This window comes from Atractosteus spatula, assembly GCF_055471065.1.
Source record: "Atractosteus spatula isolate fAtrSpa1 chromosome 16 unlocalized genomic scaffold, fAtrSpa1.hap1 SUPER_16_unloc_2, whole genome shotgun sequence".
In the NCBI taxonomy this organism is placed as follows: Eukaryota; Metazoa; Chordata; class Actinopteri; order Semionotiformes; family Lepisosteidae; genus Atractosteus; species Atractosteus spatula.
The window spans coordinates 61394-133482 of NW_028296632.1; the positions used below are offsets into that span (position 1 = coordinate 61394).

Consider the following 72089-nt stretch of genomic DNA (forward strand, 5'->3'; position numbering starts at 1 on the left):
TCCCAGGCAAAAGAGTGACTTGTGAGGACTCGCGGTCACACTCTGTGCATAGAGACTTTCTACTAGCCAGCCGGACTGCTGGTAGATCCCTTCGGAGCAACGACTGCCCTGCGCGCCGCAGTCAGATTCCTCCGCCCGTCCTACTCCGAGCTGCACCTCGACTGGTTGGCCGGTAGCCAGAGGACGCCGACACAACGCCCATTGGACAACCGCTGCAACAGAGCCTGTCAGCTGGTTTGGTGTTCGTGCCGGGAAATTCCAAATCCAAACACAGTGGATAAGTAAACCCCATGTTCTACATTGCGTCTCGAGAATTTAATTGTACCTCAACACAAGTTGTTATCAATTTAATTCATGAGTAATGTATTTACTTCCGAGTTTAGAGTAACAGTGGGTAATAACACTGATTAGCGATTTGGTAACCGAACGATATATATTGACATATATTCTCTGTTGTGTATCTCTTTGTGTTTGCATCTCTTCGAGATTATATACCTTGTATATTGATAACCCTCACAGTAAGGTCTGCCGCTCGTATCCAGGCAGACTAGTATATGTTTGGTGCACAGTTTATATTAATAAATGTATCTCGTGTATTGAACCCGTGTGTGTGCGTTGTTAGTTGTTCTGACGATTGATTTTCTAAAAGCCCCAACGAACAACCTCGTGATTACTGCTACAATTGATAATTGTCTCAGTAAACCCATCAAACCACTACATTTAATGGCGTCCCTGGGTGGGCGAGTTTAGAATGAAATGAGAATCAATCGCACAGAATAACTGATATTGCTGTGAGTTCAAGTTCAGCACAGCACCGCGGCTTCTATACGCGAATACCGGGTGTGCTGATAACTGCGTAAAGAAATCCCCCTGTTTTCTAGCGTTTAGTGTAACGTGTACTGATTGGAAATCCATCTGCTCGGGTGTTTAGATTCCATACTGTATTTTGGTAAAAGAAAAAAAAGTAATACTCTTAAAGTTTCTCTGACGTAATGACAATGGCTGCTAAAATGTCTGAAGTGGAGTCGCTTATAAGTACTATTTCTAGCGACGACAATCCTGGTTACTGGAGCGGTATCGAAAAGTTGAACTTTGATGATATTGAGAAGCTGCAAGTAGATTTAGTAGCTAAGGTAGCGAACCAGCTTAACACAGGAGGGTCCGTGAACGCAGTTCAGGTCCTATCGAGTTTCGCCTTAAATCTAGCTAAACAGCTGGAACTGTCTTTGTCCGAGCTGACAAAGTTTCAAAAGCTTCAGGGAAAGCTAGAAAGATATAAGGCGGAGCGAGTTGAGTTGTTGGATATAATCAGAGAAAAGAGAGTGAAAAATGAGGAAAGTGAAGACAGACTCAGGGAAGTTTTAGGTAAATTAGATGACCTGTCTGCTAGAGAAACTGCGGCTGAGGTAGCTAGGAGAGACCTGGAAGCGAGCTTGAAAGAAAAAGAAAAAGAAATTGAGCGTTTAAATGAGCTCAGCCAGGAAAGGCAAAAGGAGTTAGATGCTGCCGTACTGGAAGCAAAACAGGCTAGATCCCACTTGCATGCCAGCCCACCTAGCAGCCCGGAGCGCTCACCCAGCGCGCCGGGAGGAGGTTTCTCCCGGCCAGGGTCTGTGGTCGGATCGGCATGGGGGAGATCGCCGAGTCCTGCGCGAGACGCAAGGGCGATGCAATTCAGGCATAGACCCCCTGCTCCTGATCACGGCCGTCCCCCTGCCCGCGGAGAAACCGTAAAAATTAACCTCCACTCCCTGAGGCAGTTAGCCAAAGATGTAGAAAGGTTTGACCCGTCAGTGTCAGGGAATAATGTGGAAACCTACATCGATGAGCCGAGACATACTTTGCAGTTTATGCCCGGAGCGTCCGAACAGGAAAAGGCTATGTTAGTAAGGAAAACTACTAGCCGAGCGGTCCACGAGTGGATGTCTAGACAAGGACCGGAGGTCTGTAATAGCTTTGAGGAGCTGTGTCAGGCAATGATCGGAGAATTTTCGGCTTTTATCGATCCCATAGCTGCCGTGGCCGCTGCGCACCATATTAAACACGAAAAAGCTGAAGCCCCTCGCGACTATTATGAGAGGCTTAGGCGCACTTATTTTGCAGGGCGGAATGAAGAGGGTTGTGAAGAGAACGTGAATTTCAAAGGTTTATTCATTGCTAATCTGCATCCCTCAATCAGGAAAATGATTGTGATGCACACTGATGCAAAAGCGATGAAAATGGCTGACATTAGAAGGTTGGCTCAAAAAGCCTGGGGAGCTGAAGTCTCTGCTTCCTCAGAGCGAAAACCTGCTAAAACGGCCGTGTTCGCCACTAAAGCCAGCAGGGTTGACGACTCGCCTCAGCTCGAGGGAGCTGAGGTTCCTGAGCCCGCTAAGCCCCGGCGCAAAATAGGCAGGCAGGACCGCACTAAGCGTCAGAGCCGCCGTGAGCGCTACGGGGAAGGCAAGGGCACAGGCAGAGCCTATCAGAAGGCTGGACGAAGGGAGTCGACTGCAACCCGCCTGGACAGGCTTGAACAAGCCCTGCTTGAGAGATCAGGACAGGGTAAACCTTCCGCACTGAATGCCGGAAGCGTGAATGAGCTTAGTGGGACCACGCCCCTTCTCACTGGAGGAGGCGGGGATCCATCCCAAACCCCTCCCTCAGTCTATCTGATTGGGTGGGAGGGTTCCTGCCTGGAAGAAGGCTGTGACTCTGAGTTGGGCGCTGACCCCGCCCCTGAAGTCAAAGAAAAGGCAGGCTTCCAACAATTCTTAGGGAATCTCAGCCAGAAAGGCAAAGCAAGGCGTATTTATATCAAGGTTTCTCTTGAAAACGTCTTAGATAGAGAAGCACTGGTTGACACTGGGGCTGAAATTAGTTTGATGTCAGCCGATCTACTCAGCGAGCTCAAACGAGTAGCGAAAGGAAAAGGCATCAGACTTAAGGTAGAACCGTGTAAGATAGATATTTCCAGCTATACCCAGGATCATGCCAGGATCACACACCGAGTGTGGGTGGCACTTAGGTTCGGGCCAATGAACGTGGTGCATCCTGTTGACATCTCTAGGTTTAAAACAGAGCCACTACTCATTGGCCAAGACCTGCTTGACAGGCTGGAGCCTCTGGTGGACTGCCAGCGTGGAAAATTGTGGGCTCAGGTCAAGCACCCTAAGCCTGTCGTACAGCAAAAAGGGGGGTTCAGTGGTTATGCTGTGATCACACAGTGCCCACTGAACACCATAGCTGAGTTGGAGGATTCTCCTGGTTCCTCTGGACGAGAAATAAATGTCTCTTCTTGCTTTCCAAAACTACAGGGAAGTCCTGCCCAGGCCAGCACTCCCACGGTCTCCCAACTACAGGAGCAGTGCTCCGAGCAGCTGCTTGACCCGCCAGGTAAAGCACACCCCTTTTTCATCCCTGAAGAAGAGTGGATCTCCCTGTCCGGTAATGAATGGGAGTCCTTTCTGTGCGCCCTGGTACCTCAGGGGGACAAGGACTACCACCCCATGGTGGTGGGAGGGGTCCAGGTGGCAGAAGTGCAGGTTGATGATGTAATTCTCAGCCTCAGCTCTGAGAAGTCCATAATCAGTGAAGGTCTGTTCGAGGACCTGTCGCGAAGCCGTCAGGTGACCCTGGTGACGCAATCACAGGGTCTGTGGTGGGCACCCCCACCTCATAGGTCCATTTGGAGCAAAGGAAGCTGTGCAGCTTCCATCTCCATCGGAAAAAGGAAGTTTGCTCACTACTTCCAGGTAGCACCTCAGCTGACCCATTCGGTCTGTATTGGTGCAGACCTGTTGGTTCGACTGGGCGCCCAGCTGGACACAGTAAACAGTGTGCTGTGGACACGGGTGAACCCAGATGCCCACTCTCTAAGCGGCGACCCCGAGAACATTCGGTCAGGTCAGACGATTCCTCAGGCCTGCCAGGTAGTAAACGAATCGGACCTGATCGTTCCTGCGTCAACAGCAGGGTTTCCGGTACGCCTTGTCCTAAAGAAGGGACAGAGGATGGATGCTGGCCGAGATCAGGCATGTGTTGACCCAGCTCTCCCGTGCAGGGGCCAAACTGTCTCTGGCTAAGGGACAGTGGTGTAGGACCCAAGTGGAGTACGTGGGACTATTGGTTGGAGCCCAAGGCATACAGCCACAGTCCAGCAGAGTCCAAGCTATCCAGAATATGAAGTCGCCCACTAACCTGTCTGAACTGCGCAGCTTTCTGGGAGTATGTAATTATTCCCGGCAGTTCATTGAGGATTACGCTGAAATAGCAAGGCCCCTCCACAAGCTGCTGCAGAAAGACGTGCCCTTTGAGTGGGGACCTTCCTCAGAACAGGCTGTGATGGAGCTGAAGCGCAGACTCGGTAGTGCGCCGTGCTTGGCCTACCCTGACAAAAATAAGGTCTTCTACCTTGAAGCAGGGTTCTCAGAGCACTGCCTTGGGGCTGCTCTGAGTCAGGAATATGACCAAGAGCGAAGGGTGGTGGCGTATGCCAGTCGAGCCCTGAACCCAGTGGAGCAAAAGTTCTTGGACTGCGAGAAGGCCCTGTTGTCTACGGTCTGGTCGGTAGAACACTTCCGTAGTTATGTAGGGGGACAAAAGATCATCATCGAAACCTGCCACCAACCTGTGACATTCCTGCATAGCCAGAGACTGAAAGCGGGCAGGGTGTCAAATAGCAGGATTGTGGCATGGATGATGGCCCTACAAGGCTATGAGATAGAGGTACGTTATGCACAGAGCAAGAAAATGTACCTGGGACAGGGCCTGGCTTTGGGCCAAGTGTGTCACGGCTGTGACACTGACATGGAAGCTCCAGAAACAATTCCCGCTGCTGAGCTACCGAACAATCACCGGTACTACGATGAAAACGTGGGCCAGGGCTTACCCATGGCCTATGTTGACGGTTGCTCTTTTCGCCACGAACAGCAGGTGCTAGCAGGGGTAGGAGTAGTCTGGCAAGACAATACTCCCTGTGGGCCGACCCGCTATAAGCTAGGACCAAAGACTAGTCAGTATGCGGAAGTAGCTGGGGTGCTGATCACCCTCCAGCAGGCCCTGACAAATGGCCTTAAACAATTTGTCATCTGTAGTGACTCGAACTACGCCCGACATAGCTTCGTGTCCCATCTTCCGTATTGGAAGGGTACCGGCATGAAAAATGCCCGGGGCAAGGAAGTAAAGAACAAAGAGTTGTTCCTGGCCAGTGACAAGCTCACGACCGAGGCTGGAATGATGGTTTACTGGAGGAAGGTGAAGGGACACTCCCAGGTGAAGGGACCCGACAAAGACGGGAATGATGAGGCCGACCGGCTGGCTAAATCTGGCGCCTTAGAGGGTGAACCCTGGCAGTTCCAGCAGGAATGGCTACCCCCAGAAACCGTGGCTGAGGTCAAGGCGGTCACCCGAAGCAGGGCTAGACAGGATGTCGGAGCTGACCCTCAATCTGTAGTGCTTGGGTCACAGGGTTTTAACACCGATCTTGCGGAAATGCAGAAACAGGACCCAGCAATTGGGCTAATGTATCAGCATATCGCTGACCCAGTGCGTCAACCTCTTTCGGAGCAGGTGCTGAGCCAGTCTCCAGAGCTGAAGGAGCTGGCAGAGGTGAAAGACAACCTAAAAATTATAAAGGGGTTGTTGGTTTGTGTACCAGTTGCACAAGGTGTCCCAAAGTGGGTAGTTCCCCGCTGCCATCGGGGGGTCATGATCCAACACGCTCATGACGAGCCCTGTGGGGGTCACCGGGGAATCAAGGCCACGTACGACACTATCCAGCAGGTGGCATTCTGGCCTCACATGGGCCAAGACATCGCCGCGTATGTAAAGGGGTGTCTGACGTGTAGCCAGTTCCAACCATCACGGCCCTTGCACCGTGCACCACTCCAGAAAAAGGGCATGACATTCCCCTGGTCCAATCTACAAATGGATTGGGTGGGGCCGCTGGTGAGGTCATCCAGAGGGAACAAATATTTCCTCACGGTTACGTGTGCATTCACAAAATGGATTGAGTGCCTCCCAGCACCCAACGACACGGCAGAGACAACTGCAGTGCTGTTGGTGAACCATGTGTTCAGTCGATGGGGACTCCCCCTGACCGTGGACTCGGATCGGGGAACCCATTTCACAGCTACAGTAATGGCAACCCTGTGGAATATGCTTGGGGTCAAGGCCCAGTTGCATATCTCCTACCACCCTCAATCCTCGGGCCAGGCAGAAAGGGCAAACCGAACGGTGGTTAGTATGCTCAAAAAGTTTGTCTCCACCAGCAGTAGGGACTGGGACATTAAGCTGCCCCTGGTTCTGATGGCCATCCGAGCCACGCCCCATTGCTCTACGGGGGTCCCACCTTTTGAGATGATGACAGGTCGGAAGATGACTCTTCCCCTACACTGTCTTTATGGGGTGGAGGACCTGAGCACGACGGGGGCTGCTACGGCCCATCAGTATGTGTCAGCAAGCACATCTGCAGGCAACCTTTGCTTTTGCCCAGAACAATCTGGGAAGGAGTGCAGAGGGTAGGAAAGCATACTATGACCGAAAGGCAGTTAACCAGGAACTCCAAGTAAGAGACAAGGTCCTGTACTTCCAATTTGCCAAACCCACAGGGGTGGCCCGGAAATTCTTACCCAGTTGGACAGGACCCCACGAGATTGTCGATAAGGTATCACCGGTAGCTTATCGAATTCGGATTGAAAAAGGAAGGCAATCTCTGGTCTATAAGTGGGTGCATCGCAACCACCTCCGGTTGTATCGCCCACCTCAAATGGCGCCGGAGGACACAGAATAGGGTTAAAAGTCTAAACCCGATCAAGAGGGGGGTGCCCCTTTGTAGCTGCAGGTAGTTAGGTACTGTAGTGTAGGTCCTCCTAGGAAAATATATTCAAAATTATAGTGGAACTGTACCATGTGCCTCATCTGTGTTCCAGAATGGGAATCCTAAAACTGCCACGGCTGGTCCTGACAGTGCTGTGGATCGCTTCGACACAGCCCCTTGAAGTTGTGGAACCCGGTCCTCCTACCGGCATAGTCCTGCAGGACGCTCCCGGATTGTTGTTAACAAATTGCAGAACATATACTCAGCGAGTGTATGTGCGGCTGGACCCAAGTGATGTGTTTCGGAAGCACATCAACATGAACAGTAGGGTGTCCCATCATGGCAGGCAGTGGGCTAAGGATGCTGTATGGCATGCCCAGCTAGACACTATACACATGCTCCGCCAGCTGAGGAAGGCAACAGTCAGCCAGGAGGAGATGACAGGCCTCAGCCGCCCCAAAAGGTTCTTGGGGGGTCTGATTGCTGCGGCCTCCGCCGTGGGCTCGCTATTTTCAGCTGGTCTGTTTGCTGCTTACACTGTCACCCTGACCACCCTGAGAAGGCAGGTGTCTGGGTTACTTAAGGAAATGCCAGAAATTCAGGACAGGCTGTATCAACAGCAGCAGCGGCTGGAAAGCCTAGGGAAAACCTTACAGGGCACAATATTAGCAGTAAACCTTCATGCAGCAGTGTTAAATAACACCCTCCACACCGTGGGCAGGATTGTCGACGTGTTACAGTGGGATTATGCTTACGTGCAACAGGTCAGGATGCTGATGCAGGATTTGCTTAGGGAGCTTAGTGCCAAGATAACTAGCTTAGCCATGGGACAGATTCCAACTTACTTGGTTCCACTGTCCTTAGTAGAAGAAGTACTTAGGACAACCACTTCTGAGATGGTGCAGCCATTACAGGTACATTTTGCATACAGTCTAGGCAGTGCCATTCCTATACATGTCAACCCTGAAGCCAAGGAAATAGGTTTCCTGTTGAACCTTCCCATCGTGAGTGGCAAGGATATCTATAGACTCAAGTCTATATCGAACGTTGGCTTCTGGAGGGGGGACATGCATGTGAAGTTGACCACCCCACCGCTCGTAGCTTACCAGGAGGATGATCCAAATTTGTATCTTGTTCCAAACCTGGAACTGTGTATATCAACCAAGGATATCCACTGGGTATGCCCAAGTAAGCCATTCCTTAGGGACACAACTCAGAGGTTGTGTGGTATCAGAAAGGGGGCTGCCACTGAAAAGTGTAAAGCCACAGTGACGAGCAAAAGTGAGGTTAACGAACCCCAGGTTGAGCAGGTGGGAAAGAAATGGCTGGTCAGCACACCACAGTTAACGGTTACAATAACATATGACAGGCATGATACAGCTACCGAAGTGCAGCTACCCAACCAAACAGTTTTTCTACAAGTTCCTGAAGGAGCGATAGTGCATCTCAACGATTTAGCACTGTATCACCTGGAGTCAGAACTATACGAAACGGAACTCGAGATTGTGGACGCTTTCAGAGGACACGGCATTGACTTGGATGAGAGAATCCAAGAGACAGTAAGTCTTGAGGGTGTACAGGTAGTCGAATTTGTTCTTAACGACACAAACTTAAAAACTACACTGGTAGGTCCCAAGCACAGTCGTTGTGGATCCTCTGGGGCGCTAGGAACAATAAACGTGGTCATCTTGACACTGCTGCTGGGTAGCTGGATCATGGCTGGGGTAATGTGTTGGATGCTGTTCTCTTGTATCAAAGCCTTGCGGGGTAGTTTGAATGAGACAAAGAGAGCAATGGTTTATCACCGAAATCAGGTAACCACTCCCAAACGTCTGCCTGCTGCAGAGCTATCCGATACTGATAGTGAACTGCCGGAAGTTTAAGGTCTAGAGCTAATGATGATGCCCAATGCCTCATTCCTAGGTACCTTATAACTGAGAGCAGGTATACGCAACGTTCTTTCCAACACTATTTCCTGTACAAATTCTCGAGAGGTAATGTGAATATTGGGTGGTAGAATCCACCGTGGTACAACAAACATCACTTAACTCTGTTTTTGTTTTGAAGGCAACAACGCCTCAGGACCTCGTGACCTTCAAAAAGGGGGGATATGTAGCGGCAATGCTTGTTAATAAGACAGAATTAAGCGTTGGTATGCTCCTAAAGGAGGCCCCATCTCACCCTCCATCTCTGTGGTGCAGCCACAGAGAAAGAATTCATGCAAGCTGATTTAAGATGTTTTTCTTTTGATAAGAAGCAAGCTCCCAGACGGGGATGCAATTAGCTAAGCCTGGCTATAATGATCAATGGTCATCCACTGGCGCCTATCTGTCTAGGGAGTGCCGAATGGACATCTGGACTGCATTTCTAAGTGTCAAGAGTAAGTGACTTATATCTCACCTTGACCAACCAATCAGGGACTGGCAGGGCGTGGTAATACCACGTGGGTCTCCAATGCCCGCCAAACTCTCAACCAATCAGCACACATCTGGGTCTTGATCAAAAAGGGAGCGCAAGCTCAGTTCTGGGCTCTCCTTGGCCATTTTCGCGCATCCTCAGAGACAATCACGTGACAACTGCTGTTGTCTGCAAAAGGACTTGGACTTTGTTCTAAGCGCGAGGCCGAGGATCCCGTACGTATTCAGAATTCTACCAACGTGAATGCTCCGCTTGATCAACGGCAGCCTACAGTTGGACCCTCGTCGACAACCTGAATAGCTTATTCAGAAGCAGCGCTGGACCGGGAACGAACCAGCTTCTTCCCAGGCAAAAGAGTGACTTGTGAGGACTCGCGGTCACACTCTGTGCATAGAGACTTTCTACTAGCCAGCCGGACTGCTGGTAGATCCCCTCGGAGCAACGACTGCCCTGCGCGCCGCAGTCAGATTCCTCCGGCCTTCCTACTCCGAGCTGCACCTCGACTGGTTGGCCGGTAGCCAGAGGACGCCGACACAACGCCCATTGGACAACCGCTGCAACAGAGCCTGTCAGCTGGTTTGGTGTTCGTGCCGGGAAATTCCAAATCCAAACACAGTGGATAAGTAAACCCCATGTTCTACATTGCGTCTCGAGAATTTAATTGTACCTCAACACAAGTTGTTATCAATTTAATTCATGAGTAATGTATTTACTTCCGAGTTTAGAGTAACAGTGGGTAATAACACTGATTAGCGATTTGGTAACCGAACGATATATATTGACATATATTCTCTGTTGTGTATCTCTTTGTGTTTGCATCTCTTCGAGATTATATACCTTGTATATTGATAACCCTCACAGTAAGGTCTGCCGCTCGTATCCAGGCAGACTAGTATATGTTTGGTGCACAGTTTATATTAATAAATGTATCTCGTGTATTGAACCCGTGTGTGTGCGTTGTTAGTTGTTCTGACGATTGATTTTCTAAAAGCCCCAACGAACAACCTCGTGATTACTGCTACAATTGATAATTGTCTCAGTAAACCCATCAAACCACTACACTATCAAGACCAGCCATACACAGTACAGTTTATGTACATACAGTAATGTTTATGTTCCTAAATTAATATCGTTTATGACCTTCAGATGCGTTATGCTCCTCTTCTTTTTATGCTCAGCTACTAAAATTTCCCTTTAGTGGTAAAATTCCATATAAATATTCAAAACTAAGCGGATTGAAATGTGCACAGTAAAGACATTAGATGATGAAATCTTTTCACTACCAACCAATGCACCACGAGTGCCCCTGTCGGTCATTTTGGCCAGCCAATCACTTACCGCGGTGCCCTACGGTGCCCTGCGGGTTGGTTACTGTACCACGGGTTTTTACCGCTCATTTTGAATGGCTGCATCTGTAGGTTGTCTCTCGCAGTGTTCAGGAATTGCATTCCGAAACTGAGTCAGATCAAAAGTTGTAAGAAAAGCACCTATGGTGTCGGTTCTAACAGCTTTATTGATTCGATGTTAAAGGCCGGAAATGGGGCACAAGACACGCGACCGCAAAAAGCGTCGCCATCTGCTTCCAGCTGCAAAATGCCGTTTGCGGAAGCTGAAGCATTTGAACTTGAACTTTATTGCCATATGTAACCGGTACTGGTACAATGGAATTCTTACTTACAGAAGGTCTCTCGATTGTAAAACAAGTGTAAAAAACAAGACAAAGTGCAAACAGTGCATCAAGACAATGTACAAACAAACAATAGACAATGTGCAAGTAAACATGTAGACATTTCTTTCCAAGGCAGCGGGTACAAGCGATCTCGCGTTTTTAAACCACCAGGAAAAGCAAAAAGGCACTTTTCCTTGCTTGCGCCGGCACACAACGACGTGAGGAGGACACCGTAGTCAGCAGGATTCGAACTTGCGCGGGGAGACCCCAATGGATTTCTAGTCCATTGCCTTAACCACTCGGACACGACTACAGCGAGCGCCGCCATTGCTGCGTTCTTGCTACAATCTCACATGGATCGCGAGGCGCCGGCGGAAACCTTTTTCAAAGTCGTTCTCCATTAAAAAAAAAACTTTTCCAAAATACAAGCCTTGCAGACAGACACACCTCAGAGGACTTAAGGGTTGCTTCATGTGGGAATGATAAAGTCTCCCCGTCCGGACAGGAAAATGGCACTTTGTTAGACACAAAAAAACAATCAACAACAGACAAATGTCTACAAGCATTTTAGAAGCCGCTCTTGAAATAGCTCTTACATTCGTGTTAGACGCAGGAATCGCCTTTTTATTGACGCTCTTACGAACGCCATGGAAAGCAAAACAAAGCAAAGCAGAGCAGAACAAAACGAACAAAATAAAACCCTCACGTCCTGCACTTGAATATAATGCCATTACGTTCCGAAGCGGTATTGGACGTCATCCTAGCACTGCAACCCGGGGCGTACGGTATATGGGAACGAGCACACGTCACGAATTGTCTCTAATCACTCTCTGCACTGTAAGGCGCCTTGAAGCGTGCACCCTCAGCATTCATCTTTGCGCATCTGTGAAAGGTAAACTCTTGAGCAAACTCTGAACCAGACACTCAAACTCCAGCTAGCATTAGGGGTAGCATTCCCACGCTACTTGAACACTTTGTTTACGCTCAGTGCTGGATTTTGGGAACTTTAGGACGAGTGGGACTTTTCTTCTATCTGTCAATTCGTTTTGTTTTGGAGACTCTTGGCTGTCTGTGTTGTATAGTGCAGCTTAAATAAAACGTTTTCGAAAACTGTGCCGGCTCAAAAGTTGTAAGAAATCCTCTCCAGCTCTTTTAAGTCTCTTCAGTTTTGTCATTTAAAGTGAAACTAGATGTATAACTGGAGCCTCACTTATGCAAATGGTGAGGCTCCAGTTCGACATCTAGTTTTACTTTATATGACAGAAGTACGTCAGACTGCGCCGGACTGGGGGATCACTTCCGGTTATTTTTACCATCTTAAACATTTGAAATCCTCCCCTAGGCAATTGTGACACTTCATCTTGGCTCCACCTAGGACACTCTTCAATCTTCCATCACTTCTCTCTTCTCCCGCAACACTCTCGTCTGTCGGTAGTATGTGGCGTCTTTGCATTACCACCAATCTCACCACAGCAAGAAAGCAACAGGTTTTGGCAAGAGAGGAGGAGACTGCCTGGCCCAAACAGGGATCGAACCAGAGACTTTGGCGTCACTAGCACCACGCTCAAACCAACTGAGCTAACAGGCCTTGTTCCCACTGTCCTCTCTGTGCTGCAAAAAATGGAATTCAGGGAAGTTTCTTTTGTCCTTCTTTGAATAGAAAGCCCTGCAATTCAGTGTACGGGCTTTCTCGTGCTGTTTAATGGTTCTTCAAAAATTCAAATTCAAATCCTACACTGGCCTGAAGTGCCCCCCCATTTCACAGCATTTTTCAGCTGATTTAAATGTACCTAAAGGAGAAGCATTATTGAAGACCATCAATTACCAAGAGCTTTTGTCAAAGGTTTTGGTGGTCACTTTTAATGACCACAGAGAGCTATGACCTCGGTTTTACATCTCATCCAAAAGACAGCGCCTTTTTACCACACAGCGTCTCCGTCACTATACTGGGGCATTGGGACCCGCACAGACGTCAGGGTGAGCGTCCCACCGCTGGCTCCATTAACACCGCTTCCAGCTGTAAGCTTTGCTTTTCCCTGTAGGTCATCCTCATCTGAGTACTGACCTGGCTCACAGCTTCTAAGCTTCAGTGGGTTTTCAGTTGCGAGTTGAAAGGGGATGCAAGTGATGGAGCCGCTCGCTGCAAAAGCCACTGCATTGGCCAGGAATCGAACCCGGGCCTCCCGCGTGGCAGGCGAGAATTCTACCACTGAACCACCAATGCACACTGCAAGGGTCTACAAAAAAGACGCTTTTTTACCACTCTGTGCTGGATGTTGGGTCCCAAGGGAACTTCTGGACGAGTGAGAATTTTCTGCTATCAAAATTTGGTTTCGGAGACTTTTGGCAGCCTACAGATGCAGCCATTCAAAATGCGCGGGCGATACCGCATTATTTTGCGGTACGCTGTACGCAGTCTACCGCAAGCTACCGGTAAATACCGCGAGTTACCGTAAATTCTCCTATAATACGACAAGCAAAATAATAGTATCCGGAATTTCCGCAAGGTGGAGCTAATAAAGCTCAACCTCTCATGTTTGAGCTGTGGCCATCAAAGTCTTTAACGAAGATATTACTAATAGTATTAATAATGAATGACCTTGGACAAGCTGTAAGTGTAAACTCAAAGTATTGCCCTGGTCAACATTCTTTTTTTCATTGACCGTCTTTGTAAAAGTAACACCACAGCATTTTGCAATCACGCATTTGTTTCCAATCATGCAAAGTACAGTAATTTTTGAGAATCGATTCACCATGCCTTTCACATGCTCATAAAAGAGATTGATTTAGGAACATAAACATATTACCGTATGAAAACTGTACTGTATACAGTATGTATATGTATATTTAATGTCTTAACTGTGCCCGTTTAAGTATTGAATATTCATATCTGATTTTACCACTGAAGGGAAATCTTAGTAGCTGAGCATAAAAAGAATAGGAGCATACTGCAACGCGTGTGAAGGCCATAAACGATATTAATTTTGGAACATAAACATAGAGTATATGGCTGGTCTCGGTACTTTAAAGAAAACATACACGAAACATGGTTTCATTATGACCAGAATCGGTCTTGAGATATTTTTAACTTGATTTACAGTATTTGAGAGGTATGTCTTAACACCGATACTACAGTGCTTAAGTACTGCTCACGTATATGTTTCTAGGTTTATATTATGCATTTCATATGGTCAAATTACTTTTGAGCAACTAATAAGAAGCGCGAAACGGTATGCGTTTTAGTTTCGTTTTGTGCTGGGACCCGTGGATTGATTAGAGATATCAAGTACATACAAGTCATTTTTTAAATGTTGTAGTTCGTCTTGAAAAAATGTTACGAGTACATCATCTATCAACAATTACACAGGTTCTGTTTCCATATTGCGGATTTTGGTTACGTAATATTATTTTCTAGATTTCACGTTGTGAATATATGATTTGGGCAAACAGAGCCGCAAAGAAGTACATTATGGGTTGTTGTTGTTTTTTTTGCAGTTTTATCTAGAACAAGCGATGCTTAAACCTTTGTCTGATTCTTGTGAAACTATCCACACGACAGTTACAGTACCTAGGAGTTGACTTCAGTGATGTCACTGATGGGATGTTTCTAAAAATCCATCCTCTGCAAAACGTCTTCTCTAGTTGTCCTGCATATGTATTCGCTAATGAAGCTGTGTGTTCTGAGCCTGGATCTCTACATTTCTGTATGAACCAGCTTAGAGGGCTAAAGACAGCTTGTGTTTAAATTGAGTGTAAGGCAATTTATGCTTCTAAAGTCATGGTCAGCATTTATTATTGTACTGTGCTGTAAACTTGTTCTGTGCCTAGTCACATTATTTTATAGCGTTTTTATAGTGTTATCAAATCCGGTGGCGCTGTGTGTTAGTTTCCTGACTCCCATGTCACATGGTCTGTGATTGAAACCTGTGAAACCGGTTTAATTCGTCACAGCCAGCACTCCGGCAGAGAGGGGGTTGTGCTCGTAAAGTAGAAGCAGGCGAGATTTCCAGCGAAAGACACCTCCCCCCCACCCTCATACGATTCGCATTGTAATTACACATTGTAATTGTATTACACATTGTACACATGCTTAAAAGAGAAGAGAGAAAACGCAAGCCTTCTTCAGGTGTGAGGGTCTTCTGCTCAGAATGAAACGCTAAAATGTAATGTAGGCTCTGAATGGGTTCAATTATGATTTGGGCTTGATTAAGGTCGCTGCCTTTCATCTAAAACCCTACTTGAATCCTTCTAAACTAAAAATCAGTGTTAGTGAGTTCTAAATAAAGAGGTATCCAGGTAACAGTGAAACGGGCGACAGTCTGGGGAGATCGCCCGTTTTCCATGTAAATAGTTCCCTGGTTCCGCACCCCTTGGTGTTTCTCTCGCTCTCTCTCGGGTCACCTGATCATTAGCTCGAAAGATTTCAGTGCTTTGTGTATATTCTAATGGTAGTGGGGGCAGGGTGTGTGGGAACAGGTTTGGTTGAAATTGCATTGGAGATCTATGTTCTTCACACCTGAAACATTTTCTCTGAAAGCATTTTCTTCGCAGTTTAACCGATCTTGTTACAGCATGTTACAGTTTACTATTATTAACCATATTAATTTTAAGTGCTTAATGCCATTTTTTGACCAGGCACGAATATTCTTAAGTCCATATCTTCGCAAGGGAATCAGTGCGAATTGCAATACTAATTAAATTAAAACTACTAACTACTAACTAATACTAATTAAAACAAACCAGAAACGTGTTGTTCTGTCTAATGACATTACAAGTGGAAAGATTACAGATTTTAATCGTCTTTAATTTTGTTATGTTATACATTTTAGAAACGTTTCATCCATACAAACACCACAAAACTATTTTCGATTGTATTTCTGAATAGTATGTTACACTTAGTTCACTGTTTTAAATACATCTAATTAAGAAAGTTAGGTGTTAGCATAAACTATTAGCAATCAATAATATTAAATTTAGCACTGTAATAAGATGTTGCACTTTCCCCCGCATCTTGTAAAAATATATTTTCATTGTTCAAATATACATTAAGTCTGACTATCATATAATAAGTTAAATACAAAACTAAAGAAAAAATAGGGTTAAATATAATTCAAAATATTTTGCTAACAATGTTAACTGTTTATGAATAATAAAATGTATTAACTAAGGAGTAGGATGGCACAGTTGTTAGTATGTTTTTTGTTTTGTTTCTTTTTCATAAATACAACAGTAGTACCTGATGTCTCAGTGGCTTTCAAAATTAAATCATGCATGCAAACCTGTGAACTAGAAAGATAACTAAGATATTGTCATGGAAATATAACTATCAAGGAAGCCACAAAAGAGAGTTCTCACCTGAGTAAGGTCTTTATTTCAATATTGCAATATTGGGAGCCCTGCTGCCACTTCGCAAAGTGCAACCAGAGACTCAATTTGTTACAAGCAGTACAGGGTTTTTATAAGACGTTGCGCTGTAAAAAAGTTCAGCACTTGGTCCCTTCTAAAACTTCCCCTTTCTCTAAGAGAAAACAGATTACATCATAGAGCGAGAGAAGAAAAACTAGATTTGTTATTCAACGCTTATCGGTTACTTTCAGCTAATTCTAATGACCCAGACAGCATATATTGTTTTGGTACATTGTCTTCTAAACTAACCTAAACAGTGTACTTTGTTGACGAACTGTTTTCTAAAATTCTGCACGCACTGTAGCACAGCAGTTACATCCTTGAAATATATTATCTAAAAGCACCAATATATTTTTTTCAAAGCTCTCTACATTTTTAAGAATCAATTTACTTATTAGATTTCCACTTCAATATCCATCCATTTATAATGGTGGCGAAGTGGTTAGCATTGCTATCTTGCAGCTGAAGAAAGATGTGAAGACGGGGGTTTGAATTTAATCCTTTCTGTAGGGGGTTTAGACTTCTAAGTCACAAGCTGGGGTTTATGCCAGGAAAGGGGGTTAACTGATAAGGATTGCAGATGCAAGCTAGGAACCCCCCTGGGTGTAAGGTTAAACTGACCATTTGCCCAGAACATCGTAAACTGGCCAAATACCATGAACCCCCCTCTTTACCATCAGACCGAGTGACGTCAGAAACGGAGAAGAAAACACTATATAACCCAAAAGTTTGTAACAGTACGTTGAACAATGCTTCGGTTTTGTTGTTTCTTGCGGGAAACAAGACTTCGGCTTTATTGTTCCTTGCATGCAATAAACTCATCTGTTTTACTTCATCTCAGGATCAAGAACCTTATTTCTTCTGTTACAACAAATTTGGCGTAGTCGGCGGATGCTCCAGAAGGCGCAGAACTTCCCATCGGCAGGAGAGACGGTCAGCGCGCACATAACTAAGAGGTAAGGACTCCTCTTTTATTTAAAAGTCCCGACTCTCTCTGACCGATTGGGAAATCTCTGCTCCCTGCGAGAATCGCCCGAGATGACGGAGTAAACGTGAGTTTCTGAATTCCTCTGGCCCGGGGAAGGCACCGGTGTATGTAATGGGTTGGTTGCTGTAAGCCCAGAATTTGGTCTGGCAGGGGTTCCGCGGTATTGTGTACAGGCGTTCGAAGCTGGTGTATGCCTTAATTGCGCGTGGAGTTTTGAACGGGTTTTGGACCCTTACCGTGAAGTTCAGGACTGGTGTGGGTCTTAATTGCACCCGGAGTTCTGAAGGTCAGAACTGGTTTGGGTCTTAATTGCACCCGGAGTTCTGAGGCTCGGGATCGGTGTGGGCCTTAATTGCGCCCGGGGTTCTGGAGCTGAGTGGTGCATTAAATGCACGTATAATCCAGGATTGGTGTGGGCTTTAATTACGCCCGGGGTCCTGAGATTAGCTACGCCTTGATCGTGCACAGATTGGAGTGGCGTGGTTTCTGGCGTGGGTTTTTTTGTTTTAAAGGAAACAGGAGTAGAAGAGATATATGCATGTATGTTTTTGGTGTTTTCCTTGTTTGTGAAATACATATACACACGCACGACACTAACATAAACACACCTCATAATAAAAGAGCAAAGCATTAAGTAGCAGGATTTAAAGGACGTTGAGACCCGAGAATCGCCCTGATTGAGCTCAGTGCGTAAGTCCACCCCGGGGCAAAAGCAGCGATGCTGGCGTTCTGGGGATGGTGAATTACTGATCAAGAAAGGGGGTTTTCGAGGTCTCGTTTCTTACCTGTGAACAGTGCGGTGTAAATCCTCTCTAAAGTCTCTGAGAGGTATTTAGATCCGGAGGTAACAGACGCCCTTGGCTGAATGAGTGCAGGAATGCACAGGTTTTTCAAGTGAAAGCATCCCCCTACTGAATGAGCTGTTACCTCACACACGACAAAAGTAAATCTTAAAGAGACCGAACATGTGCGCTAACTGATGGTTTGAGAAAGTGGTGGAAGGGTCCGTTTAAATATCGGAAAAGTGTAAGTTGACGGAAAAGAAGGAGAAAAATATGGAAAAAGCTATGTTTGTCAGAGGGAATTTGGGGCGAAGACGCCTGTAAAGAAAGCATATGAGTATTGATTGGCAAAAGCACAAGCATGTAGCTCCCACCCTGGTGCACGGCCGGCACCAGTAGTGGCAGATACATGACGAAAAAGAAAGAAATTGGGATGTGACTTAAAAGTGTGTTTACGGGGAAAATAAAAACCCGGAAGAAAATATACTTTACTCGCTACGAAAGAGTATAGAAAATAAAAGCTAAAAGAGGCAGTACAGGAGAATGAGAAACTAAAGAAGGAATTAACTTCTGGTCACGCTGCACTGGTTAATGTGCTGCAGCCAGCGACTAAGTTATATCCTGCTCTCCCACAGGGGAACAAACAGGCAGGAAACGAAAATAATTGGGATCAATTCCCTCAGTGGCCATATGGAGAAGGGGGGTCTGATTGGGATAACACTTGGTATGAGTGTGATAAAGACGGATCAGGGTCTCCCCTGTTAGAGGGAGGGCGCCCGCAGATCTGTACTCTCACTCGAAGTGGGAAAGGACTTGATGTAGCAGGGGCTGGCGCCGTTGATGACAGCGCCACTCTAACACTGTCTCGCACCCCGTCGAGGGGGTCTGCAATCGCACCTACCTTCCCTGATTTCCCCCATACGATCAAATCCAAAACCGTAAGATATTGACCGGTGGGCTAAAGTACCGCACCCGAAATTAGAAATGCAGCGAACCTGGAGTGCGCTTCAGGAATTAAAAGGATTCATGTAGAAGTAAAACAAGAATACAGCACATTGTATTACAAAGAGAAAAATATATTCTCGATGTGTATGTGTGTTTTATGAATTTGTGTGCCGGCATGTATGTGTGTAACTGTGAGTTTTGGTATACTAAATGACGGTGTGAGTGTGTTTAGCCAGCGGGACTGGCTAGAGACGTAACTAAAGAGACTTGACGAAAATCAACTTAAGGAGATTGGAAAATATAAGAGCGTCTGAAACGTATAAGTACAGTACAGGTGGACGTAAAAGTAGTTAAACAGTTTTTGTATTATTATAAATTATTATAAATTGTAATTTATACAATTAGTTGCAATAGTGGAAACAATTTGGTTTTATTCGAATGTCTCGAAACCAGACATGCTGAAACGCTGTAGGTTTAGAATCGAGACTGGGGAGAATAACGTCTTGTGAGAAAATCTGTTTACCTAACGATTAGATCCTGTAAATCCCTTGTAGCCTCCCTAAGTCTGTCCCAGTCCAGTGGATAAAAATGTACTGTTAATGGAGTGTTGGTTTCTCTGTTAGGGGATACTGGAGCACTACTGTCCTGCTTGTTTCACTCCTCTGTTCAACAGTGTACTATAGAGCAATGTATAGGGGAAGATGGCAGGAGGCCACAGGAGTATTGGAACAGCAAGTTTTACTTGCCGAGTACCAGATTTTAATGGGTGGTTTTATTCCAGATCTATTGGGTTGGAATATTATGCATTACAAAGAATGACTATGCAGAACAGGGTATCACGTAGCTTCAACTGGCTGTGATCACTCAGTATGTTGATAGTATTCTGAGTGCTTCCCCTGATGAGGAAACCCACAAGTCTGAGTTGCTTCAGCTTTAGAGTGTCTAATAGAAGCAGTTATGATAAGGCCCTTTTGTGTCTAGCATTGTGAAATTGTAACAGGGCCTGGGTGCAATGTTTTTTACAGGGTGAGCACAACTCTTAACAGATCTGCTTAAGGGGGGAGTGCAGTACAAGGACAAGATTGCCTTGGTTCCCGCAGCAAAAGCCGCCTTTAATAATTTGAAACAAGTTCTCTTACAGGTGCTGAGACTGGGGTTTCCTCAGATGGATCAACCATTCCTTTGTATTATTGCAAGTTGCTGACAGAGGCCACCCAAGGAGCCCGCGAGCAGGTCCTGGAGGCGTGGGGACCACCACCTGAAGGAGGGCACAACCTCATCCCAGGAGAGTGGGTGTGGATCAGGAAATTTCCTTCACAGGTTCTCCAGCCCAGGTGGGACGGACCCTACCAGATCCTGTTGACAACCGAGTCTGCGGTTCGAGTGGAAGGAAAAGATCGCTGGATCCACGCGCCACACTGCCGACGAGCCTCATCCCCATTTACAGACTCAGAAAGAAATCATTTCTGTTTATAAGAATAATTGTTGCTGTAGGACTATGTTCCGCAGGAATTAATGATCATCTCTCCCACAAAGGAGAACATGGAATTAATTCCTTTTTAGGCCTCTCCTATCTGACAGCTAAGAAAACCAACCAAAGTGCCTGCTGGGTGTGTGCCACATTACCCAAATATGTACAGGGAGGACTTCCTATGGGAGCCATTCCTTGGCGTCTCGAGGAAGTCATAGGCATGATCATTTGGAGGGATAATTTAGGAGATTTTAATATGACAAACTATGGGGGGTTGCCATAACACGACTTTAACCTGCACAACATTACAATATCTACAGGAGCGAGGCTTAGAGCCCACGAGTTTCACAGGCTCTTACGCTCCTAAATATAACAGAAGCCATACACCACCATACCTGACTCTCAATAAGGAACGTGAGGGAAACATATGTTTTCAGCACACTAATTGGTCTGCACTTGGTTGGATGGAGTCGTTGCAACCTTACCATCGCTGCAAATATATCCACCTCTACCTTCCAAATTCCAGGATGGGATCGGCACACCCCACAATTCAGTATAAGCTTCTTGTTTTCAGAGGCATGGGGAGCGCCAAACGGAACATCTTTCATTTGTGGAAAACGAGCCTACCCATGGTTGCCAGCCCAGTGGTCTGGCTCATGTTATTTAGGATATGTGGTTCCTCATATCCGTGTTCAAATCCACAGCCCCTTCGGACCTAACCACAGACCACAAAGAAAATTGGCTGATTGGGAATATTATTTAGGTATAATATTTCCACAAGCCGGCATGAACTTTCTGAGTCGAGAGTTAATTCAAATGGCCTCGACTTTAGAAGAATTAGCAAATTCTACCTCATCTAGTCTGAAGGCTGTTAATGATGAGATGGTAGCCCTCAGAACAGTGGCCATGCAGAACCGACTAGCTTTAGATTATGTACTGGGGGCCCAAGGAGGAACTTGTGCAGTAATTGACACTGAATGCTGCACATATATTCCTGATAATTCTGAGCACGTCTCAGATCTGGCCCAACACATTTACAATGAGGGACAGAAATATCAGGACTATTATACTGAAAATTGGGGAATTGGGTCTTGGGTAAAGTCTGTGTTTGGGGCCTGGGGTGGAACCTTTTTATAGTGTGTATCTGTAGGAGTAGTATTGTTTATATGTATAATTGTAATCATCACATTCACAAAAACATGTATCACATCTTGCTATAACCGTGGAACGTACAATGACATGGCAATACATACCTGTTCGCCAAGAAAGGAAAGATCTGCCCTGACATTGTATGTATAAAAATAGGCTACACTGACGTATGCCATATTTTATAAGGGGGGAATGAAGAAAGATGTGAAGACGGGGGTTTGAATTTAATCCTTTCTGTAGGGGGTTTAGACTTCTAAGTCACAAGCTGGGGTTTATGGCAGGAAAGGGGGTTAACTGATAAGGATTGCAGATGCAAGCTAGGAACCCCCCTGGGTGTAATGTTAAACTGACCATTTGCCCAGAACATCGTAAACTGGCCAAATACCATGAACCCCCCTCTTTACCATCAGACCGAGTGACGTCAGAAACGGAGAAGAAAACACTATATAACCCAAAAGTTTGTAACAGTACGTTGAACAATACTTCGGTTTTGTTGTTTCTTGCGGGAAACAAGACTTCGGCTTTATTGTTCCTTGCATGCAATAAACTCATCTGTTTTACTTCATCTCAGGATCAAGAACCTTATTTCTTCTGTTACAACACAGCACTGGGGTCCTAGGTTCAATTCCTGCCATCCTGTGTGTGAGGGGTTTACATGTTCTCTCTGGGTTAGATGGTTTTTCTCCATATGTGTGATATGACTCCCTCTCGCACTCCAAAACATACTGGTAAGTTAATTGGTTTATGGGAAAACTGGCCCTGGCGTGTGTGTGTTTGTGTCTGTCTGTCCTGTGATGGACTGGCGCTATGTCCAGGGTGTATTCTGCCTTGTGTCCTTTGCTTACTGGGATAGGCTCCAAATCCTCTGTACTGGATAAAGAGATTAGAAATGGATGGAAGTAAACGCACTGTGTGGATGGAACTATACACAGTGTTAGAAACCCACGATGAAATGGCAGCATCTCACTGAGAATAAAATATTTTATAGTGCTGGCTTAAGGAAACCTTTCCACCTTTCCACCTCTCTTGCACATCAGTATCCATACCTAGTTATTTAAACAAATTGCCTCTAATTATAAACATCTTAATATGCTGGCTCTGTGGATCCGCATCAGCTATGTTTGCCCATTCCTTCAATTCATGTGCATCCAACACACAGTTCAATGCCAGCACCTACACATAATCTAAAATACAATCCTTATTTCAGTATCTATGTAAACATATAGTCTGTTAACTTCATCATCTTCATCAAAAGTATGCCTAACCCCATTAGGAAGTGTTCTTGTTATAAGTGTATTCCTCAGCTTTCCCCAAATTATCTTCTTCTTGCCAACATCTCTAGTCTTTTATCCTGCAATAACTCAGCCAACACTTAAATCTCCAAAAGCTGCTTGTGTTAATTTCTTTAAATCACAAATATCATGTGTAAATACTGGCCATGTAATACTCTGCATTGTGGAATAATAGTTTATTTTAAAGGGAACTAGAGAAATCAAGAAAGGCTTTTTTCTAGAATTAATAAATGCACATCCTGTTCACTGGGGAAATTAAGTCCACACCGAGCAATCTTCAATATGTTCAGAATATGACGGCAAGAATCCTATCAGGGATGCATTACACCTGTTTTCAAGTCCTTGCACTGGTTACCTATCAGATTTCGAGTCAACTTCAAAATCCTTATCCTCCTTATATACTGTCCTACAACTGTTATTATTGATCACCGAATTATTGTACTTGACATGACTTCATTCAGCCTTTCCTGAACGTCTATGACAGGCAGAGAGAGTGCTGTTTCTGGTGCGATCTTTTGCAGCTGACATTTCACTGTTTTAAACGAACAAGAAATTAGATTGCTCATAAATCAGTTATTCTATATAAACACAGCGTAATTGCCCTCCGAAAATCCTCTTTTTCTTGTTCGTTTTAGAGACCTCGATCGAAACTGATTTTAGATGTCAGAAAGGATTTATTTTCTCTGTATTTCCTACATTGCTTTGTCGAGATTTTAACTTTATATCTAACTTTATATCTAGGCTCAGATTTCAACTATAAATCGTACAGTAATTAATAGCAGTAAATACTGATGTTTTGCGCCCTCTTACCACAAAAATATATGTTTTGTAGCTAGGATTAACTTTATTTCGTACGCGTAGCTACTCCGATTCAGACACCGAACAGTTAAAGATGGCGGCAAATCAGACACCCAGAGGGGGGAGGGGGGGGGCGTCTTCTCGCCTCCATAACTAAAATGCCAAATAGGAGTGGCTTAAGCGACATACACAGTCGTGTAACTGACAGATTGAGGTAGCCTATCGTGTAAATTTCGCTTTGTTGCTGATAGGTTAAGCTTTCGAAACTCTGCCCCAAAGTCATGTGACTGATTTTTCGCCCTGTTTCGTTGGTTAAACGCAATGATCACAAGCACCACCATGGTAACTGGGATGTGTAGTTTTTAATTCCGTTTGAATTATAACTGTACGTACTGTCTTCATATTTGGCCAGGGCTTTAAAGAGAAGGCGCGCCAAAAAATTTCGGTGCCGTCGTCTCCGCTTTAAAGGTACCCCCGTGCTGGAAGAATTTGACCTCGGAACGTTTGCCCAGCGTAGTTATAGTGGACATAAAAACAAGAGTTCGCTGGCATTATATCCTAGAAGACACAGACCGGCACCAGACCGGTAAATGCTTGATGAACTAGGGATTGGACAGTTTCCAAGTGCTTGTACAATCGATGGAAATGTTCAAATAAATGTGCAAAAGAAATAAAATAATCATTTATTTCTTTATCATATTGGCTAGCTAATGTCCTCTCTTTGCTAGTTAGTGGCTGTGTTTCTGCGTTGGGTAGCAACGGGTGACTGTTCTCAGGCGGAAGATGTAAACAGCTTAATTTTCATGTTAAATAATTTTTAAAAATTAAAATTCATTCTATACAGCAATCACATATTTGGGTACTGTTTCATAAAACTTTCATGCTTAAAATGTTTAGGGAGAAATGGAAGACTGGTGTGTATTTTTTCTTTAAACTATCAAGACCAGCCATACACAGTACAGTTTATGTACATACAGTAATGTTTATGTTCCTAAATTAATATCGTTTATGACCTTCAGATGCGTTATGCTCCTCTTCTTTTTATGCTCAGCTACTAAAATTTCCCTTTAGTGGTAAAATTCCATATAAATATTCAAAACTAAGCGGATTGAAATGTTCACAGTAAAGACATTAGTAAAGGTGCACAGTAAAGGCACCACGAGTGCCCCTGTCGGTCATTTTGACCAGCCAATCACTTACCGCGGTGCCCTACGGTGCCCTTCGGGTTTGTTACTGTACTACGGGTTTTTACCGCTCATTTTGAATGGCTGCATCTGTAGGTTGTCTCTCGCAGTGTTCAGGAATTGCATTCCGAAACTGAGTCAGATCAAAAGTTGTAAGAAAAGCACCTATGGTGTCGGTTCTAACAGCTTTATTGATTCGATGTTAAAGGCCGGAAATGGGGCACAAGACACGCGACCGCAAAAAGCGTCGCCATCTGCTTCCAGCTGCAAAATGCCGTTTGCGGACGCTGAAGCATTTGAACTTGAACTTTATTGCCATATGTAACCGGTACTGGTACAATGGAATTCTTACTTACAGAAGGTCTCTCGATTGTAAAACAAGTGTAAAAAACAAGACAAAGTGCAAACAGTGCATCAAGACAATGTACAAACAAACAATAGACAATGTGCAAGTAAACATGTAGACATTTCTTTCCAAGGCAGCGGGTACAAGCGATCTCGCGTTTTAAAACCACCAGGAAAAGCAGAAAGGCACTTTTCCTTGCTTGCGCCAGCACACAACGATGTGAGGAGGACACCGTAGTCGGCAGGATTCGAACCTGCGCGGGGAAACCCCAATGGATTTCTAGTCCATCGCCTTAACCACTCGGCCACAACTACAGCGAGCACAGCCGTTGCTGCGTTCTTGCTACAATCTCACATGGATCGCGAGGCGCCGGCGGAAACATTTTTCAAAGTCAGTCTCCATTAAAAAAAAAACCTTTCCAAAATACAAGCCATGCAGACAGACACGCCTCAGAGGACTTAAGGGTGGCTTCATGTGGGAATGATAAAGCCTCCCCGTCCGGACAGGAAAATGGCACTTTGTTAGACACAAAGAAACAATCAACAACAGACAAATGTCCACAAGCATTTAAGAAGCCGCACCATGTTCTTGCTACAATCACACACGGATCGCGAGACGCCGGCGGAAATCTTTTTCAAAGTCGTTCTCCGTTAAAAAAAAAAAAACCTTTCCAAAATACAAACCTTGCAGACAGACACGCCTCAGAGGACTTAAGGGTTGCTTCATGTGGGAATGATAAAGTCTCCCCGTCCGGACAGGAAAATGGCACTTTGTTAGACACAAAAAAACAATCAACAACAGACAAATGTCTACAAGCATTTTAGAAGCCGCACTTGAAATAGCTCTTATATTCGTGTTAGACGCAGGAATCGCCTTTTTATTGACGTTCTTACGAACACCATGGAAAGCAAAATAAAGCAAAGCAGAGCAGAACAAAACGAACAAAATAAAACCCTCACGTCCTGCACTTGAATATAATGCCGTTACGTGCCGAAGCGGTATTGGACATCATCCTAGCACTGCAACCCGGGGCGTACGGTATATGGGAACGAGCACACGTCACGAATCGTCTCTAATCACTCCCTGCACTGTAAGGCGCCTTGAAGCGTGCACCCTCAACATTCATCTTTGCGCATCTGTGAAAGGTAAACTCTTGAGCAAACTCTGAACCAGACGCTCAAACTCCAGCTAGGATTAGGGGTCGCATTCCCATGCTACTTGAACACTTTGTTCAAACCAGGCTGTCCGGACATGAGTTGGCGCGCTCCAGATTTTCTTTTTCTTTTTTTTCCCTCGTACTCGAGGGTCATTTTCCTGTTCCACATGCAATTTCAACATCTTCCTTGGGAGATGTCAAGCCAGCAAGCCACTGCTGTGCTTCAGTGGCCGGTGTGGAGTTCAGTGGCCCTGTTGTACACGGAAAGCACATTGAGCTCCTTGGACATGAAAAGTTCCAGTTAAAAGCCATTTGTCATCCTTTCTCTTGGTGTCGATGTTGCTATTGTATGTAAAGGTGGCAACTTGCTCAGCGAGCAGGCGGAGCGCACAGCGAATGCAGATGTGTCTGAGTTGTGTGTCCAAGTGGCTGCAAAAGGACAGAGCTCCTGGCGCGCTGTGGCTTAGTTGGTTAAAGCGCCTGCCTAGTAAACAGGAGATCCCGGGTCCGAATCCCAGCGGTTCCTTTTTTTGTTCTGTCTTCTCGAACAGGACTGGTCATTATGGACAACCGCCTACGGCTAGACTTAATTAAATGCAAGTATTCATTTCCTGTCTTGAACGACTTGTTTTTCTTAGAATGCAACTTGCAAAACATGAAATGCAAACCTTGCTAATCAGCGCTCGCGGCTGGAAAACAAAAAAGAAGTCAGCAATGTTTTTTCTTTAACCTTAACCCTGCTAATGGAGAAGAGTTAAACGACCGAGTCTACGTAGCTTAAACGGTCCGCACGTCGGGTTCTTAGCTGAAAGGGTAGTAAATCAGGCTCACCCAGTCCTTAATCTTTTAAAGAGGATAAAAAATTGAACCTAGTCGCCACATCACATACATCCTGTTCAATGATAAGAAGGTGACATCTGTCCTCGCTCCAGAGTAAATCACACGTTGAGGGCATTTTTTTTCCACTTTACCGTGAGTCGGGCTCGGTTGCACACAGGCGAGAGCAGAGCAATGAGGTCACGGGGACAGGGGAGTCACACGCTGGCGGTTTGAACACGCGGAAGATCACTGAGGGATCTACAGTATATGGACCCTCTGTGCGCCACCCGTCCAAACTCTGGACTCTGAATCCTGCCATCCGAGTTTAGATCTCGGCGGAACCTGAGCCGCAGTTCCTTCTTAAAACGTAATCTGGTGAGCATTTCTAGAATCGTACTTGTATAGATGCAGCCTTTAATGTGTTGCTAGGTTAAAATTGATGACTTCTTGAACTTCAGTAGGCAATTGCCCTCTTGATTTCGGATTTAATTGCTTTACTACAGGGGTGCTTTTATGATGACAGAGTCATGTTCAGGTACTTTGCTGGATGGAGGAAGCTCATTTCGGACTCTGTGATCTGCTCACCTGGAAAGGTCTGCTGTACTACTACAAGAGAGAAGTAGAGTCTGGAAGAAGGGACAATTTTATGATGCTTTGGAAGAAAGTGTTTTTTTTTTCTTTGAAATCGAAATGAATCAGAATATCAGTGCAAAGGACAAACTCTTGGTTTGGTTTAAAGAGATATGGTTTTAAACAGACACAATGTAGAAAACAGGTGTTTCTCACTTTTGGAAAAGAATGGACCGGGGGTAATGTTTTACTAGTTGCAGTGCTGAGCTCACTGGGTTGCAGTCGTGCAGTGTGACACCAGGGCCAGTGGCGCAATGGATAACGCGTCTGACTACGGATCAGGAGATTGTAGGTTCGGCTCCTGCCTGGCTCGGGTCACTTTTAAACGCATCAGGCTACTCCCTAAGTAGCCTGTGCTACTTACTGTATGTGGGTGTAATCGTACCCAGTACAAGATTTCCTTCATGTAAATGAACTGCACCTGGGCTCAGTACGGTGCTGAGAGCCCAGCGTTGCTGTTCTAATTAGCACGCACTGCATCGGCTATGAACCCGAACATTTCAATTATTCCGATCAGTAAGTCAACACGTAGTCCACATGAAAGGTAGAAATATTCTCTTGTCTGTCTCTTGTTTGTATATAACTGAATGTCCCTGACAATGTACTGTTAGTTTTAATTGAAGAACGGCATTTGTGTTCAAATATAGCAGACAAGTTTACGTAACTGCTCATGCGACACTCAGTTGTAATTAGTCAAGAAATAAAGTCGAACAACAGCTGAGGGTTTGAATGTGAACGTATCAGATTGCAGCGCCTTTTACTTCCATTGACAAATGATAGAGATTCGAAGAGAGATCCTTCAGACTGGCAAGCAAACCCACGGCTTTTTCGGTTTTCTATCTAGGCAACGTTGGTGTCTGCAATAGCATAAATGAAAGCACGATGCAATTTCTGTGGCTACATTTGTTGCACTTCATGCACAGTAAGAGTGTTTCTAACACCAAATAAAAACTCAACAATTAGCGATCACGCCTTCTCCTCAGTTAACCCACTGAAACCCTCGCTGATAAGAATTCTTTACTGCGTGCTTTACGAGCACCTATCTTGTCGGTTCTTTGAGCTTTATTGATCCGATTTTCAAAGGCATAAGTAGAGCACCAGACGTGCGAACGCAAAATGTGTGGTTATCTGAAGAATTGATTTCCATGGCAGCGGGTCCAAGCGATTTAGCGTTTTTATAGTACCAGAAAAGGAGAAGCGGCACTTCGCCTCTGCCGCGCAGGCACACTACAACGTGCGGCAGCCGCCGTAGACGGCAGGATTTGAACCTGCGCGGGGAGTCCCCACCAGCTTTCGAGTCCATCACCTTAACCACTCGGCCACGACTACAGCAAGCTCGCCACTGCCGCATTCCTCCTATAATCTAACACGAGTGCGAGGTGGCTGGGGAAACCTTTTCAGAGTCGCTCCCCGTTAAAAAAAAATACCTTTGACAAAATACGTGCCGGCAGACAGACACGCCTCCGAGGGTTTAAGGGTGGCTTCACGTTCAAAGGATAAAGTCTCCCCGTCCTGATGTCAAAATGCAACTTTGGCAGACAGAAAAAACATCAACAAACCACAAATGTGGACAAGGATTTTACAAGCTGCACCACACTGCACTTTGAAAAGCATTTAAATTAGTGTTAGACGCAGGAATTGCCTTTGGTTTACGCGCTTACGAAAGCCCTCAGCTCCTGCAGTTGAATATAATGCCGTTACGTGTCGAAGCAGTAACGTACGTCATCCTACCACTGCAGCACGGGGAATATAGGGAAATGAGCACACGCTACGAATCGTCTCAATCACTCCCTAGAGTTGTAAGGCGCATTGAAGGGTGCACCGCCATCATTAATCGTTGCGCCTCTGTGAAAGGAAAGCTCTTGAGCAGTTTTGAAACAGCTCGGATGAAACACTTGATTGCTTCCATGTGCATCTGGAGTTCATTTCTTATTTTCACTTCACGCCGCCCAAAGCATTTCTAAAACAGGAAATTCGCGTTTGGGAATGCGCCCTGCCCTAAAAATAAAACAGGTCTACGGGTCTGAAACCTGCTCCACAGAAAACAGTTTTGTTGCGCTTTTGATCAAAGGGAGATTCGTTGTTCTTACTTTTTGATGACATAACATCCAAAGGGGCTTCTTTGGAGCTGAATTCCAACCAGCATCCTAAAGTTTCTTGGTGGTATCCTTTACAGTCCTCTGTTCGGTCGACAAGGGACTGAAGTGGGCAGCTTTCCTCACACATGCAGTGCAATGTACTGTAGTGTTCCCGTTCACTGAATTCGCAGTTCTGCATCAGACCTCTAACTCGTTTCCTAAGTCTTGGTCAGCTTGAATTTAAGCCACGAACCATGCTTCTACTGTATAAACGTCTAGAGGAATCACAAACTATTTGAGAGGCCATCATTCCAGGGGGAACTGACAAAGTCTATCTCTAAACACCTAGCGCAGTCTCTCGAGAGACTGTCAAAAATCTCTTTCTCCATTTGCGTTGCAAGTAAATGGAAACACAGTCTCAACCCAGAGTCACTTGGCAGTAGCGGCACTTAACCACTGTTATTGTCACTGCTTGATACCAACGTTAGCCTACTATACCATGTTCAGCCACCGCTGGAAAACATACTGCTCTAGTACCACACGTGTCAGACATGGAGAGCGACAAGTGTGTGATTTGAACCCATGCATGCAGAGCACAATGTATTAGTAGTCCATCGCCTTAACCACTCAGCCACGACTACAGCAAACGCTGTTATTGCTGCATTCTTGCTACAATCTCACATGGATCGCGAGACGCCGGCGTAAATCTTTTTCAAAGTCGTTCTCCGTTAAAAAAAAAAACCTTTCCAAAATACAAACCTTGCAGACAGACACGCCTCCGAGGAATTAAGGGTTGCTTCATGTGGGAATGATAAAGTCTCCCCGTCCGGACAGGAAAATGGCACTTTGTTAGACACAAAAAAACAATCAACAACAGACAAATGTCTACAAGCATTTTAGAAGCCGCACTTGAAATAGCTCTTACATTCGTGTTAGACGCAGGAATCGCCTTTTTATTGACGCTCTTACGAACGCCATGGAAAGCAAAACAAAGCAAAGCAGAGCAGAACAAAATGAACAAAATAAAACCCTTATGTCCTGCACTTGAATATAATGCCGTTACGTGCCGAAGCGGTATTGGACGTCATCCTAGCACTGCAACCCGGGGCGTACGGTATATGGGAACGAGCACACGTCACGAATCGTCTCTAATCACTCCCTGCACTGTAAGGCGCCTTGAAGCGTGCACCCTCAACATTCATCTTTGCGCATCTGTGAAAGGTAAACTCTTGAGCAAACTCTGAACCAGACGCTCAAACTCCAGCTAGGATTAGGGGTAGCATTCCCACGCTACTTGAACACTTTGTTTACGCTCAGTGCTGGATTTTGGGAACTTTAGGACGAGTGGGACTTTTCTCCTATCTGTCAATTCGTTTTGTTTTGGAGACTCTTGGCTGTCTGTGTTGTATAGTGCAGCGTGAAGAAAACGTTTTCGAAAACTGTGCCGGCTCAAAAGTTGTAAGAAATCCTCTCCAGCTCTTTTAAGTCTCTTCAGTTTTGTCATTTAAAGTGAAACTAGATGTATAACTGGAGCCTCACTTATGCAAATGGTGAGGCTCCAGTTCGACATCTAGTTTCACTTTATATGACAGAAGTACGTCAGACTGCGCCGGAATGGGGGATCACTTCCGGTTATTTTTACCATCTTAAACATTTGAAATCCTCCCCTATGCAATTGTGACACTTCATCTTGGCTCCACCTAGGACACTCTTCAATCTTCCATCACTTCTCTCTTCTCCCGCAACACTCTCATCTGTCGGTAGTATGTGGCGTCTTTGCATTACCACCAATCTCACCACAGCAACAGGTTTTGGCAAGAGAGGAGGAGACTGCCTGGCCCGAACGGGGATCGAACCCGCAACCTTGGCGTTATTAGCACCACACTCTTACCAACTGAGCTAACAGGCCTCGTGCCCCCTGTCCTCTCTGTGCTGCAAAAAATGGAATTCAGGGAAGTTTCTTTTGTCCTTCTTTGAATAGAAAGCCCTGCGATTCAGTGTACGGGCTTTCTCGTGCTGTTTAATGGTTCTTATAACCCAAATCCTACACTGGCCTGAAGTGCCCCCCCATTTCACAGCATTTTTCAGCTGATTTCAAATGTACCTAAAGGAGAAGCATTATTGAAGACCATCAATTACCAAGAGCTTTTGTCAAAGGTTTTGGTGGTCACTTTTAATGACCACAGAGAGCTATGACCTCGGTTTTACATCTCATCCAAAAGACGGCGCCTTTTTACCACACAGCGTCTCCGTCACTATACTGGGGCATTGGGACCCGCACAGACCTCAAGGTGAGCGCCCCACCCCTGGCTCCATTAACACCGCTTCCAGCTGTAAGCTTTGCTTTTCCCTGTAGGTCACCCTCATCCGGGTACTGACCTGGCTCACAGCTTCTAAGCTTCAGTGGGTTTTCAGTTGCAAGTTGAAAGGGGATGCAAGTGATGGAGCCGCTCGCTGCAAAAGCCACTGCATTGGCCGGGAATCGAACCCGGGCCTCCCGCGTGGCAGGCGAGAATTCTACCACTGAACCACCAATGCACACTGCAAGGCTCTACAAAAAAGACGCTTTTTTACCACTCTGTGCTGGATGTTGTGTCCCAAGGGAACTTCTGGACGAGTGAGAATTTTCTGCTATCAAAATTTGGTTTCGGAGACTTTTGGCAGCCTACAGATGCAGCCATTCAAAATGCGCGGGCGATACCGCATTATTTTGCGGTACGCTGTACGCAGTCTACCGCAAGCTACCGGTAAATACCGCGAGTTACCGTAAATTCTCCTATAATACGACAAGCAAAATAATAGTATCCGGAATTTCCGCAAGCTGGAGCTAATAAAGCTCAACCTCTCATGTTTGAGCTGTGGCCATCAAAGTCTTTAACGAAGATATTACTAATAGTATTAATAATGAATGACCTTGGACAAGCTGTAAGTGTAAACTCAAAGTATTGCCCTGGTCAACATTCTTTTTTTCATTGACCGTCTTTGTAAAAGTAACACCACAGCATTTCGCAATCACGCATTTGTTTCCAATCATGCAAAGTACAGTAATTTTTGAGAATCGATTCACCATGCCTTTCACATGCTCATAAAAGAGATTGATTTAGGAACATAAACATATTACCGTATGAAAACTGTACTGTATACAGTATGTATATGTATATTTAATGTCTTAACTGTGCCCGTTTAAGTATTGAATATTCATATCTGAGTTTACCACTGAAGGGAAATCTTAGTAGCTGAGCATAAAAAGAATAGGAGCATACTGCAACGCGTGTGAAGGCCATAAACGATATTAATTTTGGAACATAAACATAGAGTATATGGCTGGTCTCGGTACTTTAAAGAAAACATACACGAAACATGGTTTCATTATGACCAGAATCGGTCTTGAGATATTTTTAACTTGATTTACAGTATTTGAGAGGTATGTCTTAACACCGATACTACAGTGCTTAAGTACTGCTCACGTATATGTTTCTAGGTTTATATTATGCATTTCATACGGTCAAATTACTTTTGAGCAACTAATAAGAAGCGCGAAACGGTATGCGTTTTAGTTTCGTTTTGTGCTGGGACCCGTGGATTGATTAGAGATATCAAGTACATACAAGTCATTTTTTAAATGTTGTAGTTCGTCTTGAAAAAATGTTACGAGTACATCATCTATCAACAATTACACAGGTTCTGTTTCCATATTGCGGATTTTGGTTACGTAATATTATTTTCTAGATTTCACGTTGTGAATATATGATTTGGGCAAACAGAGCCGCAAAGAAGTACATTATGGGTTGTTGTTGTTTTTTTTGCAGTTTTATCTAGAACAAGCGATGCTTAAACCTTTGTCTGATTCTTGTGAAACTATCCACACGACAGTTACAGTACCTAGGAGTTGACTTCAGTGATGTCACTGATGGGATGTTTCTAAAAATCCATCCTCTGTAAAACGTCTTCTCTAGTTGTCCTGCATATGTATTCGCTAATGAAGCTGTGTGTTCTGAGCCTGGATCTCTACATTTCTGTATGAACCAGCTTAGAGGGCTAAAGACAGCTTGTGTTTAAATTGAGTGTAAGGCAATTTATGCTTCTAAAGTCATGGTAAGCATTTATTATTGTACTGTGCTGTAAACTTGTTCTGTGCCTAGTCACATTATTTTATAGCGTTTTTATAGTGTTATCAAATCCGGTGGCGCTGTGTGTTAGTTTCCTGACTCCCATGTCACATGGTCTGTGATTGAAACCTGTGAAACCGGTTTAATTCGTCACAGCCAGCACTCCGGCAGAGAGGGGGTTGTACTCGTAAAGTAGAAGCAGGCGAGATTTCCAGCGAAAGACACCTCCCCCCCACCCTCATACGATTCGCATTGTAATTACACATTGTAATTGTATTACACATTGTACACATGCTTAAAAGAGAAGAGAGAAAACGCAAGCCTTCTTCAGGTGTGAGGGTCTTCTGCTCAGAATGAAACGCTAAAATGTAATGTAGGCTCTGAATGGGTTCAATTATGATTTGGGCTTGATTAAGGTCGCTGCCTTTCATCTAAAACCCTACTTGAATCCTTCTAAACTAAAAATTAGTGTTAGTGAGTTCTAAATAAAGAGGTATCCAGGTAACAGTGAAATGGGCGGACAGTCTGGGGAGATCGCCCGTTTTCCATGTAAATAGTTCCCTGGTTCCGCACCCCTTGGTGTTTCTCTCGCTCTCTCTCGGGTCACCTGATCATTAGCTCGAAAGATTTCAGTGCTTTGTGTATATTCTAATGGTAGTGGGGGCAGGGTGTGTGGGAACAGGTTTGGTTGAAATTGCATTGGAGATCTATGTTCTTCACACCTGAAACATTTTCTCTGAAAGCATTTTCTTCGCAGTTTAACCGATCTTGTTACAGCATGTTACAGTTTACTATTATTAACCATATTAATTTTAAGTGCTTAATGCCATTTTTTGACCAGGCACGAATATTCTTAAGTCCATATCTTCGCAAGGGAATCAGTGCGAATTGCAATACTAATTAAATTAAAACTACTAACTACTAACTAATACTAATTAAAACAAACCAGAAACGTGTTGTTCTGTGTAATGACATTACAAGTGGAAAGATTGCAGATATTAATCGTCTTTAATTTTGTTACGTTATACATTTTAGAAACGTTTCATCCATACAAAGACCACAAAACTATTTTCGATTGTATTTCTGAATAGTATGTTACACTTAGTTCACTGTTTTAAATACATCTAATTAAGAAAGTTAGGTGTTAGCATAAACTATTAGCAATCAATAATATTAAATTTAGCACTGTAATAAGCTGTTGCACTTTCCCCCGCATCTTGTAAAAATATAATTTCATTGTTCAAATATACATTAAGTCTGACTATCATATAATAAGTTAAATACAAAACTAAAGAAAAAATAGGGTTAAATATAATTCAAAATATTTTGCTAACAATGTTAACTGTTTATGAATAATAAAATGTATTAACTAAGGAGTAGGATGGCACAGTTGTTAGTATGTTTTTTGTTTTGTTTCTTTTTCATAAATACAACAGTAGTACCTGATGTCTCAGTGGCTTTCAAAATTAAATCATGCATGCAAACCTGTGAACTAGAAAGATAACTAAGATATCCATTCCTTTCTAATGGTGGCGAAGTGGTTAGCATTGCTATCTTGCAGCACTGGGGTCCTAGGTTCAATTCCTGCCATCCTGTGTGTGTGGGGTTTTTACATGTTCTCTCTGGGTTACATGGTTTTTCTCCATATGTGTGATATGACTCCCTCTCGCACTCCAAAACATACTGGTAAGTTAATTGGTTTATGGGAAAACTGGCCCTGGTGTGTGTGTGTTTGTGTCTGTCTGTCCTGTGATGGACTGGCGCTATGTCCAGGGTGTATTCTGCCTTGTGTCCGTTGCTTACTGGGATAGGCTCCAAATCCTCTGTACTGGATAAAGAGATTAGAAATGGATGGAAGTAAAGGCACTGTGTGGATGGAACTATACACAGTGTTAGAAACCCACGATGAAATGGCAGCATCTCACTGAGAATAAAATATTTTATAGTGCTGGCTTAAGGAAACAGCCTTTCCACCTCTCTTGCACATCAGTATCCATACCTAGTTATTTAAACAAATTGCCTCTAATTATAAACATCTTAATATGCTGGCTCTGTGGATCCGCATCAGCTATGTTTGCCCACTCCTTCAATTCATGTGCATCCAACACACAGTTCAATGCCAGCAACTACACATAATCTAAAATACAATCCTTATTTCAGTATCTATGTAAACATATAGTCTGTTAACTTCATCATCTTCATTAAAAGTATGCCTAACCCCATTAGGAAGTGTTCTTGTTATAAGTGTATTCCTCAGCTTTCCCCAAATTATCTTCTTCTTGCCAACATCTCTAGTCTTTTATCCTGCAATAACTCAGCCAACACTTAAATCTCCAAAAGCTGCTTGTGTTAATTTCTTTAAATCACAAATATCATGTGTAAATACTGGCCATGTAATACTCTGCATTGTGGAATAATAGTTTATTTTAAAGGGAACTAGAGAAATCAAGAAAGGCTTTTTTTCTAGAATTAATAAATGCACATCCTGTTCACTGGGGAAATTAAATCCACACTGAGCAATCTTCAATATGTTCAGAATATGACAGCAAGAATCCTATCAGGGATGCATTACACCTGTTTTCAAGTCCTTGCACTGGTTACCTATCAGATTTCGAGTCAACTTCAAAATCCTTATCCTCCTTATACAGATGCAGCCATTCAAAGTGCGCGTTACAGACACGTACCGCAGGTGGCGTCGCTCAGTGTGACGCAAGATGACGCGTGGCACCGCAGTACGTGATTGGTTGACCAACAGGGGCACTCGTGGTCCGTTGGTCTGTCGTAGAAAGACTTACAGTACAGTAAACGTCTTTGCTGTGCCCGTTGTAGATATTGAATTTTACCACTGAAGGGAAATCTTAGTAGCTGAGCATAAAAAGAATAGGAGCATACTGTAACGCGTGTGAAGGCCATAAATGATATTAATTTTGGAACATAAACATACAGTATATAGCTGGTCTTGGTACTTTAAAGAAAAAAATACACACCAGTATTCCATTTCTCCCTAACGATTTTAAGCATCGAAGTATTTAACTAGCATGTGAAATAGCGTGTGAAAAAGTGGTAGTTTTAAGCTTTTCTGCTAATATAATATGGAATCGCGTATCTAAAGAATTTAATAACGGTATTCGTGTGCTGCGACAGGGCTGTGTAGGGCTGTTTCGCCTGCCTGTTCATGTGTGCTGTCTTGTAGCCGACTGGTCTAGGTGCGTGACTACCAGCTGGCAGGTTGTGTGTTCGAATCCAGCTGGTGCTAGACTCTTCTTTTAACAAACATTTCTTCGAAAAAATAGAATAGCGATATTATGGACAATCAATTGACTTTTATATTTCAAAATATCGCAACATGATCGATATTTGCGATATTTTGAACATATCTTCCCTCCTGACAGTGGCTCCTGCTTCTATTGTGTGTGTGTGTGCAACAGAGTAAATTTTTATAGAGAAATGGAGGCTGGACAGTATGCGTTACAATATAAACATTTATATTGATTTAAATCGTGTTCTGATTTAAATCGCAAACGCGTGTTTAATTATATGTGTTTTTTAATCATAATCAGGCTAATGCAACATAAATTGATACAGTATCTTTGTCTTCTAAGTATCTTAATAAACTTTCAGCATAGCTTTCTACCCGTCAAGATTTATATTTCTTGGGATTTTGGGATCAAATGTGGAAGGATTAGATTATAATCGTTTTTATTTGTCAAATACGTGATTGTATTTCTGAATGTTATGTGACACCTACAGCAGTTCACTGCTTTAAATACATCGAATTAAGAAAGTTATGTGTAGCACTTTAGAACTTTTTTCTGAACCAGGGAAAATCTGATCATGTTTCTCTATAACAATAATAAAAAACTTTATTTTACATATCGCCTTTAAAAGTGGCATCTCAAAGCAATACAGTAGATCGAAAAACAGTTAAAAGGGACCAAATTAAATACCAGACAATCGCAAACGCGTTTTCAATAAAATTATTTTTTTCATTCAGCAGTTTGTGAGAGGGACATCCAGCAGGGAGAGACACACACACCGGTTTTCATTGACAAAATTGTTTTTTTTCAATTCCTCTTGTCTAACAGGAATGTTTTGTTTGTGGACAGACTGTTAGACAAGAGGAAAAGACCGCCTCCTCCTACGAAGCATTAATCGCGTATCTAAGGAAAATTGCAGTATACCTTTGTTCATGCACATCATTATACAGTACAGTATCTCAATTTGTATTTCGATTAAAAAAAATCGTTTGCCCAGCCACTACTGTTGTTATTGTTTTTATCCTGTAAAGCGTTTCCTTTTTCTGCGTTTTCCATTTCCTTTTTCTGATCACTCGCTTTCTGGATACACATCTCACCTGTCCTGTTCTTTGTTTTCCTGGTTTGCTGATTATGCCTGCTGCGGTCCACTCCTACCCTCACACCTAAAGAATACTATTTTAAATTTCTTGGCGCAGTTCATTAACCCTTGTATGTGCTGTCCGCGCCGAAAATGCAATTAAAAAAAAGTCAAAAAACGCGCTCAAAATACAATTTATAGCTTAATAAGATACACTCCACAGGCAAATTTAATTGTGTGTTAGTTTCCTGACTCCCATTATTTAAACTGCGACACTGATCATTCATCTCTAAATAAACTTTATTTTATATAGCGTTTTATGCGAATAGGTAATTAGATTGCTCATAAACCTAATCGCTTTTTCTACATAAACACAGCGTGATTGCTCTCTGAAAATGCTTTTCCTTTATTTTTAAAGTAGGCTCAGATTTCAACTATAGATCGTATTATTATAAACTTTCTTGGAAAAATGTATTTTATGTAAACCATGTTTGCTATTAATTCATTTAGGGCTAAAATACGTTCATTGTCTTCCAATCGAGTCGAGTTGACATTGGAAGCCTGCCACACCCGGACTGTTAAACCAACGCATTAGCACGTCAAAGCCCGTATTGGTATTGAGCCAGTATTGTCTTTAGTATTCCCCCCCTCTCCCCTCAATTCAATTCAATTCAAGGTGTTATATTTGCATGACAGATGGGTACAAGCAGTGTTGGGTATGTATATTGTAATGCTTTCGGCAGACAGGCACTGTGTAAGAGCCGGCGCACCAGAGGAGCGCACTGAGGGAGCGTCTGCATTTATAACTTAGTTTTTAAAATTAGTCAAGCAATATGAAGCATCTCCTTTTACGTTTAAGTCCCTTAAATACATTGAGCCAGCCACTACTGTTGTTATTGTAGTGGTTTGTCATCACTTAAGATTGCTTTTGATACCATCCTTACACAAAGCAGAAGGGAGATCTTAGTGCCTAAGCATAAAAAGAATAGGAGCATACTGCAACGCGTGTGAAGTCCATAAACGATATTAATTTTGGAACTTAAACATACAGTATATGGCTGGTCTCGGTACTTTAAAGAAAACATACACACCAGTATTCCATTTCTCCCTAAACATTTTAAGCATCGAAGTCTTTAACTAACGCGATACCGGAGTCAACAAGCATACTTTTAGAATTTGATTAAAAGGGAATATAATATGGAATCGCATATCTCAAGAAATTAATAACGATATAATTATATTCATGTTGCAAAAGAACTGCAACGGACATAAAAACTCCCTTGCCTTTAACAGAGCATTCCATAATTTCTAACTACGAAAATGCCAGGTGAAAGGATTTGTAAACATATTTTGTTAAAGCGAGTCAGTTTTTTCCGCAACACATAAAAGACATTTTTCCAAGAAAGTTTAGCCTTTGTCACTAATGAAACCACTAAATAAAGACATAAATCTAGAAATCTTAAGATTTGTTTTATTTAATGTTGGTAGCAGGATGAACTGTCAGAGTGTATATTTTGTCGCAGAGTTGCTGCAAGATGTTAACAGTGAAAAAGGTATTTAGAAATGAGTTATTTCAAGATGAAAAATTTCAGAATAATTGCAAATCTAGCAGGATAGAGAAAGCACAGAAAACTGGCAGTTAGATTGATCAGACTAGTATGAAAAGTCATTTAGCAAAGGGAATGAGAAGAGTGACAAACTAGTATACTTTAGATCTTTTTAAATCTGATCATGTTTCCCTATAACAATAATAAAAAACTTTATTTGATATATCACCATTAAAGGTGGCATCTCAAAGCAATACAGTAGATGTAAAAACAGATAAAAGGACCACAGATTACAAAGTAAATGCATATAAGAAAGACAAGCAGTTAGAGGTGCTACCAAAATTAGAAAATGAAGCAGATACAGACACTAAGTCTTCTGAAAAGAAAGGTTCTGAGGTTAGATTTAAACTGGCCCTGGTGTGTGTGTGTTTGTGTCTGTCTGTCCTGTGATGGACTGGCGCTATGTCCAGGGTGTATTCTGCCTTGTGTCCGTCGCTTACTGGGATAGGCTCCAAATCCTCTGTACTGGATAAAGAGATTAGAAATGGATGGAAGTAAAGGCACTGTGTGGATGGAACTATACACAGTGTTAGAAACCCACTATGAAATGGCAGCATCTCACTGAGAATAAAACATTTTATAGGGCTGGCTTAAGGAAACAGCCTTTCCACCTCTCTTGCACATCAGTATCCATACCTAGTTATTTAAACAAATTGCCTCTAATTATAAACATCTTAATATGCTGGCTCTGTGGATCCGCATCAGCTATGTTTGCCCATTCCTTCAATTCATGTGCATCCAACACACAGTTCAAAGCTAGCAACTACACAAAATCTAAAATATGAGCTCTACTTGCCACTTACAATACCAACAGTACCAGCTAACTTTAGTAGTGACATTTTCATGGATCTTTTTAACAATAAAATTTACAACATCAGACTTCAGACACAATTAAACAGGGCTCAAAAAAGTCTGGTACAAACATTTTCAGCATGGAATAAACCTTTACTTTAATGGTATAAACCTTAAATGGATTCATATTCTCAATAAGATTTGGTGCTCAGTAACATGACTTAGAAACTGACAGAAGACATACATATCATGCTTATCCTTCTATTTTTCATAATTGTAAACTCCTTAAGGCAGTTACATTTTCTCTGTTCTGACCTGGAGTTACAGAGAAATTTAAATTCTAATAAGAGATTTGTAATGAGGAAAGTCATACCAATCACTCATACCAGGATTTGCAATCACAATACAAATACTTTCTTTCTGTATGTGTTTATTTTGCAGTTTGAGTCTATGGCATTCCTTTGGGGGTCTATACTCCAAGGCATGACTTTTTTATGGGAACATGACATTTTTTTAAAGTCTTTTAATGCAAGCTTCATATAAACCCTTAGCAGTGGTTACTGTCTGGAGCAGGTACTTGAATGGCACAGATTCATTGAAATGATTCAATTTCTTTTGAAAATATTTGGGATAATACATATTCCAGAAATCACAGCCGTTGAATTATCCAGAAATTAATTTCTCTCAGGGTGTATTTAACCCCTCATGGATGGCATTGTATGAAATGAGTTTGAAGTTCCCCATTTGCCTCTATTATGAGATGCTGTGGACACTATTTTATACATTTTAGGAGTGTCCATAGGAAGGTATGTTCTAGAAAGAGTGAACTTCTGTTTTGCCATTATTTTTAATAGGGGCGTTACATGTTTACACTTGGTGCTCCTACTAGAGGAGAGGATATGATTAATCTAGGCTTATCACAGAAACTGAAACACATCTGGTTGGTGAGTCTACTGTGGGTAAAATGTTACTGGTACCGCATGTTGTAAAGCTCGGTATTTTCTCTCTTGGCCTGACTTTTTTTAATGTCTGAGTGTTAGAATCCATGTTGTTGCTGGTAAGGGAATGGTAGGTGCTGTGATTGACACAGTCAAAGCCTTGTACAGAGATACCATTGTAGCTGTTTGACAGTATTTTAGATGCCCTTAGTTAAAAGCATGGGAGGAAGTACTGCCAAGGGAAGGGGGGGGAGCAAGGATTTTTTCTTTGATTTTGTGAGGTTATTTTTTGTTATATTGTGTTTCAGAAAGCAAGAAAATAAGATTTACTGTATGATAAAAAGAGAAAGAGCTGGAGTAGATCCTCAGATCAGTTTGCTACCAGCAATCAAACAAAAAAATGGAAAGAATTGTCTCCTCCTGATTGGAACCTTTCTTACTGTCTTATTATAATTTATCAGGCTATCTTTTAATTTCCACTGAGAGAAGGAAGTCACTTGTCATGCAGCTATTTTATTCTTCATTGCACAATATGCTCTAAGTTAGCAAATGAAACATGAAATAAATCAAGAATACGATTAACATGAATGTATAAACATCCAAACTATACTTTATCACATTTAATTATTGGGTTAGCTTTTTATTGAGCCAAAATGTTATAAATGTGTGAACGTCTGTAAAATGGAAATATTTATATTTTTCTCTTTTCTGTTACCTGCCTGACAGCATTTTGTATCCCATTCAGTATATTACTGGAAAATATTAGACCCAACCTAAAGAATTCATGGGGGTAGTGGGACACAGTACTGCAAAGAGTCTCCTAAAGGGACAGAGCTATTAGTACTTATGTGTTTGAGTCTGGAGAATATAGTAAACTCTAAACATTAAGGGAATGCATGGAATCGGAAAATATAAATTGCATAGTACACAAGACTTAACTGGTTTTATTCTAGGAAAGCAGACAAGACTGAGTCATGGGACTCAGAGGATCCAAGGCTAGACTGAGTATAATAGGCTTCGGGCTTCTATTGTGACATCTACTGTAAATTACAAAAATGTTAAAAGTAAACAAAATAAAGTAACTAGAATGTGGTCTGAAATCACCCCTTTAGACACCCCTTTTACTTCACTGGAGTCAGATATGAAAGGCAATAGTCTCCCGTTCTGTCTGCTGTGTGTTGCAGCAGAGGGACTCCCTGCAGCTGAAAGGGGCAGAGTAACTTGCATGCCCTCTAGTACAGTTTACACATGCACGACTTTAAAAGCTAGCAAGACAGGTTTCGATTCACATTAGCTGGCGAGCCTTGTTAAAAAACGAATGATAATGTAACATGCCACTGTTCATGAACAAAGTTATACTGAGATTTCCTAAGATACGTGATTAAAAAATAAATAAATAAAAATTTGAATCTCCTGCGGAACACATTCCATAAGAATCAGCGGTTTTACAGTATATATCGCCTTTAAAGGTGGCTTCTCAAAACGCTTTACGGGATAAAAACAACCAGAACAGCAGCAACAACAATATTGTATTTCGTTGCATTTTGAAAACCAAGTAATAACTTAACTATACAGTACGTGCAAACGTTTCGTATGTTGCTGTCGTGAATGCCTGCGTACCCATAAGTATTTTATTTGCCTTGAGTCTGTCTACAGTATCTCTGTCCCACTACCCCCCTCTCTCCCTCAATTCAATTCAATTCAAGGTGTTTTATTTGCATGACAGATGGGTACAATTCTTGTTGGGAATGTATACTTTGATATTTACACCCGGCGCGGCACCGAGGGAGCGTCTGCATTTATAACTTGGTTTTTAAAATTAGTCAAGCAATATGAAGCATCTCCTTTAACTTTTAAGTCCCTTAAATACATTGAGCACAGCTTTCTCACCATCCTTACACAAAGCAGAAACTGTCCGATGACTCACAGTACAAGTGGAAAGATTACAGATTTTAATCGTCTTTAATTTTGTCTTTAATTTTGCCTGTGGAGTGTATCTTATTAAGCTATAAATTGTATTTTGAGCGCGTTTTTTGACTTTTTTTTAATTGCATTTTCGGCGCGGACAGCACATACAAGGGTTAATGAACTGCGCCAAGAAATTTAAAATAGTATTCTTTAGGTGTGAGGGTAGGAGTGGACCGCAGCAGGCATAATCAGCAAACCAGGAAAACAAAGAACAGGACAGGTGAGATGTGTATCCAGAAAGCGAGTGATCAGAAAAAGGAAATGGAAAACGCAGAAAAAGGAAACGCTTTACAGGATAAAAACAATAACAACAGTAGTGGCTGGGCAAACGATTTTTTTTAATCGAAATACAAATTGAGATACTGTACTGTATAATGATGTGCATGAACAAAGGTATACTGCAATTTTCCTTAGATACGCGATTAATGCTTCGTAGGAGGAGGCGGTCTTTTCCTCTTGTCTAACAGTCTGTCCACAAACAAAACATTCCTGTTAGACAAGAGGAATTGAAAAAAAACAATTTTGTCAATGAAAACCGGTGTGTGTGTCTCTCCCTGCTGGATGTCCCTCTCACAAACTGCTGAATGAATAAAATAATTTTATTGAAAACGCGTTTGCGATTGTCTGGTATTTAATTTGGTCCCTTTTAACTGTTTTTCGATCTACTGTATTGCTTTGAGATGCCACTTTTAAAGGCGATATGTAAAATAAAGTTTTTTATTATTGTTATAGAGAAACATGATCAGATTTTCCCTGGTTCAGAAAAAAGTTCTAAAGTGCTACACATAACTTTCTTAATTCGATGTATTTAAAGCAGTGAACTACTGTAGGTGTCACATAACATTCAGAAATACAATCACGTATTTGACAAATAAAAACGATTATAATCTAATCCTTCCACATTTGATCCCAAAATCCCAAGAAATATAAATCTTGACGGGTAGAAAGCTATGCTGAAAGTTTATTAAGATACTTAGAAGACAAAGATACTGTATCAATTTATGTTGCATTAGCCTGATTATGATTAAAAAACACATATAATTAAACACGCGTTTGCGATTTAAATCAGAACACGATTTAAATCAATATAAATGTTTATATTGTAACGCATACTGTCCAGCCTCCATTTCTCTATAAAAATTTACTCTGTTGCACACACACACACAATAGAAGCAGGAACCGCTGTCAGAAGGGAAGATATGTTCAAAATATCGCAAATATCGATCATGTTGCGATATTTTGAAATATAAAAGTCAATTGATTGTCCATAATATCGCTATTCTATTTTTTCGAAGAAATGTTTGTTAAAAGAAGAGTCTAGCACCAGCTGGATTTGAACACACAACCTGCCAGCTGGTAGGCACGCACCTAGACCAGTCGGCTACAAGATAGCACGCATGAACAGGTAGGCGAAACAGCCCTACACAGCCCTGTCGCAGCACACGAATACCGTTATTAAATTCTTTAGATACGCGATTCCATATTATATTAGCAGAAAAGCTTAAAACTACCACTTTTTCACACGCTATTTCACATGCTAGTTAAATACTTCGATGCTTAAAATCGTTAGGGAGAAATGGAATACTGGTGTGTATTTTTCCTTTAAAGTGCCGATTCCTGGAATCTGACTGGCTGACACCCCTCTGAAGTGGTTCCATAAAATCTGGTATACGGAAAAGAAAGCGTTGATAAATACAAGTGTCTTTTAATACACTCTTTGCTGTGCTCTTGAGGATCCTTGTGATATTTTAAGCTCTAGTTGAATGATAGGTGTCGCATTTTAAATCATTTTCGTAGTTAGAAATTATGAAACGCCCTGTTAAAAGCAAGGAAGTTTTTATGCCCGTTGAAGTAAAACAAAATGCCTGACAAAGTATGGCTTGGACAGATTCCAAGTGCTTGTACAAATGTGCTAAAGAAATTATACTTTGAGTATACAGCTTGTCCAAAGTCATCCATTATTAATACTATTAGTAATATCTTCAGTAAAGGCTTTGATGCATAAATATTTCTGATAAAGGTAGGTTGTGTACTTTTGTCCAACTGAGCAATCTTGCTTTCATAAAATATACCAACATTTTAATGACTGATGATTAACATGCTGTAATACACAGTTCAAAATTAAAGGCTCAAATGCTGTACATGAGAGGTTAAGCTCCCCCTGGCGGTTTTACAAGGCGACGCCGGATAGTTAACCACGTGACACCACGTTAACTGCGTCATACTGCGTGATACTGCGACACGCCCACCGGGGTATGCCGCGAAATACCTCACTCATTTTGAATGGCTGCATCTGTATACTGTCCTACAACTGTTATTATTGATCACCGAATTATTGTACTTGACATGACTTCATTCAGCCTTTCCTGAACGTCTATGACAGGCAGAGAGAGTGCTGTTTCTGGTGCGATCTTTTGCAGCTGACATTTCACTGTTTTAAACGAACAAGAAATTAGATTGCTCATAAATCAGTTATTCTATATAAACACAGCGTAATTGCCCTCCGAAAATCCTCTTTTTCTTGTTCGTTTTAGAGACCTTGATCGAAACTGATTTTAGATGTCAGAAAGGATTTATTTTCTCTGTATTTCCTACATTGCTTTGTCGAGATTTTAACTTTATATCTAACTTTATATCTAGGCTCAGATTTCAACTATAAATCGTACAGTAATTAATAGCAGTAAATACTGATGTTTTGCGCCCTCTTACCACAAAAATATATGTTTTGTAGTTGGGATTAACTTTATTTCGTACGCGTAGCTACTCCGATTCGGACACCGAACAGTTAAAGATGGCGGCAAATCAGACACCCAGAGAGGGGGCGTCTTCTCGCCTCCATAACTAAAATGCCAAATAGGAGTGGCTTAAGCGACATACACAGTCGTGTAACTGACAGTTTGAGGTAGCCTATCGTGTAAATTTCGCTTTGTTGCTGATAGGTTAAGCTTTCGAAACTCTGCCCCAAAGTCATGTGACTGATTTTTCGCCCTGTTTCGTTGGTTAAACGCAATGATCACAAGCACCACCATGGTAACTGGGATGTGTAGTTTTTAATTCCGTTTGAATTATAACTGTACGTACTGTCTTCATATTTGGCCAGGGCTTTAAAGAGAAGGCGCGCCAAAAAATTTCGGTGCCGTCGTCTCCGCTTTAAAGGTACCCCCGTGCTGGAAGAATTTGACCTCGGAACGTTTGCCCAGCGTAGTTATAGTGGACATAAAAACAAGAGTTCGCTGGCATTATATCCTAGAAGACACAGACCGGCACCAGACCGGTAAATGCTTGATGAACTAGGGATTGGACAGTTTCTAAGTGCTTGTACAATCGATGGAAATGTTCAAATAAATGTGCAAAAGAAATAAACAAAATAATCATTTATTTCTTTATCATATTAGCTAGCTAATATCCTCTCTTTGCTAGTTAGTGGCTGTGTTTCTGCGTTGGGTAGCAACGGGTGACTGTTCTCAGGCGGAAGATGTAAACAGCTTAATTTTCGTGTTAAATAATTTTTAAAAATTAAAATTCATTCTATACAGCAATCACATATTTGGGTACCGTTTCATACAACTTTCATGCTTAAAATGTTTAGGGAGAAATGGAAGACTGGTGTGTATTTTGTCTTTAAACTATCAAGACCAGCCATACACAGTACAGTTAATGTACATACAGTAATGTTTATGTTCCTAAATTAATATCGTTTATGACCTTCAGATGCGTTATGCTCCTCTTCTTCTTATGCTCAGCTACTAAAATTTCCCTTTAGTGGTAAAATTCCATATAAATATTCAAAACTAAGCAGATTGAAATGTGCACAGTAAAGACATTAGATGATTAAATCTTTTCACTACCAACCAATGCACCACGAGTGCCCCTGTCGGTCATTTTGGCCAGCCAATCACTTACCGTGGTGCCCTACGGTGCCCTGCGGGTTGGTTACTGTACCACGGGTTTTTACCGCTCATTTTGAATGGCTGCATCTGTAGGTTGTCTCTCGCAGTGTTCAGGAATTGCATTCCGAAACTGAGTCAGATCAAAAGTTGTAAGAAAAGCACCTATGGTGTCGGTTCTAACAGCTTTATTGATTCGATGTTAAAGGCCGGAAATGGGGCACAAGACACGCGACCGCAAAAAGCGTCGCCATCTGCTTCCAGCTGCAAAATGCCGTTTGCAGACGCTGAAGCATTTGAACTTGAACTTTATTGCCATATGTAACCGGTACTGGTACAATGGAATTCTTACTTACAGAAGGTCTCTCGATTGTAAAACAAGTGTAAAAAACAAGACAAAGTGCAAACAGTGCATCAAGACAATGTACAAACAAACAATAGACAATGTGCAAGTAAACATGTAGACATTTCTTTCCAAGGCAGCGGGTACAAGCGATCTCGCGTTTTAAAACCACCAGGAAAAGCAGAAAGGCACTTTTCCTTGCTTGCGCCAGCACACGACGACGTGAGGAGAACACCGTAGTCGGTAGGATTCGAACCTGCGCGGGGAGACCCCAATGGATTTCTAGTCCATCGTCTTAACCACTCGGCCACGACTACAGTGAGCACCGCTGTTGCTGCGTTCTTGCTACAATCTCACATGGATCGCGAGGCGCTGGCGGAAACCTTTTTCAAAGTCGTTCTCCATTAAAAAAAAAACCTTTCCAAAATACAAGCCTTGCAGACAGACACGCCTCAGAGGACTTAAGGGTGGCTTCATGTGGGAATGATAAAGTCTCCCCGTCCGGACAGGAAAATGGCACTTTGTTAGACACAAAGAAACAATCAACAACAGACAAATGTCCACAAGCATTTAAGAAGCCGCACCATGTTCTTGCTACAATCTCACACGGATCGCGAGACGCCGGGGGAAATCTTTTTCAAAGTCGTTCTCCGTTAAAAAAAAAAACCTTTCCAAAATACAAACCTTGCAGACAGACACGCCTCCGAGGAACTAAGGGTTGCTTCATGTCGGAATGATAAAGTCTCCCCGTCCGGACAGGAAAATGGCACTTTGTTAGACACAAAAAAACAATCAACAACAGACAAATGTCTACAAGCATTTTAGAAGCCGCACTTGAAATAGCTCTTACATTCGTGTTAGATGCAGGAATCGCCTTTTTATTGACGCTCTTACGAACGCCATGGAAAGCAAAACAAAGCAAAGCAGAGCAGAACAAAACGAACAAAATAAAACCCTCACGTCCTGCACTTGAATATAATGCCGTTACGTGCCGAAGCGGTATTGGACGTCATCCTAGCACTGCAACCCGGGGCGTACGGTATATGGGAATGAGCACACGTCACGAATTGTCTCTAATAACTCCCTGCACTGTAAGGCGCCTTGAAGCGTGCACCCTCAACATTCATCTTTGCGCATCTGTGAAAGGTAAACTCTTGAGCAAACTCTGAACCAGACACTCAAACTCCAGCTAGCATTAGGGGTAGCATTCCCACGCTACTTGAACACTTTGTTTACGCTCAGTGCTGGATTTTGGGAACTTTAGGACGAGTGGGACTTTTCTCCTATCTGTCAATTCGTTTTGTTTTGGAGACTCTTGGCTGTCTGTGTTGTATAGTGCAGCGTGAAGAAAACGTTTTTGAAAACTGTGCCGGCTCAAAAGTTGTAAGAAATCCTCTCCAGCTCTTTTAAGTCTCTTCAGTTTTGTCATTTAAAGTGAAACTAGATGTATAACTGGAGCCTCACTTATGCAAATGGTGAGGCTCCAGTTCGACATCTAGTTTTACTTTATATGACAGAAGTACGTCAGACTGCGCCGGACTGGGGGATCACTTCCGGTTATTTTTACCATCTTAAATATTTGAAATCCTCCCCTATGCAATTGTGACACTTCATCTTGGCTCCACCTAGGACACTCTTCAATCTTCCATCACTTCTCTCTTCTCCCGCAACACTCTCGTCTGTCGGCAGTATGTGGCGTCTTTGCATTACCACCAATCTCACCACAGCAAGAAAGCAACGGGTTTTGGCAAGAGAGGAGGAGACTGAGAGGTATGTCTTAACACCGATACTACAGTGCTTAAGTACTGCTCACGTATATGTTTCTAGGTTTATATTATGCATTTCATACGGTCAAATTACTTTTGAGCAACTAATAAGAAGCGCGAAACGGTATGCGTTTTAGTTTCGTTTTGTGCTGGGACCCGTGGATTGATTAGAGATATCAAGTACATACAAGTCATTTTTTAAATGTTGTAGTTCGTCTTGAAAAAATGTTACGAGTACATCATCTATCAACAATTACACAGGTTCTGTTTCCATATTGCGGATTTTGGTTACGTAATATTATTTTCTAGATTTCACGTTGTGAATATATGATTTGGGCAAACAGAGCCGCAAAGAAGTACATTATGGGTTGTTGTTGTTTTTTTTGCAGTTTTATCTAGAACAAGCGATGCTTAAACCTTTGTCTGATTCTTGTGAAACTATCCACACGACAGTTACAGTACCTAGGAGTTGACTTCAGTGATGTCACTGATGGGATGTTTCTAAAAATCCATCCTCTGTAAAACGTCTTCTCTAGTTGTCCTGCATATGTATTCGCTAATGAAGCTGTGTGTTCTGAGCCTGGATCTCTACATTTCTGTATGAACCAGCTTAGAGGGCTAAAGACAGCTTGTGTTTAAATTGAGTGTAAGGCAATTTATGCTTCTAAAGTCATGGTCAGCATTTATTATTGTACTGTGCTGTAAACTTGTTCTGTGCCTAGTCACATTATTTTATAGCGTTTTTATAGTGTTATCAAATCCGGTGGCGCTGTGTGTTAGTTTCCTGACTCCCATGTCACATGGTCTGTGATTGAAACCTGTGAAACCGGTTTAATTCGTCACAGCCAGCACTCCGGCAGAGAGGGGGTTGTGTTCGTAAAGTAGAAGCAGGCGAGATTTCCAGCGAAAGACACCTCCCCCCCACCCTCATACGATTCGCATTGTAATTACACATTGTAATTGTATTACACATTGTACACATGCTTAAAAGAGAAGAGAGAAAACGCAAGCCTTCTTCAGGTGTGAGGGTCTTCTGCTCAGAATGAAACGCTAAAATGTAATGTAGGCTCTGAATGGGTTCAATTATGATTTGGGCTTGATTAAGGTCGCTGCCTTTCATCTAAAACCCTACTTGAATCCTTCGAAACTAAAAATCAGCGTTAGTGAGTTCTAAATAAAGAGGTATCCAGGTAACAGTGAAACGGGCGACAGTCTGGGGAGATCGCCCGTTTTCCATGTAAATAGTTCCCTGGTTCCGCACCCCTTGGTGTTTCTCTCGCTCTCTCTCGGGTCACCTGATCATTAGCTCGAAAGATTTCAGTGCTTTGTGTATATTCTAATGGTAGTGGGGGCAGGGTGTGTGGGAACAGGTTTGGTTGAAATTGCATTGGAGATCTATGTTCTTCACACCTGAAACATTTTCTCTGAAAGCATTTTCTTCGCAGTTTAACCGATCTTGTTACAGCATGTTACAGTTTACTATTATTAACCATATTAATTTTAAGTGCTTAATGCCATTTTTTGACCAGGCACGAATATTCTTAAGTCCATATCTTCGCAAGGGAATCAGTGCGAATTGTAATACTAATTAAATTAAAACTACTAACTACTAACTAATACTAATTAAAACAAACCAGAAACGTGTTGTTCTGTCTAATGACATTACAAGTGGAAAGATTGCAGATTTTAATCGTCTTTAATTTTGTTACGTTATACATTTTAGAAACGTTTCATCCATACAAACACCACAAAACTATTTTCGATTGTATTTCTGAATAGTACAGATGCAGCCATTCAAAATGCGTGAGGTATTTCGCGGCATACCCCGGTGGGCGTGTCACAGTATCACGCGGTATGACGCAGTTAACGTGGTGTCACGTGGTTAACTATCCGGCGTCGCCTTGTAAAACCGCCAGGGGGAGCTTAACCTCTCATGTACAGCATTTGAGCCTTTAATTTTGAACTGTGTATTACAGCATGTTAATCATCAGTCATTAAAATGTTGGTATATTTTATGAAAGCAAGATTGCTCAGTTGGACAAAAGTACACAACCTACCTTTATCAGAAATATCAAAGCCTTTACTGAAGATATTACTAATAGTATTAATAATGGATGACTTTGGACAAGCTGTATACTCAAAGTATAATTTCTTTAGCACATTTGTACAAGCACTTGGAATCTGTCCAAGCCATACTTTGTCAGGCATTTTGTTTTACTTCAACGGGCATAAAAACTTCCTTGCTTTTAACAGGGCGTGTCATAATTTCTAGCTACGAAAATGATTTAAAATGCGACACCTATCATTCAACTACAGCTTAAAATATCACAAGGAAAAATACACACTGGTATTCCATTTCTCCCTAAACATTGTAAGCTTCGAAGTCTTTAACTAACGTGATACCGGAGTCAACAAGCATACTTTTAGAATTTGATTAAAAGGGAATATAATATGGAATCGCGTATCTCAAGAATTTAATAACGGTATGATTACATCCGTGTACTGCGGCAGGGCTGTGTAGGGCTGTTTCGCCTACCTGATCATGCGAGCTCTCTTGTAGCCTACTGGTCTAGGTGCGTGACTATCAACTGGCAGGTTGTGTGTTCAAATCCAGCTGGTGCTGGACTTTTATTTTAACAAACATTTCTTCGAAAAAATAGGTAAGCGATATTATGGACAATCAGTTGACTTTTATATTTCAAAATATCGCAACATGATCGATATTTGCGATATTTTGAACATATCTTCCCTTCTGACAGCGGTTCCTGCTTCTATTGTGTGTGTGTGTGTGCAACAGTAAATTTTTATAGAGAAATGGAGGCTGGACAGTATGCGTTACAATATAAACATTTATATTGATTTTAATCGTGTTCTGATTTAAATCGCAAACGCGTGTTTAATTATGTGTTTTTAATCATAATCAGGCTAATGCATTTCTACATTTTCTGTATGAACCAGCTTAGAGGTTCATACAGAAAGACAGCTTGTGTTTAAATTGAGTGTAAGGTAATTTATGCTTCTAAAGTCATGGTCAGTATTATTGTACTGTGCTGTACTGTGTCACATTATTTTATAGCGTTTTTATTGTGTTATTAAATCCGGTGGCGCTGTGTTAGTTTCCTGACTCACATTATTTAAACTACCACACTGATCATTCATCTCTAAATAAACTTTATTTTATATAGCGTTTTAAGCGATTAGGTAATTAGATTGCTCATAAACCTAATCGCTTTTTCTACATAAACACAGTGTGATTGCTCTCTGAAAATGCTTTTCCTTTATTTTTAAAGTAGGCTCAGATCGTATTATTCTAAACTTTCTTGGAAAAATGTATTTTATGTAAACCATGTTTGCTATTAATTCATTTAGGGCTAAAATACGTTCATTGTCTTCCAATCGAGTCGAGTTGACATTGGAAGCCTGCTACACCCGGACTGTTAAACCAACGCATTAGCACGTCAAAGCCCATTGAGCCAGTATTGGCTTTAGTATCCCCCCCTTCTCCCCTCAATTCAATTCAATTCAAGGTGTTTTATTTGCATGACAGATGGGTACAAGCAGTGTTGGGTATGTATATTGTAACGCTTACAGCAGACAGGCACTGTGTAGGAGCCGACGCACCAGAGCAGCGCCTGCATTTATAACTTAGTTTTTAAAATTAGTCAAGCAATACGAAGCATCTCCTTTTACTTAGTGCCTGAGCACACTGCAACGCGTGTGAAGCCCATAAACGATATTAATTTTGGAACTTAAACATACAGTATATGGCTGGTCTCGGTACTTTAAAGAAAACATACACACCAGTATTCCATTTCTCCCTAAACATTTTAAGCATCGAAGTCTTTAACTAACGCGATACCGGAGTCAACAAGCATACTTTTAGAATTTGATTAAAAGGGAATATAATATGGAATCGCGTATCTCCAGAATTTAAAGACCAGACAATCGCAAACTCGTTTTCAATAAAATTATTTTATTCATTCAGCAGTTTGTGAGAGGGACATCCAGCAGGGAGAGACACACACACCGGTTTTCATTGACAACATTGTTTTTTTTTCAATTCCTCTTGTCTAACAGGAATGTTTTGTTTGTGGACAGACTGTTAGACAAGAGGAAAAGACCGCCTCCTCCTACGAAGCATTTCGTTGATCCGATCACGAATTCTTTTCCAGTCGTACGCAGCAAGGGTTGAGAATCTCCGATTCACCATCGTACTAATGGTTTCCCGGAGATTGCAAGGCAAGGCACTTTTGCCTCTGGACCCATCGAAATTTACAGACGTGGTCCACCCCCAGTAAATTTCAAAAGTCACAAGATTTCGAAACACGAGGGCGGCGTAGCGGTCGGCTCTTGCTTTCCCGTCTATGCCGATGCACTGCAAGTACAACCCCCCCTCCATCTCCTGGGTGATGGGTAGCAGTTGGACATCTGGGAGAATTATTCGTCCCACTGGCATCTGTGAATTCCGCTGTGCTTCCTGGGGGGAGATAGCCGGCGGGGACAGCATCAACAGAGTCCTGCGCGGTGGTGAACTGAGAGGCCGGGATGGAGTGTCCTGAGGCGGTGTGTGCTCTGCGGGGGGCAGAGCTTCCGCCAGGCATTGCAACCTGCGCGGCGGGGAGAGGCACTTTTCAGGAGACAGCTGCTCAACTGTTTGACTGCTGGAACATACTGTCTCCTTCCTCTGCATTTTCAGGAGTGTCTCTAGCCTCCCAGTCCTCCCCAGTAATGCATCGTACTGCTCCCGCTGCTGCCGAAATGTCTCCATACAGGTGCTGCTTCTACAGGTTGGCACCCTGGCCAGTGGCCGAGAGCAGAGACCCACGGCCTGTGGCAAAATAACATAAGTCATGTAAGAAATAAAGTCACACAGTAGTATTCATCAGTCGCGGAACAGAAGTCAAAATAAACTTTTCTTTTTTTCCGTCTTACCGCTTTCTTTTTTACTGTCCTTGTGGTAGATCGTTTCGCCCGTGCGGTGTTTTCTTGAAGAACAGGCTACGAAGAAATAATTATAATTGAATTTAAAATTCAAAACGGCAATAATACCTTGTAATATGCGCTGTAATCGCGTATTTCAGATGAAGTCTGCTGTATTTGCTTACCCTTCGCTCTTTGGAAGCTGGGGCGGCAGAAGCACCTCGTCTCTTCCCGTAAAAGGTCTTGGTCTCCATACTGTACTATGGTCGCTGTAGTGCAGGTTCGCAGTTTTTTTTTTTGCGATGGGAGCTCACCCAATCCCTTGGTGTCTTTTATGCTATATTCACCTGTACGGCTAGAGTGTGTTCATTGTCTTCCAATGAAAGGCGGGTGCCTTTTGCCGAAGTCGGGAGACATTGGGGGCTTGCCACACCCGGACTGTTAAACCAACGCATTAGCACGTCAAAGCGCATTGAGGACCCGGGCGCAATAGTTGTTTTGTCCCTTGATTTACTGATCTTCATAAATTAAATCTTGTCAGTCAGGTCTTTTTTTCTCTATTTCAATTGTCGTTTACACATGCACGACTTTAAAAGCTAGCATGACAGGTTTCGATTCACATTAGCTGGCGAGCCTTGTTAAAAAAAACAATGACAATGTAACATGCCACTGTTTGTTCATGAACAAAGTTATACTGAGATTTCCTTAGATACGCGATTAAAAAATAAATAAAAATTTGAATCTCCTGCGGAACACATTCCATAAGAATCAGCGGTTCTACAACATATATCGCCTTTAAAGGTGGCTTCTCAAAACGCTTTACGGGATAAAAACAACCAGAACAGCAGCAACAACAATATTGTATTTCATTGCACTTTGAAAACCAAGTAATAACTTAACTCAGTACGTGCAAACGTTTTGTATGTTGCTGTCTTGAATGCCTGCGTACCCATAAGTATCTTATTTGCCTTGAGGCCTGTCTACAGTATATTTGTCCCCCTATCTCCCTCAATTCAATTCAATTCAAGGTGTTTTATTTGCATGACAGATGGGTACAATTCTTGTTGGGAATGTATACTTTGATATTTACACCCGGCGCGTCACCGAGGGAGCGTCTGCATTTATAACTTAGTTTTTAAAATTAGTCAAGCAATATGAAGCATCTCCTTTAGCTTTTAAGTCCCTTATGGTTTTTTCGTATTATATTCCCTATTAATCAAACTCTAAGAGTATGTATCGGCTTGTCAGTCAGGTCTTTTTTTCTCTTTTTCAATTGTCGTTTACACATGCACGACTTTAAAAGCTAGCAAGACAGGTTTCGATTCACATTAGCTGGCGAGCCTTGTTAAAAAAAACAATGACAATGTAACATGCCACTGTTTGTTCATGAACAAAGTTATACTGAGACTTCCTTAGATACGCGATTAAAAAATAAATAAAAATTTGAATCTCCTGCGGAACACATTCCATAAGAATCAGTGGTTCTACAACATATATCGCCTTTAAAGGTGGCTTCTCAAAACGCTTTACGGGATAAAAACAACCAGAACAGCAGCGACAACAATATTGTATTTCATTGCACTTTGAAAATTGCATTTGAGCACGGTTTTTGACTTTCTTAAAATTGCATTTTGGGCGCGGACAGCACATACAAGGGTTAATGAACTGCGCCAAGAAATTTAAAATAGTTTTCTTTAGGTGTGAGGGTAGGAATGGACCGCAGCAGGCATAATCAGCAAACCAGGAAAACAAAGAACAGGACAGGTGAGATGTGTAGCCAGAAAGCGAGTGATCAGAAAAAGGAAATGGATTTGTCAACTGATTGTCCATAATATCGCTTACCTATTTTTTCGAAGAAATGTTTGTTAAAATAAGAGTCCAGCACCAGCTGGATTCGAACACACAACCTGCCAGTTGGTAGGCACACACCTAGACCAGTAGGCTACAAGACAGCTCGCATGATCAGGCAGGCGAAACAGCCCTACACAGCCCTGCCGCAGTACACGGATATAATCATACCGTTATTAAATTCTTGAGATACGCGATTCCAAATTATATTCCCTTTTAATCAAATTCTAAAAGTATGCTTGTTGACTCCGGTATCACGTTAGTTAAAGACTTCGAAGCTTACAATGTTTAGGGAGAAATGGAATACTGGTGTGTATTTTTTTCTTGAAAGTACCAAGACCAGCTATATACTGTATGTTTATGTTCCAAAATTAATATCGTTTATGGCCTTCACACGCGTTACAGTATGCTCCTATTCTTTTTATGCTCAGCTACTAAGATTTCACTTCAGTGGTAAAATTCAATATCTACAACGAGCACAGTAAAGACGTTTACAGTAAGTCTTTCTACGACAGACCAATGGACCATGAGTGCCCCTGTCGGTCAACCAATCACGCACCGCGGTATCCCGTGTCATCATACCTGCGGTATCTGTACCGCGGTGTCTGTACCGCGCACTTTGAATGGCTGCATCTGTATGTTACACTTAGTTCACTGTTTTAAATAGATCTAATTAAGAAAGTTAAGTGTTAGCATAAACTATTAGCAATCAATAATATTAAATTTAGCACTGTAATAAGCTGTTGCACTTTCCCCCGCATCTTGTAAAAATATATTTTCATTGTTCAAATATACATTAAGTCTGACTATCATATAATAAGTTAAATACAAAACTAAAGAAAAAATAGGGTTAAATATAATTCAAAATATTTTGCTAACAATGTTAACTGTTTATGAATAATAAAATGTATTAACTAAGGAGTAGGATGGCACAGTTGTTAGTATGTTTTTTGTTTTGTTTCTTTTTCATAAATACAACAGTAGTACCTGATGTCTCAGTGGCTTTCAAAATTAAATCATGCATGCAAACCTGTGAACTAGAAAGATAACTAAGATATCCATCCATTTATAATGGTGGCGAAATGGTTAGCATTGCTATCTTGCAGCACTGGAGTCCTAGGTTCAATTCCTGCCATCCTGTGTGTGTGGGGTTTACATGTTCTCTCTGGGTTACATGGTTTTTCTCCATATGTGTGATATGACTCCCTCTCGCACTCCAAAACATACTGGTAAGTTAATTGGTTTATGGGAAAACTGGCCCTGGTGTGTGTGTGTTTGTGTCTGTCTGTCCTGTGACGGACTGGCGCTATGTCCAGAGTGTATTCTGCCTTGTGTCCGTTGCTTACTGGGATAGGCTCCAAATCCTCTGTACTGGATAAAGAGATTAGAAATGGATGGAAGTAAAGGCACTGTGTGGATGGAACTATACACAGTGTTAGAAACCCACGATGAAATGGCAGCATCTCACTGAGAATAAAATATTTTATAGTGCTGGCTTAAGGAAACAGCCTTTCCACCTCTCTTGCACATCAGTATCCATACCTAGTTATTTAAACAAATTGCCTCTAAGTATAAACATCTTAATATGCTGGGTCTGTGGATCCGCATCAGCTATGTTTGCCCATTCCTTCAATTCATGTGCATCCAACACACAGTTCAATGCCAGCAACTACACATAATCTAAAATACAATCCTTATTTCAGTATCTATGTAAACATATAGTCTGTTAACTTCATCATCTTCATCAAAAGTATGCCTAACCCCATTAGGAAGTGTTCTTGTTATAAGTGTATTCCTCAGCTTTCCCCAAATTATCTTCTTCTTGCCAACATCTCTAGTCTTTTATCCTGCAATAACTCAGCCAACACTTAAATCTCCAAAAGCTGCTTGTGTTAATTTCTTTAAATCACAAATATCATGTGTAAATACTGGCCATGTAATACTCTGCATTGTGGAATAATAGTTTATTTTAAAGGGAACTAGAGAAATCAAGAAAGGCTTTTTTTCTAGAATTAATAAATGCACATCCTGTTCACTGGGGAAATTAAATCCACACTGAGCAATCTTCAATATGTTCAGAATATGACAGCAAGAATCCTATCAGGGATGCATTACACCTGTTTTCAAGTCCTTGCACTGGTTACCTATCAGATTTCGAGTCAACTTCAAAATCCTTATCCTCCTTATATACTGTCCTACAACTGTTATTATTGATCACCGAATTATTGTACTTGACATGACTTCAATCAGCCTTTCCTGAACGTCTATGACAGGCAGAGAGAGTGCTGTTTCTGGTGCGATCTTTTGCAGCCTACATTTCACTGTTTTAAACGAACAAGAAATTAGATTGCTCATAAATCAGTTATTCTATATAAACACAGCGTAATTGCCCTCCGAAAATCCTCTTTTTCTTGTTCGTTTTAGAGACCTTGATCGAAACTGATTTTAGATGTCAGAAAGGATTTATTTTCTCTGTATTTCCTACATTGCTTTGTCGAGATTTTAACTTTATATCTAACTTTATATCTAGGCTCAGATTTCAACTATAAATCGTACAGTAATTAATAGCAGTAAATACTGATGTTTTGCGCCCTCTTACCACAAAAATATATGTTTTGTAGTTGGGATTAACTTTATTTCGTACGCGTAGCTACTCCGATTCGGACACCGAACAGTTAAAGATGGCGGCAAATCAGACACCCAGAGAGGGGGGGGGGGGGGGCGTCTTCTCGCCTCCATAACTAAAATGCCAAATAGGAGTGGCTTAAGCGACATACACAGTCGTGTAACTGACAGTTTGAGGTAGTCTATCGTGTAAATTTCGCTTTGTTGCTGATAGGTTAAGCTTTCGAAACTCTGCCCCAAAGTCATGTGACTGATTTTTCGCCCTGTTTCGTTGGTTAAACGCAATGATCACAAGCACCACCATGGTAACTGGGATGTGTAGTTTTTAATTCCGTTTGAATTATAACTGTACGTACTGTCTTCATATTTGGCCAGGGCTTTAAAGAGAAGGCGCGCCAAAAAAATTCGGTGCCGTCGTCTCCGCATTAAAGGTACCCCCGTGCTGGAAGAATTTGACCTCGGAACGTTTGCCCAGCGTAGTTATAGTGGACATAAAAACAAGAGTTCGCTGGCATTATATCCTAGAAGACACAGACCGGCACCAGACCGGTAAATGCTTGATGAACTAGGGATTGGACAGTTTCCAAGTGCTTGTACAATCGATGGAAATGTTCAAATAAATGTGCAAAAGAAATAAACAAAATAATTATTTATTTCTTTTACATATTGGCTAGCTAATGTCCTCTCTTTGCTAGTTAGTGGCTGTGTTTCTGCGTTGGGTAGCAACGGGTGACTGTTCTCAGGCGGAAGATGTAAACAGCTTAATTTTCGTGTTAAATAATTTTTAAAAATTAAAATTCATTCTATACAGCAATCACATATTTGGGTACCGTTTCATAAAAATTTCATGCTTAAAATGTTTAGGGAGAAATGGAAGACTGGTGTGTATTTTTTCTTTAAACTATTGTAGTGGCAATGCTTGTTAATAAGACAGAATTAAGCGTTGGTGTGCTCCTAAAGGAGGCCCCATCTCACCCTCCATCTCTGTGGTGCAGCCACAGAGAAAGAATTCATGCAAGCTGATTTAAGATGTTTTTCTTTTGATAAGAAGCAAGCTCCCAGACGGGGATGCAATTAGCTAAGCCTGGCTATCATGATCAATGGTCATCCACTGGCGCCTATCTGTCTAGGGAGTGCCGAATGGACATCTGGACTGCATTTCTAAGTGTCAAGAGTAAGTGACTTATATCTCACCTTGACCAACCAATCAGGGACTGGCAGGGCGTGGTAATACCACGTGGGTCTCCAATGCCCGCCAAACTCTCAACCAATCAGCACACATCTGGGTCTTGATCAAAAAGGGAGCGCAAGCTCAGTTCTGGGCTCTCCTTGGCCATTTTCACGCATCCTCAGAGACAATCACGTGACAACTGCTGTTGTCTGCAAAAGGACTTGGACTTTGTTCTAAGCGCGAGGCCGAGGATCCCGTACGTATTCAGAATTCTACCAACGTGAATGCTCCGCTTGATCAACGGCAGCCTACAGTTGGACCCTCGTCGACAACCTGAATAGCTTATTCAGAAGCAGCGCTGGACCGGGAACGAACCAGCTTCTTCTCAGGCAAAAGAGTGACTTGTGAGGACTCGCGGTCACACTCTGTGCATAGAGACTTTCTACTAGCCAGCCGGACTGCTGGTAGATCCCCTCGGAGCAACGACTGCCCTGCGCGCCGCAGTCAGATTCCTCCGCCCGTCCTACTCCGAGCTGCACCTCGACTGGTTGGCCGGTAGCCAGAGGACGCCGACACAACGCCCATTGGACAACCGCTGCAACAGAGCCTGTCAGCTGGTTTGGTGTTCGTGCCGGGAAATTCCAAATCCAAACAGTGGATAAGTAAACCCCATGTTCTACATTGCGTCTCGAGAATTTAATTGTACCTCAACACAAGTTGTTATCAATTTAATTCATGAGTAATGTATTTACTTCCGAGTTTAGAGTAACAGTGGGTAATAACACTGATTAGCGATTTGGTAACCGAACGATATATATTGACATATATTCTCTGTTGTGTATCTCTTTGTGTTTGCATCTCTTCGAGATTATATACCTTGTATATTGATAACCCTCACAGTAAGGTCTGCCGCTCGTATCCAGGCAGACTAGTATATGTTTGGTGCACAGTTTATATTAATAAATGTATCTCGTGTATTGAACCCGTGTGTGTGCGTTGTTAGTTGTTCTGACGATTGATTTTCTAAAAGCCCCAACGAACAACCTCGTGATTACTGCTACAATTGATAATTGTCTCAGTAAACCCATCAAACCACTACATTTAATGGCGTCCCTGGGTGGGCGAGTTTAGAATGAAATGAGAATCAATCGCACAGAATAACTGATATTGCTGTGAGTTCAAGTTCAGCACAGCACCGCGGCTTCTATACGCGGATACCGGGTGTGCTGATAACTGCGTAAAGAAATCCCCCTGTTTTCTAGCGTTTAGTGTAACGTGTACTGATTGGAAATCCATCTGCTCGGGTGTTTAGATTCCATACTGTATTTTGGTAAAAGAAAAAAAAGTAATACTCTTAAAGTTTCTCTGACGTAATGACAATGGCTGCTAAAATGTCTGAAGTGGAGTCGCTTATAAGTACTATTTCTAGCGACGACAATCCTGGTTACTGGAGCGGTATCGAAAAGTTGAACTTTGATGATATTGAGAAGCTGCAAGTAGATTTAGTAGCTAAGGTAGCGAACCAGCTTAACACAGGAGGGTCCGTGAACGCAGTTCAGGTCCTATCGAGTTTCGCCTTAAATCTAGCTAAACAGCTGGAACTGTCTTTGTCCGAGCTGACAAAGTTTCAAAAGCTTCAGGGAAAGCTAGAAAGATATAAGGCGGAGCGAGTTGAGTTGTTGGATATAATCAGAGAAAAGAGAGTGAAAAATGAGGAAAGTGAAGACAGACTCAGGGAAGTTTTAGGTAAATTAGATGACCTGTCTGCTAGAGAAACTGCGGCTGAGGTAGCTAGGAGAGACCTGGAAGCGAGCTTGAAAGAAAAAGAAAAAGAAATTGAGCGTTTAAATGAGCTCAGCCAGGAAAGGCAAAAGGAGTTAGATGCTGCCGTACTGGAAGCAAAACAGGCTAGATCCCACTTGCATGCCAGCCCACCTAGCAGCCCGGAGCGCTCACCCAGCGCGCCGGGAGGAGGTTTCTCCCGGCCAGGGTCTGTGGTCGGATCGGCATGGGGGAGATCGCCGAGTCCTGCGCGAGACGCAAGGGCGATGCAATTCAGGCATAGACCCCCTGCTCCTGATCACGGCCGTCCCCCTGCCCGCGGAGAAACCGTAAAAATTAACCTCCACTCCCTGAGGCAGTTAGCCAAAGATGTAGAAAGGTTTGACCCGTCAGTGTCAGGGAATAATGTGGAAACCTACATCGATGAGCTGAGACATACTTTGCAGTTTATGCCCGGAGCGTCCGAACAGGAAAAGGCTATGTTAGTAAGGAAAACTACTAGCCGAGCGGTCCACGAGTGGATGTCTAGACAAGGACCGGAGGTCTGTAATAGCTTTGAGGAGCTGTGTCAGGCAATGATCGGAGAATTTTCGGCTTTTATCGATCCCATAGCTGCCGTGGCCACTGCGCACCATATTAAGCACGAAAAAGCTGAAGCCCCTCGCGACTATTATGAGAGGCTTAGGCGCACTTATTTTGCAGGGCGGAATGAAGAGGGTTGCGAAGAGAACGTGAATTTCAAAGGTTTATTCATTGCTAATCTGCATCCCTCAATCAGGAAAATGATTGTGATGCACACTGATGCAAAAGCGATGAAAATGGCTGACATTAGAATGTTGGCTCAAAAAGCCTGGGGAGCTGAAGTCTCTGCTTCCTCAGAGCGAAAACCTGCTAAAACGGCCGTGTTCGCCACTAAAGCCAGCAGGGTTGACGACTCGCCTCAGCTCGAGGGAGCTGAGGTTCCTGAGCCCGCTAAGCCCCGGCGCAAAATAGGCAGGCAGGACCGCACTAAGCGTCAGAGCCGCCGTGAGCGCTACGGGGAAGGCAAGGGCACAGGCAGAGCCTATCAGAAGGCTGGACGAAGGGAGTCGACTGCAACCCGCCTGGCCAGGCTTGAACAAGCCCTGCTTGAGAGATCAGGACAGGGTAAAACTTCCGCACTGAATGCCGGAAGCGTGAATGAGCTTAGTGGGACCACGCCCCTTCTCACTGGAGGAGGCGGGGATCCATCCCAAACCCCTCCCTCAGTCTATCTGATTGGGTGGGAGGGTTCCTGCCTGGAAGAAGGCTGTGACTCTGAGTTGGGCGCTGACCCCGCCCCTGAAGTCAAAGAAAAGGCAGGCTTCCAACAATTCTTAGGGAATCTCAGCCAGAAAGGCAAAGCAAGGCGTATTTATATCAAGGTTTCTCTTGAAAACGTCTTAGATAGAGAAGCACTGGTTGACACTGGGGCTGAAATTAGTTTGATGTCAGCCGATCTACTCAGCGAGCTCAAACGAGTAGCGAAAGGAAAAGGCATCAGACTTAAGGTAGAACCGTGTAAGATAGATATTTCCAGCTATACCCAGGATCATGCCAGGATCACACACCGAGTGTGGGTGGCACTTAGGTTCGGGCCAATGAACGTGGTGCATCCTGTTGACATCTCTAGGTTTAAAACAGAGCCACTACTCATTGGCCAAGACCTGCTTGACAGGCTGGAGCCTCTGGTGGACTGCCAGCGTGGAAAATTGTGGGCTCAGGTCAAGCACCCTAAGCCTGTCGTACAGCAAAAAGGGGGGTTCAGTGGTTATGCTGTGATCACACAGTGCCCACTGAACACCATAGCTGAGTTGGAGGATTCTCCTGGTTCCTCTGGACGAGAAATAAATGTCTCTTCTTGCTTTCCAAAACTACAGGGAAGTCCTGCCCAGGCCAGCACTCCCACGGTCTCCCAACTACAGGAGCAGTGCTCCGAGCAGCTGCTTGACCCGCCAGGTAAAGCACACCCCTTTTTCATCCCTGAAGAAGAGTGGATCTCCCTGTCCGGTAATGAATGGGAGTCCTTTCTGTGCGCCCTGGTACCTCAGGGGGACAAGGACTACCACCCCATGGTGGTGGGAGGGGTCCAGGTGGCAGAAGTGCAGGTTGATGATGTAATTCTCAGCCTCAGCTCTGAGAAGTCCATAATCAGTGAAGGTCTGTTCGAGGACCTGTCGCGAAGCCGTCAGGTGACCCTGGTGACGCAATCACAGGGTCTGTGGTGGGCACCCCCACCTCATAGGTCCATTTGGAGGAAAGGAAGCTGTGCAGCTTCCATCTCCATCGGAAAAAGGAAGTTTGCTCACTACTTCCAGGTAGCACCTCAGCTGACCCATTCGGTCTGTATTGGTGCAGACCTGTTGGTTCGACTGGGCGCCCAGCTGGACACAGTAAACAGTGTGCTGTGGACACGGGTGAACCCAGATGCCCACTCTCTAAGCGGCGACCCCGAGAACATTCGGTCAGGTCAGACGATTCCTCAGGCCTGCCAGGTAGTAAACGAATCGGACCTGATCGTTCCTGCGTCAACAGCAGGGTTTCCGGTACGCCTTGTCCTAAAGAAGGGACAGAGGATGGATGCTGGCCGAGATCAGGCATGTGTTGACCCAGCTCTCCCGTGCAGGGGCCAAACTGTCTCTGGCTAAGGGACAGTGGTGTAGGACCCAAGTGGAGTACGTGGGACTATTGGTTGGAGCCCAAGGCATACAGCCACAGTCCAGCAGAGTCCAAGCTATCCAGAATATGAAGTCGCCCACTAACCTGTCTGAACTGCGCAGCTTTCTGGGAGTATGTAATTATTCCCGGCAGTTCATTGAGGATTACGCTGAAATAGCAAGGCCCCTCCACAAGCTGCTGCAGAAAGACGTGCCCTTTGAGTGGGGACCTTCCTCAGAACAGGCTGTGATGGAGCTGAAGCGCAGACTCGGTAGTGCGCCGTGCTTGGCCTACCCTGACAAAAATAAGGTCTTCTACCTTGAAGCAGGGTTCTCAGAGCACTGCCTTGGGGCTGCTCTGAGTCAGGAATATGACCAAGAGCGAAGGGTGGTGGCGTATGCCAGTCGAGCCCTGAACCCAGTGGAGCAAAAGTTCTTGGACTGCGAGAAGGCCCTGTTGTCTACGGTCTGGTCGGTAGAACACTTCCGTAGTTATGTAGGGGGACAAAAGATCATCATCGAAACCTGCCACCAACCTGTGACATTCCTGCATAGCCAGAGACTCAAAGCGGGCAGGGTGTCAAATAGCAGGATTGTGGCATGGATGATGGCCCTACAAGGCTATGAGATAGAGGTACGTTATGCACAGAGCAAGAAAATGTACCTGGGACAGGGCCTGGCTTTGGGCCAAGTGTGTCACGGCTGTGACACTGACATGGAAGCTCCAGAAACAATTCCCGCTGCTGAGCTACCGAACAATCACCGGTACTACGATGAAAACGTGGGCCAGGGCTTACCCATGGCCTATGTTGACGGTTGCTCTTTTCGCCACGAACAGCAGGTGCTAGCAGGGGTAGGAGTAGTCTGGCAAGACAATACTCCCTGTGGGCCGACCCGCTATAAGCTAGGACCAAAGACTAGTCAGTATGCGGAAGTAGCTGGGGTGCTGATCACCCTCCAGCAGGCCCTGACAAATGGCCTTAAACAATTTGTCATCTGTAGTGACTCGAACTACGCCCGACATAGCTTCGTGTCCCATCTTCCGTATTGGAAGGGTACCGGCATGAAAAATGCCCGGGGCAAGGAAGTAAAGAACAAAGAGTTGTTCCTGGCCAGTGACAAGCTCACGACCGAGGCTGGAATGATGGTTTACTGGAGGAAGGTGAAGGGACACTCCCAGGTGAAGGGACCCGACAAAGACGGGAATGATGAGGCCGACCGGCTGGCTAAATCTGGCGCCTTAGAGGGTGAACCCTGGCAGTTCCAGCAGGAATGGCTACCCCCAGAAACCGTGGCTGAGGTCAAGGCGGTCACCCGAAGCAGGGCTAGACAGGATGTCGGAGCTGACCCTCAATCTGTAGTGCTTGGGTCACAGGGTTTTAACACCGATCTTGCGGAAATGCAGAAACAGGACCCAGCAATTGGGCTAATGTATCAGCATATCGCTGACCCAGTGCGTCAACCTCTTTCGGAGCAGGTGCTGAGCCAGTCTCCAGAGCTGAAGGAGCTGGCAGAGGTGAAAGACAACCTAAAAATTATAAAGGGGTTGTTGGTTTGTGTACCAGTTGCACAAGGTGTCCCAAAGTGGGTAGTTCCCCGCTGCCATCGGGGGGTCATGATCCAACACGCTCATGACGAGCCCTGTGGGGGTCACCGGGGAATCAAGGCCACGTACGACACTATCCAGCAGGTGGCATTCTGGCCTCACATGGGCCAAGACATCGCCGCGTATGTAAAGGGGTGTCTGACGTGTAGCCAGTTCCAACCATCACGGCCCTTGCACCGTGCACCACTCCAGAAAAAGGGCATGACATTCCCCTGGTCCAATCTACAAATGGATTGGGTGGGGCCGCTGGTGAGGTCATCCAGAGGGAACAAATATTTCCTCACGGTTACGTGTGCATTCACAAAATGGATTGAGTGCCTCCCAGCACCCAACGACACGGCAGAGACAACTGCAGTGCTGTTGGTGAACCATGTGTTCAGTCGATGGGGACTCCCCCTGACCGTGGACTCGGATCGGGGAACCCATTTCACAGCTACAGTAATGGCAACCCTGTGGAATATGCTTGGGGTCAAGGCCCAGTTGCATATCTCCTACCACCCTCAATCCTCGGGCCAGGCAGAAAGGGCAAACCGAACGGTGGTTAGTATGCTCAAAAAGTTTGTCTCCACCAGCAGTAGGGACTGGGACATTAAGCTGCCCCTGGTTCTGATGGCCATCCGAGCCACGCCCCATTGCTCTACGGGGGTCCCACCTTTTGAGATGATGACAGGTCGGAAGATGACTCTTCCCCTACACTGTCTTTATGGGGTGGAGGACCTGAGCACGACGGGGGCTGCTACGGCCCATCAGTATGTGTCAGCAAGCACATCTGCAAGCAACCTTTGCTTTTGCCCAGAACAATCTGGGAAGGAGTGCAGAGGGTAGGAAAGCATACTATGACCGAAAGGCAGTTAACCAGGAACTCCAAGTAGGAGACAAGGTCCTGTACTTCCAATTTGCCAAACCCACAGGGGTGGCCCGGAAATTCTTACCCAGTTGGACAGGACCCCACGAGATTGTCGATAAGGTATCACCGGTAGCTTATCGAATTCGGATTGAAAAAGGAAGGCAATCTCTGGTCTATAAGTGGGTGCATCGCAACCACCTCCGGTTGTATCGCCCACCTCAAATGGCGCCGGAGGACACAGAATAGGGTTAAAAGTCTAAACCCGATCAAGAGGGGGGTGCCCCTTTGTAGCTGCAGGTAGTTAGGTACTGTAGTGTAGGTCCTCCTAGGAAAATATATTCAAAATTATAGTGGAACTGTACCATGTGCCTCATCTGTGTTCCAGAATGGGAATCCTAAAACTGCCACGGCTGGTCCTGACAGTGCTGTGGATCGCTTCGACACAGCCCCTTGAAGTTGTGGAACCCGGTCCTCCTACCGGCATAGTCCTGCAGGACGCTCCCGGATTGTTGTTAACAAATTGCAGAACATATACTCAGCGAGTGTATGTGCGGCTGGACCCAAGTGATGTGTTTCGGAAGCACATCAACATGAACAGTAGGGTGTCCCATCATGGCAGGCAGTGGGCTAGGGATGCTGTATGGCATGCCCAGCTAGACACTATACACATGCTCCGCCAGCTGAGGAAGGCAACAGTCAGCCAGGAGGAGATGACAGGCCTCAGCCGCCCCAAAAGGTTCTTGGGGGGTCTGATTGCTGCGGCCTCCACCGTGGGCTCGCTATTTTCAGCTGGTCTGTTTGCTGCTTACACTGTCACCCTGACCACCCTGAGAAGGCAGGTGTCTGGGTTACTTAAGGAAATGCCAGAAATTCAGGACAGGCTGTATCAACAGCAGCAGCGGCTGGAAAGCCTAGGGAAAACCTTACAGGGCACAATATTAGCAGTAAACCTTCATGCAGCAGTGTTAAATAACACCCTCCACACCGTGGGCAGGATTGTCGACGTGTTACAGTGGGATTATGCTTACGTGCAACAGGTCAGGATGCTGATGCAGGATTTGCTTAGGGAGCTTAGTGCCACGATAACTAGCTTAGCCATGGGACAGATTCCAACTTACTTGGTTCCACTGTCCTTAGTAGAAGAAGTACTTAGGACAACCACTTCTGAGATGGTGCAGCCATTACAGGTACATTTTGCATACAGTCTAGGCAGTGCCATTCCTATACATGTCAACCCTGAAGCCAAGGAAATAGGTTTCCTGTTGAACCTTCCCATCGTGAGTGGCAAGGATATCTATAGACTCAAGTCTATATCGAACGTTGGCTTCTGGAGGGGGGACATGCATGTGAAGTTGACCACCCCACCGCTCGTAGCTTACCAGGAGGATGATCCAAATTTGTATCTTGTTCCAAACCTGGAACTGTGTATATCAACCAAGGATATCCACTGGGTATGCCCAAGTAAGCCATTCCTTAGGGACACAACTCAGAGGTTGTGTGGTATCAGAAAGGGGGCTGCCACTGAAAAGTGTAAAGCCACAGTGACGAGCAAAAGTGAGGTTAACGAACCCCAGTTTGAGCAGGTGGGAAAGAAATGGCTGGTCAGCACACCACAGTTAACGGTTACAATAACATATGACAGGCATGATACAGCTACCGAAGTGCAGCTACCCAACCAAACAGTTTTTCTACAAGTTCCTGAAGGAGCGATAGTGCATCTCAACGATTTAGCACTGTATCACCTGGAGTCAGAACTATACGAAACGGAACTCGAGATTGTGGACGCTTTCAGAGGACACGGCATTGACTTGGATGAGAGAATCCAAGAGACAGTAAGTCTTGAGGGTGTACAGGTAGTCGAATTTGTTCTTAACGACACAAACTTAAAAACTACACTGGTAGGTCCCAAGCACAGTCGTTGTGGATCCTCTGGGGCGCTAGGAACAATAAACGTGGTCATCTTGACACTGCTGCTGGGTAGCTGGATCATGGCTGGGGTAATGTGTTGGATGCTGTTCTCTTGTATCAAAGCCTTGCGGGGTAGTTTGAATGAGACAAAGGGAGCAATGGTTTATCACCGAAATCAGGTAACCACTCCCAAACGTCTGCCTGCTGCAGAGCTATCCGATACTGATAGTGAACTGCCGGAAGTTTAAGGTCTAGAGCTAATGATGATGCCCAATGCCTCATTCCTAGGTACCTTATAACTGAGAGCAGGTATACGCAACGTTCTTTCCAACACTATTTCCTGTACAAATTCTCGAGAGGTAATGTGAATATTGGGTGGTAGAATCCACCGTGGTACAACAAACATCACTTAACTCTGTTTTTGTTTTGAAGGCAACAACGCCTCAGGACCTCGTGACCTTCAAAAAGGGGGGATATGTAGCGGCAATGCTTGTTAATAAGACAGAATTAAGCGTTGGTATGCTCCTAAAGGAGGCCCCATCTCACCCTCCATCTCTGTGGTGCAGCCACAGAGAAAGAATTCATGCAAGCTGATTTAAGATGTTTTTCTTTTGATAAGAAGCAAGCTCCCAGACGGGGATGCAATTAGCTAAGCCTGGCTATAATGATCAATGGTCATCCACTGGCGCCTATCTGTCTAGGGAGTGCCGAATGGACATCTGGACTGCATTTCTAAGTGTCAAGAGTAAGTGACTTATATCTCACCTTGACCAACCAATCAGGGACTGGCAGGGCGTGGTAATACCACGTGGGTCTCCAATGCCCGCCAAACTCTCAACCAATCAGCACACATCTGGGTCTTGATCAAAAAGGGAGCGCAAGCTCAGTTCTGGGCTCTCCTTGGCCATTTTCGCGCATCCTCAGAGACAATCACGTGACAACTGCTGTTGTCTGCAAAAGGACTTGGACTTTGTTCTAAGCGCGAGGCCGAGGATCCCGTACGTATTCAGAATTCTACCAACGTGAATGCTCCGCTTGATCAACGGCAGCCTACAGTTGGACCCTCGTCGACAACCTGAATAGCTTATTCAGAAGCAGCGCTGGACTGGGAACGAACCAGCTTCTTCCCAGGCAAAAGAGTGACTTGTGAGGACTCGCGGTCACACTCTGTGCATAGAGACTTTCTACTAGCCAGCCGGACTGCTGGTAGATCCCCTCGGAGCAACGACTGCCCTGCGCGCCGCAGTCAGATTCCTCCGGCCTTCCTACTCCGAGCTGCACCTCGACTGGTTGGCCGGTAGCCAGAGGACGCCGACACAACGCCCATTGGACAACCGCTGCAACAGAGCCTGTCAGCTGGTTTGGTGTTCGTGCCGGGAAATTCCAAATCCAAACACAGTGGATAAGTAAACCCCATGTTCTACATTGCGTCTCGAGAATTTAATTGTACCTCAACACAAGTTGTTATCAATTTAATTCATGAGTAATGTATTTACTTCCGAGTTTAGAGTAACAGTGGGTAATAACACTGATTAGCGATTTGGTAACCGAACGATATATATTGACATATATTCTCTGTTGTGTATCTCTTTGTGTTTGCATCTCTTCGAGATTATATACCTTGTATATTGATAACCCTCACAGTAAGGTCTGCCGCTCGTATCCAGGCAGACTAGTATATGTTTGGTGCACAGTTTATATTAATAAATGTATCTCATGTATTGAACCCGTGTGTGTGCGTTGTTAGTTGTTCTGACGATTGATTTTCTAAAAGCCCCAACGAACAACCTCGTGATTACTGCTACAATTGATAATTGTCTCAGTAAACCCATCAAACCACTACACTATCAAGACCAGCCATACACAGTACAGTTTATGTACATACAGTAATGTTTATGTTCCTAAATTAATATCGTTTATGACCTTCAGATGCGTTATGCTCCTCTTCTTTTTATGCTCAGCTACTAAAATTTCCCTTTAGTGGTAAAATTCCATATAAATATTCAAAACTAAGCGGATTGAAATGTGCACAGTAAAGACATTAGATGATGAAATCTTTTCACTACCAACCAATGCACCACGAGTGCCCCTGTCGGTCATTTTGGCCAGCCAATCACTTACCGCGGTGCCCTACGGTGCCCTGCGGGTTGGTTACTGTACCACGGGTTTTTACCGCTCATTTTGAATGGCTGCATCTGTAGGTTGTCTCTCGCAGTGTTCAGGAATTGCATTCCGAAACTGAGTCAGATCAAAAGTTGTAAGAAAAGCACCTATGGTGTCGGTTCTAACAGCTTTATTGATTCGATGTTAAAGGCCGGAAATGGGGCACAAGACACGCGACCGCAAAAAGCGTCGCCATCTGCTTCCAGCTGCAAAATGCCGTTTGCGGAAGCTGAAGCATTTGAACTTGAACTTTATTGCCATATGTAACCGGTACTGGTACAATGGAATTCTTACTTACAGAAGGTCTCTCGATTGTAAAACAAGTGTAAAAAACAAGACAAAGTGCAAACAGTGCATCAAGACAATGTACAAACAAACAATAGACAATGTGCAAGTAAACATGTAGACATTTCTTTCCAAGGCAGCGGGTACAAGCGATCTCGCGTTTTTAAACCACCAGGAAAAGCAAAAAGGCACTTTTCCTTGCTTGCGCCGGCACACAACGACGTGAGGAGGACACCGTAGTCAGCAGGATTCGAACTTGCGCGGGGAGACCCCAATGGATTTCTAGTCCATTGCCTTAACCACTCGAACACGACTACAGCGAGCGCCGCCATTGCTGCGTTCTTGCTACAATCTCACATGGATCGCGAGGCGCCGGCGGAAACCTTTTTCAAAGTCGTTCTCCATTAAAAAAAAAACTTTTCCAAAATACAAGCCTTGCAGACAGACACACCTCAGAGGACTTAAGGGTTGCTTCATGTGGGAATGATAAAGTCTCCCCGTCCGGACAGGAAAATGGCACTTTGTTAGACACAAAAAAACAATCAACAACAGACAAATGTCTACAAGCATTTTAGAAGCCG

The 72089-nt window shown here is 43.5% G+C and overlaps 5 non-coding genes across 5 annotated transcripts; all 5 read right to left on the reverse strand.

The window, feature by feature from the left end:
• Positions 1–13042: 13042 nt before the first annotated feature.
• On the reverse strand, positions 13043–13113 carry trnag-gcc (transfer RNA glycine (anticodon GCC)). The gene has a single exon. It is a non-coding gene; the product is annotated as a tRNA-Gly (tRNA).
• Positions 13114–25482: 12369 nt separating this feature from the next.
• Positions 25483–25564, reverse strand: trnas-aga (transfer RNA serine (anticodon AGA)). The gene has a single exon. It is a non-coding gene; the product is annotated as a tRNA-Ser (tRNA).
• Positions 25565–29102: 3538 nt separating this feature from the next.
• trnas-cga (transfer RNA serine (anticodon CGA)) lies at positions 29103–29184 on the reverse strand. The gene has a single exon. It is a non-coding gene; the product is annotated as a tRNA-Ser (tRNA).
• Positions 29185–31768: 2584 nt separating this feature from the next.
• Positions 31769–31842, reverse strand: trnai-aau (transfer RNA isoleucine (anticodon AAU)). The gene has a single exon. It is a non-coding gene; the product is annotated as a tRNA-Ile (tRNA).
• A 558-nt stretch (positions 31843–32400) lies between these two features.
• On the reverse strand, positions 32401–32471 carry trnag-gcc (transfer RNA glycine (anticodon GCC)). Its single transcript has one exon. It is a non-coding gene; the product is annotated as a tRNA-Gly (tRNA).
• Positions 32472–72089: the final 39618 nt, after the last annotated feature.